The sequence below is a fragment of the Nansenia antarctica genome (assembly GCF_963989245.1).
Source record: "Nansenia antarctica genome assembly, chromosome: 2".
NCBI lineage: Eukaryota > Metazoa > Chordata > Actinopteri > Argentiniformes > Microstomatidae > Nansenia > Nansenia antarctica.
In genome coordinates this window covers 58,138,394-58,195,936 of record NC_137675.1, presented here as the reverse complement: position 1 = coordinate 58,195,936, position 57,543 = coordinate 58,138,394, and the positions used below count along the sequence as shown (strand labels likewise).

The 57,543-nt window shown below is 46.8% G+C and overlaps 4 protein-coding genes across 4 annotated transcripts; all 4 read right to left on the bottom strand.

Annotated features, from left to right (window-relative positions):
• Nucleotides 1-4,177: 4,177 nt before the first annotated feature.
• On the bottom strand, nt 4,178-6,701 carry LOC308151115 (uncharacterized protein). Its single transcript, XM_080523935.1, has 2 exons — nt 6,219-6,701; nt 4,178-6,014 (listed from the first exon to the last, which is right to left on the bottom strand). Exons 1-2 carry the CDS (start codon nt 6,367-6,369, stop codon nt 5,038-5,040), a joined length of 1,128 nt encoding a protein of 375 aa, XP_080380061.1. The 5' UTR covers nt 6,370-6,701; the 3' UTR covers nt 4,178-5,037.
• Nucleotides 6,702-17,763: 11,062 nt separating this feature from the next.
• LOC308151003 (uncharacterized protein) lies at nt 17,764-20,301 on the bottom strand. Its single transcript, XM_080523806.1, has 2 exons — nt 19,815-20,301; nt 17,764-19,610 (listed from the first exon to the last, which is right to left on the bottom strand). The coding sequence occupies exons 1-2, from the start codon at nt 19,963-19,965 to the stop codon at nt 18,634-18,636; spliced, it is 1,128 nt and encodes a 375-aa protein (XP_080379932.1). The 5' UTR covers nt 19,966-20,301; the 3' UTR covers nt 17,764-18,633.
• A 3,850-nt stretch (nt 20,302-24,151) lies between these two features.
• LOC308150319 (small ribosomal subunit protein uS3m-like) lies at nt 24,152-26,243 on the bottom strand (the record flags this gene model as incomplete). Its single annotated transcript, XM_080523165.1, has 3 exons — nt 24,152-24,486; nt 24,693-24,771; nt 26,199-26,243. The coding sequence occupies 3 exons, from the start codon at nt 26,241-26,243 to the stop codon at nt 24,206-24,208; spliced, it is 405 nt and encodes a 134-aa protein (XP_080379291.1). The 3' UTR covers nt 24,152-24,205.
• A 5,147-nt stretch (nt 26,244-31,390) lies between these two features.
• Nucleotides 31,391-33,658, bottom strand: LOC308149606 (uncharacterized protein). Its single transcript, XM_080522473.1, has 2 exons — nt 33,408-33,658; nt 31,391-33,203 (listed from the first exon to the last, which is right to left on the bottom strand). The coding sequence occupies exons 1-2, from the start codon at nt 33,556-33,558 to the stop codon at nt 32,227-32,229; spliced, it is 1,128 nt and encodes a 375-aa protein (XP_080378599.1). The 5' UTR covers nt 33,559-33,658; the 3' UTR covers nt 31,391-32,226.
• Between the last annotated feature and the right edge of the window lie 23,885 nt (nt 33,659-57,543).

Genomic DNA, 57,543 nt, shown 5'->3' with positions numbered 1-57,543 from the left:
GGGTTAGGGTTAGTGGGGTGTCCTGCTACACAAACGGGAGATGGGGATCCTGCGTTATGAGCCATTGCTGGTTCATGTGACCTGGTTTGCACAAGGTGTAGCCTACTTACAGTTCACATAAAAAGGTAAAGTATGCAGGTTCCCAGAGAGCTGATCTGCGTTGTGGTAAATGGTAATTTATTTATTGTGTTGTCTGTTTCAGAGTGAAAAGCCACGGGGCTTTGCCAGGAACCTTGACCCAGAGAGGATCATCCTCGTAACAGACAGCAGTGGTGAACTGATGTTCCTGATGAAATGGTGAGTCTCACATGCACAAATGCCGACCTTGTACTTGTTGTCAAGTCACACATTCACTCGTATTGCTTTTTGTAGTCACTTTGGAACCCAACTTTGTTTGGAACCCAACTCTACATGGCAATACTTGAAATTGGGGGTGTTCATGATTAACAGTTATTAGATTACGTCTAGTGATCGCAAGGTCGGCATATCGTTGGTTCGAACGCCGGCTGGCTACATGTCGAGGTGTCATGGGCAAGACACTGAACCCCAAATTGCTCCCAATGAGCAGGTCAGCACCTTGCAGGGTAGCTTGCCACCATTGGTGTATGAATGGGTGAATGAGAGGCCATTGTAAAGTAGGGCTGCCACAAACGATTATTTTCATAGTCGACTAGTCACCGATTATTTTAACGATTAGTCGACTAATCGGATCATAAATTACAGCTTATCGCACAATTACTCAATCGCTCTTATTTAGCTATCATCTTCTAAATCAGCTTCTAAATTTAGCTTGAAGTTGTTAGTTGTTGTTGTAGGCATGTGCTAACTAAAAATAAAGACAATTAAAATGATTGTTCACTCAAAAATAGATATTTTAATGAACTTTGCAGATTTATTTCTGGCATCACATGCATGTAATGTAATGTAAAGAGTAGTAGAGAGTGCAAACTGCTGAGTAAAATGAGGTAGGCTAGGCACTAGGCAACCAAAAGAATACAAAAAAAAATTTAATACTTGTACAGAGTACAAAAGTTTTGCTTTGCTTCACTCATCTCTGGCATCAAACATACATTTTAAATGTATTGAATAGTGCTGCAAAATAAAATGAGGTAGGCACTAAGGCAACTAAAAAAGAGCAATTATCCACAAAAAGAAATGTTTGTAGAGAAAAGGTTCGTCAGCAACCATGGACAAGGGTCTCATATCCTTAACCAGCATGTTCAGGATTGATCCGGTCAGGACGGTGGCTTGCTGGGGTGTGCACGTTGGCATCTTGACAAGATAACTATCCATAGTAGAACGCGCCTTCTTAGCACTGTAACGTTAAGACAACATTTTTAGCTATTTGATAAGTATCGCTTTGATGACAACGTTACAGCACATAACGTAAAATAATGTAAGAAGGCTTTTAACGTAACGATATCGTTAGCCAATAACAAGCTAACTAGCTTACCGAGACGAGCCATCGTCTTCCTCGTCATCTGCCACAACGTGCTTCCTTTTGAGATGCTCGCGCATCATAGACGTGCTGCCATGATAAGCGAGTTCAGCTTTGCAAATTTTACATTTCACATTCTTTTTTTCAACGTTGTGGTTGAAATGCCCCCACACTTTAGACGTACGAGGACGGGAAGACATTTCTCTGTTTGTTTTTCCGGGGATGTCACGTGTGCCCCGGATGACCGACACTGCGCATGTACATCAAAGACACTGGGAGACGCTAGCCAGTGGCAGCTTCAGGGAAGAAAAACGAATGCTTATCGCTTATTTCAGCTACAAAAAAACATGCGACGACGTCGATTACCAAATATGTCGGCGACGATTTTGGTAATCGACGTCGTCGCGACTAGTCGACTAATCGTGGCAGCCCTATTGTAAAGCGCTATGGAATAAGGCGCTTTAAGTCAGTCCATTTACCATTTAGATTAACCGTTGACTAGAAATGTAACCGGTTATTCTTATTGATTGATTTGATTAATTTAGTAAAATAACATTGGCAGATGGTGGTGGGTTGATAAAACCAGAGGTGTAAGTTTGATAATTAAAAAAATTGACTTTCTGCTGGGTTTTTCCCTAACTGAAAAAGGGTCTTAGATGGGGGTCAGGGGAGAGTTATGGCTGCTAGGGGGGTTTTAGGACGGCTTTTAAGGCCCATTCCCGATTCCCTTCCCTACGGCTCGTTTTGGAGTGCTGCTCACTTTGGAGCCAAGGCCTCTGAACAGAGCCACAAGGCGTAGGTAGTGGTTGAAATCTTTCCCAATTAAATGGGACAACCCTTCAAGACCCTGATGGGTCATCAGTAGTGTCATAGAAAAACATTGACGTTAGTGATTCATTCACAATTTAAATTTTTACACTATCAATCGATCAAACACGTCAAATCAAGTCATCAAATAACAAATAACAATACTTAATTATCAGACCATGACAGAATAACAGTGCTCTGTAGGCTATCAACTGTGCTCCTACCGTGCCAGTCTGCACTGATATAGGACAACCGTGCAACAACTTCGTGGCTTTAGTTAAATTCGGGTGTCATATGCCATCAAAGGGGGGAAATACGACATGGAAATATGTCAAAATGCATGACTATCATGCCCAAATCAGCCGTAAAATATGTAACATTAGGTAGATAACGTTAGTAGACACGGAGCGCAGTTTTAGTTTAATAAGTGCAATAGCGTCATATGCCATCAAAGGGGGGAAATGCGACATGAAATGTTAAAATGCACCACTATCATGCACAAAACATGTAACGTCAGATAGATAACATTAGACACAGAGCGCAGATTTATTTTTATGGAGTTCTAAAATCCGATATGACAGGAACGCTGGAGAAACAGCCGCTGTCCATGTTATTAGTCAGCTACATGATATAACCCATCAATAATATGGCATAATAACAACTGTTCGGATTAGATTGCGTGTTTTGGTTCAAGAAGTGCCATAGCTATAGCTTCATGCCATCGAAGGGGGAAAATGCGACATGGAAAAATGGTTGTGCTTGTTATAAAGAAAAGGTCTATAATACATTGAAAGGACATTAAACTAAGATAATAATATGGTTATAATTTTTCTAATCTTTATTAACAAGTAATTACAGAGAAACTAATAACATTTGTGGTTGTCTTCCACATTGCCTAGAGCAAAATCTGATTTCTGATGATTCGCAAGGCATCCTGGGAGGTAGGGCCATGGGTCTGAATGTAGTCTTGTCATGAAAAATCTCCAAACAGAGCCATACTCTAAATGAAAACAAGAATTGGGACACCCCTACACGTGAACGTTCAAAACTGAGCCGAAGGGGTGTAATGGGATTGGCCCTAAATGGTCGATTCTGGTGGCTCGTAATGAATACTGGACATTAATCACAGACAATTTGATTGCCATTAAGTTGGCTGGTATACAGGCTATATATGGTTTTACATCCTTACTATAGAATTACTAAAACTGAATCATAACCCATCCCTGCGTACTCCCTGCCTTTTGAAGTCCTCCTTACTACCGTACTTTTCATAATGCACTTCCAACTTTTGTTTACACTTATGTGAATCTGCCTTTTTATTAGGGACATTTTCAGAAATGTCTTAAATAAATACGCTTCTGTCCTTGCTAGTTTGTAAGCTTTGGGTTGCCATGGAAATGAGAGCATGACTGACATGATGGAAGTTTATCAAACTTGCTACTAAAGGTCTATAATTAGTATGAGTCCTGAGCTATTCTTTTTCTCCCTCTGCTCTACAGGAAGGGGTCAGACGAGGTTGATCTGGTTCCGGCCCGTGAGGCAAACACTCGCTGTCCTCAGGTGGTCATAGCCTTCTATGAGGAGAGGCTCACCTGGACTGAGGATGAGTCACAGTAGCACCTGACAAATGTCCCTGTTCAAATGTCCCTGTTCAAATGTCCCTGTTCAAATGTCAAATGTCAAATGTCCCTGACAAATGGCCCAAATGGCCCTGTTCCTGCCATGTTTTGCAAATAAAAAGACAAACAGAAAGAGATTGTCAGGTTGATTTATTTTCCAATGAGGAATAGGTTTAACACCCAATGTGACATATATGTATTTCAGATCTTTGCCACTAGGGGGTAGTATTTAGAAAACAATGTCAGATGTGTTCTATGTGGTCTAATAATCTGTTTTATATCCCCCATAATTTTTCTTGAAGGAGAAATGGATCCGGGTTCTTATGGGTTAAACATGATCATGTTTATTAAGACCCAGCAGAAGCCAACCAAATAAACATATGTTTATAGCCACTCTTCAGTCCTAAGCAATGGGAGGAACTAAACGAAATGATATGGGAAGGGAATTATAAAAGTTACGTTGTTTGATATCTCAGGGTATCCGCGGTGTCTTGAAAAGTATTAAAAGTTGATAAATCAATTTTGGGAAAATCAAGACCCTTAATAAGTATTAAAAAGTCTTATCACGATTTTATGAGGTCTTGAATTTTGTAGGTATTTTTCTGAATTAGACTCTGTCCAAAGAGTTTGAGTCCTAAAAACTTTGAGTAAAAGTTCGTGAATTTATTAGTTTGATTAAAAAACAAAGATGAACCGGAAATTCTGTTGTATGATAGTGGTCTAGTCTATTGCAAACTCAAACTGTTAAAGGTCTCACTGATGTAAACGGTTACAGCTCGAAATGGCGGTGAGGTCTGGAAAAATATTGACAAGGTCTTTAAAGGTGCAAATGGTTGAAACAATAGGTCTACTAATTGTTTTGTTATACAGTTGAGAGATGGGACATGTGACCAATCTCAAACATCGATCTCTGGATGCAAAAGCTAACAAAGCCTACTACAATAATGGAGTAAAACAACCTTATATTTTGGTTTATGATAAGGTAATTATAGCTGCAGCAAGATCAACAAACAAAAAGGGGCTGCTTTTGCATAATCATTTCACAATACAAACATATAAATCGCAGTTGAGAGAATGTGGTGGAACGTTGTTTTATTTCACCAAATAATCAAGGTTACCAATCCAGACCAATTTGTAACAATCAGAATACACTATCATTTTCATAGTAATATTTTAACTCTTCAGCTGAAAATCTCCCTGCTGCTTAATCAGCATGTCAAAGTCCTTCACTGTCCTCAGAAAGAAGTCTTTGATGTGTTGGAGTTTCTGAGCAGCGATAATGCGGACCACCAGGGTCTCTCCTAGGGCCTTGGCCTCACAGGGGCGGTGCTGCACCCCATGGGACGTGTTCCTGAAGGGCTCCACCACCAGCAGGCCTGAGCCTTGGGATGGAGCTCCCTTCTGGGGCCTTGAGGCTGGTGTCTCCTGGATGTTCTTTGCCAGATAATTTCTATAAGTAAGCAACAGCTCTGTGAAGTTCTGCAGGTAGTACTGGTTTAGTTCAAGGCGGCTTTCTGATGCAGAATCCACGGCCATTAGACGGTTGCTGTGGATACGCATGTGCACGTGGAACGCGGCGCCGTTCAGCCACTGTTTCATCCCAGCCGAGCTCATGCGCCGCTGCATCAGCATGCGTTCCATGAAGTCCAGTAGCTCGTACCTCAACTTCCTGTCGTAGAGTTCTAGAACCTCCGCCATCTTGGTCTGGTTGTTGGCGACTCCGGAGACCTGCTTCAGGTACTCGCTGACGAGAGTGGCGATCTGAGAGGAGGTGTCCGCTCCAAAGATGCGCTGAATGGGGTCAAGGCGTGATACCTGCCCCTTTATCTGGTGGGCTAGGACCTCGAAGAGCAGGGAGAGAGCCAGAGCTACGATCCCCACCCCCCCGTAACTCACCTTGGTACTCCCCCCAAAGGCTGACGTCAGGTCCCGGTTGAAGGCTGTTAGCTGTTCAGATGACAGGTTCTGCTGGATGGCAGCGTATTGCTGCTCCAGAGCAGTGGTGGAGTTGAGGGAGAGCAGGGTGATGAGGGTGGGGTCCAAGGTGATGTCAGGGAGGATACCTGCTTGGCTCGCCACTTCATACAGACAGTTGACAGTCTCTGGAGTCTCTGGAGTGCAAGCATTGTTCCCCATGGTAGGACTGCTGTCTAGAACCATACAATACAATACCATACAATCATTATAATCATAAACCATACTTAATATACTAGAAAATAAATTACATTTCTTCATTAATTAAAATTAATACAATATATACAATACAGTGATGTATGATATAAAACACTACAATAGAGTATGATGTGTCCAAAAACTATATGATACAATGTAATACGATATGATGCAATACTCACAATGATACAATACACAATTCTGTGCTCCAAAGACTAACACATGGGCTCCGGGTCTGAGGGACGGTGTACTGTCCAGGACACAAACATCGTATAAGCAAACAGTGGATTGCAGGAGACACATTGATAAGAAAGACTTCATCCAATGGAACATGCTCAACGAATCAGATCATCGTCCAATGAAAAAGCAGGTCATTGTCACTAACTGATAGGGCGACAAAGAAGAGACATGGTGCATGTTTGTGTTGGGAAGGAATCTCAACAGTCTAAAAGCAGCTTCCTCTCCTCGTCTCCTCCTCCACAAACGGGGTTAAACACCCCTGTCTGTAGCCGTATAGAGGGACCGTTATTTACATCAAAAACCCCTCCATGTCTATCAGGATCTGGCCCAGCTCATGAGCGTGCGGCCGGTTCTTTGATTATCAGGCATAATAAACCTGCGTCAATAAAGGGCATTGTTACACATAACAAACACTCTTTACAGACGGCAGCCCATCCCTTTCGAAATGACCCCACCTTGGGCTGTGCCACCTCCTCGGTGTGCAGCGGCGGCTGGGGTCATACAGAAATTCAAGCTTTTTCTGTCGACTGCACCACAACAGACGGCCCAGCCGCTGTCGTTGCGTTATGCAGAATGGCTAGAAGGGGCAGGTATTCTGTCGGGCTGGCTGGACAGGACATTGAGGAGGGGATATGCACTACAGTTCATTCAGCCTCCTCCGCCCTTCAGGGGCGTGAGAGAGACTGTTTTGTCCTGCCCGATAAAAACACGTGCGCTCCAGGAGGAGATTACGAATCTCCTAACAAAGGGCGCAGTGACAATGGTTCCGAGGGACCAGTGGGACATGGGGTGGTACTCCCCGTATTTCCTTGTCCCAAAGAAATCCGGAGGCATGAGACCCATACTAGATTTAAGGGTCCTCAACGAGAGAGTGGCGAAACGCCCCTTTCGTATGTTGACGACGAGGCGCCTTCTGTCTTGTATACAGAAGGGCGACTACGGAATCAGCATAGACCTGAGGGACGCGTATTTTCATGTGCCAATCACAGAGAGGCACAGGAAATTTCTACGTTTTGCCTTCCAAGGGAAGGTTTACGAGTACACGCGCCTGCCCTTCGGGTACGCGCTTGCTCCTCGAACTTTCTCCAAATGCGTGCAGACAGCACTCGAACCACTGAGGCGAAACGGGATACGCATATTAGCATATCTCGACGACCTACTGGTCTTGGCCCAATGCCCAAATCGAGCCATTCGGGACGCAACCTCACTGGTGCAGCACCTCACTCAGCTGGGGTTAGCTGTCAACTGGACAAAGAGTGCTCCGTGGCCGGCTCAACAGTTTTCCTATCTAGGCATTCAGTTGGATACTGCCAAGATGAGGGCCAGTTTATCGGCACCACGGAGAGCGACACTGACGTCAGCTCTCCGGGTGTGTCGAGTGACAAATACAATCACCGCTCTGTCAATGATGTCCTTACTAGGACTGATGTCTGCAGCCCATGTAGTGGTCCCCTTAGGCCTATTACACATGCGCAGACTGCAGAGGTGGTTCGCACGACTGCGACTGGATCCAGTGAGACACCGTCGCAAGTTGATTGTAATACCGAGATCGGTCAAAACCGACCTGAGCTACTGGAGAGACCCGCGCGTCATCGCGCGCGGAGTCGCCATGGGCAGACCGGCATCCCACTACCCAGTCTTCACGGACGCGTCGTTGACTGGGTGGGGAGGAGTGTGGCAGGCAGGTTCGGTGGCAGGAAGATGGGGACCGTTGGAGACGCGTCACATCAACCTGCTGGAACTCGAGGCGGTGAAGTTAACGCTACTTCATTTTGCCCCGGTGTTAAAGGATCTGGACGTGTTAGTCAGATCTGACAACAGGACAACAGTAGCATACATCAATCGTCAAGGGGGAGTACGCTCAGCGTCACTTCATCGCCTAGCGACAGATGTATGTCTGTGGGCTGTCACACACCTGAGTTCGCTAAAAGCTCTCCACATTCCAGGTCTGCTCAACGAAGGAGCAGATCTGTTATCACGGGGAGGCCCGAGGGACGACGACTGGAGGTTAGCACCCTCCATTGTGTCTCTGATTTGGGCACGGTTCAGGCAAGCAGAAGTGGATCTGTTTGCGTCACGGACGAATGCGCAGTATCGCCTTTGGTTCTCCCTGCGCGAACAGGACAACCCGCCATTGGGAGTCGATGCATTCGCACACCACCCATGGCCGAGGGTCCTGTTATACGCGTTCCCACCCCTGACATCTATCCTCCCACTGTTGGCACGAGTGAGGTCAGAGAGGCTAGAGTTAATTCTTGTAGCCCCGGACCGTCCCGGAGCCCCGGGGTTTCCGGAACTGATGGAGATGTTGGTAGAGGGCCCATGGCCCATACCTCATCGACAAGATGCACTCTCTCAAGCCAGAGGCTTGGTGAGGGGGCCGCCTATGATGGGGGGCCCTCTCATGGCCTGGTTACTGAGAGGGACTTGTTAGAACGCAGGGGTCTGACAGACGCGGTCATTCAGACCATTCAGAGTGCGCGCGCGCAATCCACTGCAAAGGGATATGCGGCCCGCTGGCGAGTGTTTACACAGTGGTGTGAGGGACAGGACGTTGACCCAGTCTGCTGTCGGGTCGAAATGTTCTTGTGCTTCTTACAGTCGCTGTTTGACAAGGGATTGGCGGCGGGAACTATTAAAGTTTACGCGGCTGCCATCTCAGCTTGTCATGAGGGTTTTGCGACAACGACACTGTTCAGTCATTCGCTGGTTAAGCGTTTTTTGACTGGAGTGTGTAGGCTTAGACGCCCTCATAGGACTCTAATGCCAAAATGGGACCTGTCGATTGTGCTAGAGGCGCTGTGCGTGCCCCCATTCGAACCCATTGACACTGTGTCGTTGCGTTTATTGTCTCTCAAGACGAGTCTACTCCTCGCCTTGACTACGGCTAAGCGAGTGAGTGATTTATGCGCTCTCTCGACACGGGCAGATTGTTTGATCATATCTGATGACGAAACAAAAGCTGTGTTACGCCCTAACCCGGCTTTTATCCCTAAGGTTAATCGTGGGTTTAGGGTTCAGAGCTGTGCTCTGAGCGCCTTTTTTCCTCCTCCTCACGACGGAGAGAGGGAGAGGCGTTTACATTGTCTATGTCCGGTGCGCGCGTTGGCACATTATGTGAAGCGCACAGCAGGACTGAGATCTTCTCCCCAGCTTCTGATCTGCTACGGCGGACAGAAAGCCGGGGCACCACTCTCGAAGCAGAGGCTGTCCCATTGGATTTGCGAGGCGATTAGCCTCGCATACGAATCGAAGGGGCAGCCCGTGCCGACTGGCATTCGGGCTCATTCCACCAGGGGCATGGCCACATCAGTGGCCATTCTCAGGGGAGTGGGAGTGGAGGAGATATGTGAGGCGGCGTCTTGGTCGTCGCCATCACCTTTTGTACGGTATTACTTGAAAGATATTTCTTCCTCATCCTTTTCTCATTCTGTCCTCAGTTTTGCTGATGACTGATGTAGTGGGGAAGGCACTTGGATTACCCTGGTCATGGGGATTCTATTCAAGTGCTGTCAGGATGAATACGGATGTGCCTGGGGAGGGGACCCTCCTCCAGGACATGTTCCGTTAGATCTACAACCCTACGTGCTCACGTAAGGGCTAGATCAGTGATATTTCTTCCTCATCCTTTTCTCATTCTGTCCTCAGTTTTGCTGATGACTGATGTAGTGGGGAAGGCACTTGGATTACCCTGGTCATGGGGATTCTATTCAAGTGCTGTCAGGATGAATACGGATGTGCCTGGGGAGGGGACCCTCCTCCAGGACATGTTCCGTTAGATCTACAACCCTACGTGCTCACGTAAGGGCTAGATCAGTGGAGCAGACTCGGTGTGGGTTGGGCCAACTTTTTAAGGTTGTCTTGAACCAACATCAGTGGTCAGCTCCGGGTGCCGCTGAGATTGTTTTCGGACTAATAGTCTCAGTGGGGGTACATTTGGCCTCGCTCGCTCCGCCTAAACCAATAGGAGCAGAGCTCCCCTATGGGGCGGAGCTCCACGATATAGAACGATAGTTATGGAGATAGACTCAAGTTCTATGAGTGGAGCGGAGCCCCATAGGGCTGCTGGCCCACTTCGACTTGTTCAAACCCGGCTGTATTGTATGTTTGGGAGAATGAGGAGCGAAGGACGCCCCTTTATATAGCACCCCAGGGCGGGCGCAGGCATCGAAAAATTCAGTCATTGGCTACTTTAGGTAGCGGGGTAAACCAATAGGAGCAGAGCTCCCCTATGGGGCTCCGCTCCACTCATAGAACTGGAGTCTATCTCCATAACTATCGTACTCCGGCAAGTCTTTCCCATTCAAGTCAATTGAGTCTGGCTTAAGCAGTGGCTTCTCAAAGATATTTGTAGACTGTCTTCTCCAGTGTCTGAATCTCCAACTTCACAGGGCATTTGTAGAAGTGGGAGAGCAGTGCCTCTGTGTAGCCAATCAGGAAGTAGAATTTCTGTGGGGGCAGTTTCTGCAGCATCAGAGCACATATCACCAGCACATTACCTCGCCTCTTTATCACAAGCTCATTGGCCAGACAGTTATGGAATGTTCCGAACATGAAGCGTCGCACAGACACATCCTCTACTGTACGATCAGCTGCTCCTCCCTCCCCTTTGAGGTTACCTAAGAGAGAAAAAGATGTGAGGGTTAGCATTGACACACTGTACTACAGCAGTTAGTTTGTTCACGTTCATAACGAATAAGAGGTAACTGATAAGTTTCCAGTTGAGGCCTGAAATGAGCATAGACAGTTTTCTGCTTGATGGCTTTGTTGAATAATATCAGAATTAGAATGTGAGAGGCAGGAAGGCTGGCAGCTCACTGGTGGCCAATGTGATGTGGGTGAAGGGCCTGCTCATAGTTCAGTGGTCTGTCTCCTTTCCCCACACGAATACGGGCTGCCTTGTTCTGCAAAGACAAAATAAGGTATATCAGAAACAGGGCAGAAAGACAGGCAATGAACACAAAATGTGGTCATGCAACAACTGGCCTGCCCATGATTTGGAAAGGTTTTGTTTGAGCACAATCACTACCTTGTGTCCTCTCTTCTTCAGCGCTGGCAGAATTCTGTCCAGTATGAGGAACTTCCCAGATTATATATATATATTTTTTTTAATAATAATAATGGAAATTAGTTTGTCCACGTGTCACCAGATTGCGTTCGTCTCTCACCCCTGAACATGTTAACATGATCATCTTTCTGAACAAGAACCAGTAGGCCTGCCGCCTACAGTCTCTCGCTGGAGTTTAAATTTAAGTTAAGCTGGACGCTCTTAAGGACACTAACGTTTTCAGTCATCCTCCTATTTGTGAGTAACTGTTTTTTTACTGCTCCTATGGTGAGTTACTTATTTTCTATATTTTTATTGATAACGTAAAATGTGTTTTTAAGTTAAACAATTTAGGCTACTCACTGCCTTGTTTAAGAGGATTGTTATCTGACTGTAGTGTCTAGTTTGAATGTGAATGAATGAATGTGTGCAATAGCAACACAAATAAAGTTTTTTCCCCAAGGAAAAAAAAAAAAAAAACTTTAATGAACTTTAATGAAAAAAAAGGTTATCAATTAATCGATAATTGATCGTTAATTCTTGCGATTATCGAAAAAGAAATTTTGATCGTTTGCCCAGCCCTAGTCTGCACCAGCTCCTCGTCAATCTGCAGGGGGGGGGGGGGGGAGGGTCATACATACAGTCATCTGTAACAGGCGTCACACTGCTGCAAACACCATTGCTTCCTTGAACTCTGACCTCACACTAGCCTGGGTCCTCCGTATGGATATACATCAACACACGTGACCGTCACTAAACACCCAAGGTTAACCTGCTATCCCACAGAAATGGCAATTTAAGGCACAGGTGAGTGGGGGGATTTAACTTGAGCAGTGAGTTTACCATATCCACTCAGTTACACATACAACATTCATTAGCACCGTTGCTAAAAAAAAATTCTCATTAGCAGTCTCAGCGCTTCTGTCAGGGTAGTGATGCAGCCAGGAGTGAACCTACCTTGAGGAGGAGCTCCTTCTGCCTGCCGCTAGGGGGGGCTGCAGCACCCTCAGCACCCCCCTTCCCGCGTGCGTCCCTGCTAGCAAACAAGTTTTTCAGTTGTCAAACATGAGTTGGTAAGTTCTGTTATGTTTCAAATGTCTGCTTTGTGCAAGCCTCGCTGCAGCTGTTAGCCGACTAGCTAGCAGACTTGTGATAACTTCTTGCTATCGACGTTATTACAGTGATATTTGTCGACCATCCGTCTAACTTAGCAAATGTATGAAATGTTAACAGCTTGAAGGAAGAACCACGCAGCGTGTCCGAGTCTGAGGGAGCACAGGGTACAGCGATGGAGGAGACCGTGCCTGACACCGGTAGGGCTGTTGACATCTTTTAAAAGTTAGGAATGGGATGAAAGTGTTCGTTTTCTTCTAACGTCAGGTTTGTCTACAATACGTGTAAATCTAGCTGCAGCAGACGGAAGATGGAGTCCCTGAAGTTCTCCTCACTAAGGACATGGAGGAAGAGGAGAAGCAGTTGATGGAGGAGCGAGTGAAAAAAGAGATGAGTGTTAGTTTTCTTCTAACGTAATTTATTTTTTCTCTATTTTCAAGTCGGAGGAAAGAAGCGTGGGCGTGAGGAAGATTACAACATTGCCGATGTCAAGTCTGAAGAGGTAGGCTAACATACTTTGAAATGGGGCAAATGGGCCTAGTTAATAGTTTCATTTTGATTTAATTGTTTGCATGTTTTTGTGTTTCAGGAAATGATGTCTAAGGCCAAAATAGCTAAAGTGGAGGAAGAGGAAGAGGTAAGGAATTGTAATCACAATGTAAGGGATACATTTTATAGTTTTCAGCCTATTTTATAGCCTGAACCACCATAAAGGGATGGTTCAGCCTATATTCATGTTTAGGTGAAATATCATCGGTTCTCATAGTATCAGTTGTCCTCATAGGCCAGTAGTGGAATCCTGTATGACCTTTTCTACTGTCCTACCTAGGCCTGTAGTGTATCCTCGATATAAATATAATAGGATGAGAATGGATCAGGCTAAATAATCCTATGATGGCATCTCTGCCAGAAGACAACAAATGTAATGCTGAATTTATAAGGTCACTATTGTATTCTGTCACTGTAATAGTTTTTAGGCATATCATTAATTCAGTTCTGACTGTATTTGAATGCTCTTGCACTGCTAATTGAGTGGTTAAGATTACTTCACTTACCTTTATGAGTTTTCACAGTAATTTTGTGGAGTGTTGTTGATATCAGGGTATCCGCGGTGTCTTGAAAAGTATTAAAAGTTGATCAATCAATTTTGGGAAAATCAAGACCCTTAATAAGGGTTAGGGTTAGTGGGGTGTCCTGCTACACAAACGGGAGATGGGGATCCTGCGTTATGAGCCATTGCTGGTTCATGTGACCTGGTTTGCACAAGGTGTAGCCTACTTACAGTTCACATAAAAAGGTAAAGTATGCAGGTTCCCAGAGAGCTGATCTGCGTTGTGGTAAATGGTAATTTATTTATTGTGTTGTCTGTTTCAGAGTGAAAAGCCACGGGGCTTTGCCAGGAACCTTGACCCAGAGAGGATCATCCTCGTAACAGACAGCAGTGGTGGTGAACTGATGTTCCTGATGAAATGGTGAGTCTCACATGCACAAATGCCGACCTTGTACTTGTTGTCAAGTCACACATTCACTCGTATTGCTTTTTGTAGTCACTTTGGAACCCAACTTTGTTTGGAACCCAACTCTACATGGCAATACTTGAAATTGGGGGTGTTCATGATTAACAGTTATTAGATTACGTCTAGTGATCGCAAGGTCGGCAGATCGTTGGTTCGAACGCCGGCTGGCTACATGTCGAGGTGTCATGGGCAAGACACTGAACCCCAAATTGCTCCCAATGAGCAGGTCAGCACCTTGCATGGTAGCTTGCCACCATTGGTGTATGAATGGGTGAATGAGAGGCCATTGTAAAGTAGGGCTGCCACAAACGATTATTTTCATAGTCGACTAGTCACCGATTATTTTAACGATTAGTCGACTAATCGGATCATAAATTACAGCTTATCGCACAATTACTCAATCGCTCTTATTTAGCTATCATCTTCTAAATCAGCTTCTAAATTTAGCTTGAAGTTGTTAGTTGTTGTTGTAGGCATGTGCTAACTAAAAATAAAGACAATTAAAATGATTGTTCACTCAAAAATAGATATTTTAATGAACTTTGCAGATTTATTTCTGGCATCACATGCATGTAATGTAATGTAAAGAGTAGTAGAGAGTGCAAACTGCTGAGTAAAATGAGGTAGGCTAGGCACTAGGCAACCAAAAGAATACAAAAACAAAAATAAATACTTGTACAGAGTACAAAAGTTTTGCTTTGCTTCACTCATCTCTGGCATCAAACATACATTTTAAATGTATTGAATAGTGCTGCAAAATAAAATGAGGTAGGCACTAAGGCAACTAAAAAAGAGCAATTATCCACAAAAAGAAATGTTTGTAGAGAAAAGGTTCGTCAGCAACCATGGACAAGGGTCTCATATCCTTAACCAGCATGTTCAGGATTGATCCGGTCAGGACGGTGGCTTGCTGGGGTGTGCACGTTGGCATCTTGACAAGATAACTATCCATAGTAGAACGCGCCTTCTTAGCACTGTAACGTTAAGACAACATTTTTAGCTATTTGATAAGTATCGCTTTGATGACAACGTTACAGCACATAACGTAAAATAATGTAAGAAGGCTTTTAACGTAACGATATCGTTAGCCAATAACAAGCTAACTAGCTTACCGAGACGAGCCATCGTCTTCCTCGTCATCTGCCACAACGTGCTTCCTTTTGAGATGCTCGCGCATCATAGACGTGCTGCCATGATAAGCGAGTTCAGCTTTGCAAATTTTACATTTCACATTCTTTTTTTCAACGTTGTGGTTGAAATGCCCCCACACTTTAGACGTACGAGGACGGGAAGACATTTCTCTGTTTGTTTTTCCGGGGATGTCACGTGTGCCCCGGATGACCGACACTGCGCATGTACATCAAAGACACTGGGAGACGCTAGCCAGTGGCAGCTTCAGGGAAGAAAAACGAATGCTTATCGCTTATTTCAGCTACAAAAAAACATGCGACGACGTCGATTACCAAATATGTCGGCGACGATTTTGGTAATCGACGGCGTCGCGACTAGTCGACTAATCGTGGCAGCCCTATTGTAAAGCGCTATGGAATAAGGCGCTTTAAGTCAGTCCATTTACCATTTAGATTAACCGTTGACTAGAAATGTAACCGGTTATTCTTATTGATTGATTTGATTAATTTAGTAAAATAACATTGGCTGGTGGTGGTGGGTTGATAAAACCAGAGGTGTAAGTTTGATAATTAAAAAAATTGACTTTCTGCTGGGTTTTTCCCTAACTGAAAAAGGGTCTTAGATGGGGGTCAGGGGAGAGTTATGGCTGCTATGGGGGTTTTAGGACGGCTTTTAAGGCCCATTCCCGATTCCCTTCCCTACGGCTCGTTTTGGAGTGCTGCTCACTTTGGAGCCAAGGCCTCTGAACAGAGCCACAAGGCGTAGGTAGTGGTTGAAATCTTTCCCAATTAAATGGGACAACCCTTCAAGACCCTGATGGGTCATCAGTAGTGTCATAGAAAAACATTGACGTTAGTGATTCATTCACAATTAAATTTTTTACACTATCAATCGATCAAACACGTCAAATCAAGTCATCAAATAACAAATAACAATACTTAATTATCAGACCATGACAGAATAACAGTGCTCTGTAGGCTATCAACTGTGCTCCTACCGTGCCAGTCTGCACTGATATAGGACAACCGTGCAACAACTTCGTGGCTTTAGTTAAATTCGGTTGTCATATGCCATCAAAGGGGGGAAATACGACATGGAAATATGTCAAAATGCATGACTATCATGCCCAAATCAGCCGTAAAATATGTAACATTAGGTAGATAACGTTAGTAGACACGGAGCGCAGTTTTAGTTTAATAAGTGCAATAGCGTCATATGCCATCAAAGGGGGGAAATGCGACATGAAATGTTAAAATGCACCACTATCATGCACAAAACATGTAACGTCAGATAGATAACATTAGACACAGAGCGCAGATTTATTTTTATGGAGTTCTAAAATCCGATATGACAGGAACGCTGGAGAAACAGCCGCTGTCCATGTTATTAGTCAGCTACATGATATAACCCATCAATAATATGGCATAATAACAACTGTTCGGATTAGATTGCGTGTTTTGGTTCAAGAAGTGCCATAGCTATAGCTTCATGCCATCGAAGGGGGAAAATGCGACATGGAAAAATGGTTGTGCTTGTTATAAAGAAAAGGTCTATAATACATTGAAAGGACATTAAACTAAGATAATAATATGGTTATAATTTTTCAAATCTTTATTAACAAGTAATTACAGAGAAACTAATAACATTTGTGGTTGTCTTCCACATTGCCTAGAGCAAAATCTGATTTCTGATGATTCGCAAGGCATCCTGGGAGGTAGGGCCATGGGTCTGAATGTAGTCTTGTCATGAAAAATCTCCAAACAGAGCCATACTCTAAATGAAAACAAGAATTGGGACACCCCTACACGTGAACGTTCAAAACTGAGCCGAAGGGGTGTAATGGGATTGGCCCTAAATGGTCGATTCTGGTGGCTCGTAATGAATACTGGACATTAATCACAGACAATTTGATTGCCATTAAGTTGGCTGGTATACAGGCTATATGGTTTTACATCCTTACTATAGAATTACTAAAACTGAATCATAACCCATCCCTGCGTACTCCCTGCCTTTTGAAGTCCTCCTTACTACCGTACTTTTCATAATGCACTTCCAACTTTTGTTTACACTTATGTGAATCTGCCTTTTTATTAGGGACATTTTCAGAAATGTCTTAAATAAATACACTTCTGTCCTTGCTAGTTTGTAAGCTTTGGGTTGCCATGGAAATGAGAGCATGACTGACATGATGGAAGTTTATCAAACTTGCTACTAAAGGTCTATAATTAGTATGAGTCCTGAGCTATTCTTTTTCTCCCTCTGCTCTACAGGAAGGGGTCAGACGAGGTTGATCTGGTTCCGGCCCGTGAGGCAAACACTCGCTGTCCTCAGGTGGTCATAGCCTTCTATGAGGAGAGGCTCACCTGGACTGAGGATGAGTCACAGTAGCACCTGACAAATGTCCCTGTTCAAATGTCCCTGTTCAAATGTCAAATGTCAAATGTCCCTGACAAATGGCCCAAATGGCCCTGTTCCTGCCATGTTTTGCAAATAAAAAGACAAACAGAAAGAGATTGTCAGGTTGATTTATTTTCCAATGAGGAATAGGTTTAACACCCAATGTGACATATATGTATTTCAGATCTTTGCCACTAGGGGGTAGTATTTAGAAAACAATGTCAGATGTGTTCTATGTGGTCTAATAATCTGTTTTATATCCCCCATAATTTTTCTTGAAGGAGAAATGGATCCGGGTTCTTATGGGTTAAACATGATCATGTTTATTAAGACCCAGCAGAAGCCAACCAAATAAACATATGTTTATAGCCACTCTTCAGTCCTAAGCAATGGGAGGAACTAAACGAAATGATATGGGAAGGGAATTATAAAAGTTACGTTGTTTGATATCTCAGGGTATCCGCGGTGTCTTGAAAAGTATTAAAAGTTGATAAATCAATTTTGGGAAAATCAAGACCCTTAATAAGTATTAAAAAGTCTTATCACGATTTTATGAGGTCTTGAATTTTGTAGGTATTTTTCTGAATTAGACTCTGTCCAAAGAGTTTGAGTCCTAAAAACTTTGAGTAAAAGTTCGTGAATTTATTAGTTTGATTAAAAAACAAAGATGAACCGGAAATTCTGTTGTATGATAGTGGTCTAGTCTATTGCAAACTCAAACTGTTAAAGGTCTCACTGATGTAAACGGTTACAGCTCGAAATGGCGGTGAGGTCTGGAAAAATATTGACAAGGTCTTTAAAGGTGCAAATGGTTGAAACAATAGGTCTACTAATTGTTTTGTTATACAGTTGAGAGATGGGACATGTGACCAATCTCAAACATCGATCTCTGGATGCAAAAGCTAACAAAGCCTACTACAATAATGGAGTAAAACAACCTTATATTTTGGTTTATGATAAGGTAATTATAGCTGCAGCAAGATCAACAAACAAAAAGGGGCTGCTTTTGCATAATCATTTCACAATACAAACATATAAATCGCAGTTGAGAGAATGTGGTGGAACGTTGTTTTATTTCACCAAATAATCAAGGTTACCAATCCAGACCAATTTGTAACAATCAGAATACACTATCATTTTCATAGTAATATTTTAACTCTTCAGCTGAAAATCTCCCTGCTGCTTAATCAGCATGTCAAAGTCCTTCACTGTCCTCAGAAAGAAGTCTTTGATGTGTTGGAGTTTCTGAGCAGCGATAATGCGGACCACCAGGGTCTCTCCTAGGGCCTTGGCCTCACAGGGGCGGTGCTGCACCCCATGGGACGTGTTCCTGAAGGGCTCCACCACCAGCAGGCCTGAGCCTTGGGATGGAGCTCCCTTCTGGGGCCTTGAGGCTGGTGTCTCCTGGATGTTCTTTGCCAGATAATTTCTATAAGTAAGCAACAGCTCTGTGAAGTTCTGCAGGTAGTACTGGTTTAGTTCAAGGCGGCTTTCTGATGCAGAATCCACGGCCATTAGACGGTTGCTGTGGATACGCATGTGCACGTGGAACGCGGCGCCGTTCAGCCACTGTTTCATCCCAGCCGAGCTCATGCGCCGCTGCATCAGCATGCGTTCCATGAAGTCCAGTAGCTCGTACCTCAACTTCCTGTCGTAGAGTTCTAGAACCTCCGCCATCTTGGTCTGGTTGTTGGCGACTCCGGAGACCTGCTTCAGGTACTCGCTGACGAGAGTGGCGATCTGAGAGGAGGTGTCCGCTCCAAAGATGCGCTGAATGGGGTCAAGGCGTGATACCTGCCCCTTTATCTGGTGGGCTAGGACCTCGAAGAGCAGGGAGAGAGCCAGAGCTACGATCCCCCCCCCCCCGTAACTCACCTTGGTACTCCCCCCAAAGGCTGACGTCAGGTCCCGGTTGAAGGCTGTTAGCTGTTCAGATGACAGGTTCTGCTGGATGGCAGCGTATTGCTGCTCCAGAGCAGTGGTGGAGTTGAGGGAGAGCAGGGTGATGAGGGTGGGGTCCAAGGTGATGTCAGGGAGGATACCTGCTTGGCTCGCCACTTCATACAGACAGTTGACAGTCTCTGGAGTCTCTGGAGTGCAAGCATTGTTCCCCATGGTAGGACTGCTGTCTAGAACCATACAATACAATACCATACAATCATTATAATCATAAACCATACTTAATATACTAGAAAATAAATTACATTTCTTCATTAATTAAAATTAATACAATATATACAATACAGTGATGTATGATATAAAACACTACAATAGAGTATGATGTGTCCAAAAACTATATGATACAATGTAATACGATATGATGCAATACTCACAATGATACAATACACAATTCTGTGCTCCAAAGACTAACACATGGGCTCCGGGTCTGAGGGACGGTGTACTGTCCAGGACACAAACATCGTATAAGCAAACAGTGGATTGCAGGAGACACATTGATAAGAAAGACTTCATCCAATGGAACATGCTCAACGAATCAGATCATCGTCCAATGAAAAAGCAGGTCATTGTCACTAACTGATAGGGCGACAAAGAAGAGACATGGTGCATGTTTGTGTTGGGAAGGAATCTCAACAGTCTAAAAGCAGCTTCCTCTCCTCGTCTCCTCCTCCACAAACGGGGTTAAACACCCCTGTCTGTAGCCGTATAGAGGGACCGTTATTTACATCAAAAACCCCTCCATGTCTATCAGGATCTGGCCCAGCTCATGAGCGTGCGGCCGGTTCTTTGATTATCAGGCATAATAAACCTGCGTCAATAAAGGGCATTGTTACACATAACAAACACTCTTTACAGACGGCAGCCCATCCCTTTCGAAATGACCCCACCTTGGGCTGTGCCACCTCCTCGGTGTGCAGCGGCGGCTGGGGTCATACAGAAATTCAAGCTTTTTCTGTCGACTGCACCACAACAGACGGCCCAGCCGCTGTCGTTGCGTTATGCAGAATGGCTAGAAGGGGCAGGTATTCTGTCGGGCTGGCTGGACAGGACATTGAGGAGGGGATATGCACTACAGTTCATTCAGCCTCCTCCGCCCTTCAGGGGCGTGAGAGAGACTGTTTTGTCCTGCCCGATAAAAACACGTGCGCTCCAGGAGGAGATTACGAATCTCCTAACAAAGGGCGCAGTGACAATGGTTCCGAGGGACCAGTGGGACATGGGGTGGTACTCCCCGTATTTCCTTGTCCCAAAGAAATCCGGAGGCATGAGACCCATACTAGATTTAAGGGTCCTCAACGAGAGAGTGGCGAAACGCCCCTTTCGTATGTTGACGACGAGGCGCCTTCTGTCTTGTATACAGAAGGGCGACTACGGAATCAGCATAGACCTGAGGGACGCGTATTTTCATGTGCCAATCACAGAGAGGCACAGGAAATTTCTACGTTTTGCCTTCCAAGGGAAGGTTTACGAGTACACGCGCCTGCCCTTCGGGTACGCGCTTGCTCCTCGAACTTTCTCCAAATGCGTGCAGACAGCACTCGAACCACTGAGGCGAAACGGGATACGCATATTAGCATATCTCGACGACCTACTGGTCTTGGCCCAATGCCCAAATCGAGCCATTCGGGACGCAACCTCACTGGTGCAGCACCTCACTCAGCTGGGGTTAGCTGTCAACTGGACAAAGAGTGCTCCGTGGCCGGCTCAACAGTTTTCCTATCTAGGCATTCAGTTGGATACTGCCAAGATGAGGGCCAGTTTATCGGCACCACGGAGAGCGACACTGACGTCAGCTCTCCGGGTGTGTCGAGTGACAAATACAATCACCGCTCTGTCAATGATGTCCTTACTAGGACTGATGTCTGCAGCCCATGTAGTGGTCCCCTTAGGCCTATTACACATGCGCAGACTGCAGAGGTGGTTCGCACGACTGCGACTGGATCCAGTGAGACACCGTCCCAAGTTGATTGTAATACCGAGATCGGTCAAAACCGACCTGAGCTACTGGAGAGACCCGCGCGTCATCGCGCGCGGAGTCGCCATGGGCAGACCGGCATCCCACTACCCAGTCTTCACGGACGCGTCGTTGACTGGGTGGGGAGGAGTGTGGCAGGCAGGTTCGGTGGCAGGAAGATGGGGACCGTTGGAGACGCGTCACATCAACCTGCTGGAACTCGAGGCGGTGAAGTTAACGCTACTTCATTTTGCCCCGGTGTTAAAGGATCTGGACGTGTTAGTCAGATCTGACAACAGGACAACAGTAGCATACATCAATCGTCAAGGGGGAGTACGCTCAGCGTCACTTCATCGCCTAGCGACAGATGTATGTCTGTGGGCTGTCACACACCTGAGTTCGCTAAAAGCTCTCCACATTCCAGGTCTGCTCAACGAAGGAGCAGATCTGTTATCACGGGGAGGCCCGAGGGACGACGACTGGAGGTTAGCACCCTCCATTGTGTCTCTGATTTGGGCACGGTTCAGGCAAGCAGAAGTGGATCTGTTTGCGTCACGGACGAATGCGCAGTATCGCCTTTGGTTCTCCCTGCGCGAACAGGACAACCCGCCATTGGGAGTCGATGCATTCGCACACCACCCATGGCCGAGGGTCCTGTTATACGCGTTCCCACCCCTGACATCTATCCTCCCACTGTTGGCACGAGTGAGGTCAGAGAGGCTAGAGTTAATTCTTGTAGCCCCGGACCGTCCCGGAGCCCCGGGGTTTCCAGAACTGATGGAGATGTTGGTAGAGGGCCCATGGCCCATACCTCATCGACAAGATGCACTCTCTCAAGCCAGAGGCTTGGTGAGGGGGCCGCCTATGATGGGGGGCCCTCTCATGGCCTGGTTACTGAGAGGGACTTGTTAGAACGCAGGGGTCTGACAGACGCGGTCATTCAGACCATTCAGAGTGCGCGCGCGCAATCCACTGCAAAGGGATATGCGGCCCGCTGGCGAGTGTTTACACAGTGGTGTGAGGGACAGGACGTTGACCCAGTCTGCTGTCGGGTCGAAACGTTCTTGTGCTTCTTACAGTCGCTGTTTGACAAGGGATTGGCGGCGGGAACTATTAAAGTTTACGCGGCTGCCATCTCAGCTTGTCATGAGGGTTTTGCGACAACGACACTGTTCAGTCATTCGCTGGTTAAGCGTTTTTTGACTGGAGTGTGTAGGCTTAGACGCCCTCATAGGACTCTAATGCCAAAATGGGACCTGTCGATTGTGCTAGAGGCGCTGTGCGTGCCCCCATTCGAACCCATTGACACTGTGTCGTTGCGTTTATTGTCTCTCAAGACGAGTCTACTCCTCGCCTTGACTACGGCTAAGCGAGTGAGTGATTTATGCGCTCTCTCGACACGGGCAGATTGTTTGATCATATCTGATGACGAAACAAAAGCTGTGTTACGCCCTAACCCGGCTTTTATCCCTAAGGTTAATCGTGGGTTTAGGGTTCAGAGCTGTGCTCTGAGCGCCTTTTTTCCTCCTCCTCACGACGGAGAGAGGGAGAGGCGTTTACATTGTCTATGTCCGGTGCGCGCGTTGGCACATTATGTGAAGCGCACAGCAGGACTGAGATCTTCTCCCCAGCTTCTGATCTGCTACGGCGGACAGAAAGCCGGGGCACCACTCTCGAAGCAGAGGCTGTCCCATTGGATTTGCGAGGCGATTAGCCTCGCATACGAATCGAAGGGGCAGCCCGTGCCGACTGGCATTCGGGCTCATTCCACCAGGGGCATGGCCACATCAGTGGCCATTCTCAGGGGAGTGGGAGTGGAGGAGATATGTGAGGCGGCGTCTTGGTCGTCGCCATCACCTTTTGTACGGTATTACTTGAAAGATATTTCTTCCTCATCCTTTTCTCATTCTGTCCTCAGTTTTGCTGATGACTGATGTAGTGGGGAAGGCACTTGGATTACCCTGGTCATGGGGATTCTATTCAAGTGCTGTCAGGATGAATACGGATGTGCCTGGGGAGGGGACCCTCCTCCAGGACATGTTCCGTTAGATCTACAACCCTACGTGCTCACGTAAGGGCTAGATCAGTGATATTTCTTCCTCATCCTTTTCTCATTCTGTCCTCAGTTTTGCTGATGACTGATGTAGTGGGGAAGGCACTTGGATTACCCTGGTCATGGGGATTCTATTCAAGTGCTGTCAGGATGAATACGGATGTGCCTGGGGAGGGGACCCTCCTCCAGGACATGTTCCGTTAGATCTACAACCCTACGTGCTCACGTAAGGGCTAGATCAGTGGAGCAGACTCGGTGTGGGTTGGGCCAACTTTTTAAGGTTGTCTTGAACCAACATCAGTGGTCAGCTCCGGGTGCCGCTGAGATTGTTTTCGGACTAATAGTCTCAGTGGGGGTACATTTGGCCTCGCTCGCTCCGCCTAAACCAATAGGAGCAGAGCTCCCCTATGGGGCGGAGCTCCACGATATAGAACGATAGTTATGGAGATAGACTCAAGTTCTATGAGTGGAGCGGAGCCCCATAGGGCTGCTGGCCCACTTCGACTTGTTCAAACCCGGCTGTATTGTATGTTTGGGAGAATGAGGAGCGAAGGACGCCCCTTTATATAGCACCCCAGGGCGGGCGCAGGCATCGAAAAATTCAGTCATTGGCTACTTTAGGTAGCGGGGTAAACCAATAGGAGCTCCCCTATGGGGCTCCGCTCCACTCATAGAACTGGAGTCTATCTCCATAACTATCGTACTCCGGCAAGTCTTTCCCATTCAAGTCAATTGAGTCTGGCTTAAGCAGTGGCTTCTCAAAGATATTTGTAGACTGTCTTCTCCAGTGTCTGAATCTCCAACTTCACAGGGCATTTGTAGAAGTGGGAGAGCAGTGCCTCTGTGTAGCCAATCAGGAAGTAGAATTTCTGTGGGGGCAGTTTCTGCAGCATCAGAGCACATATCACCAGCACATTACCTCGCCTCTTTATCACAAGCTCATTGGCCAGACAGTTATGGAATGTTCCGAACATGAAGCGTCGCACAGACACATCCTCTACTGTACGATCAGCTGCTCCTCCCTCCCCTTTGAGGTTACCTAAGAGAGAAAAAGATGTGAGGGTTAGCATTGACACACTGTACTACAGCAGTTAGTTTGTTCACGTTCATAACGAATAAGAGGTAACTGATAAGTTTCCAGTTGAGGCCTGAAATGAGCATAGACAGTTTTCTGCTTGATGGCTTTGTTGAATAATATCAGAATTAGAATGTGAGAGGCAGGAAGGCTGGCAGCTCACTGGTGGCCAATGTGATGTGGGTGAAGGGCCTGCTCATAGTTCAGTGGTCTGTCTCCTTTCCCCACACGAATACGGGCTGCCTTGTTCTGCAAAGACAAAATAAGGTATATCAGAAACAGGGCAGAAAGACAGGCAATGAACACAAAATGTGGTCATGCAACAACTGGCCTGCCCATGATTTGGAAAGGTTTTGTTTGAGCACAATCACTACCTTGTGTCCTCTCTTCTTCAGCGCTGGCAGAATTCTGTCCAGTATGAGGAACTTCCCAGATTATATATATATTTTTTTTTTAATAATAATAATGGAAATTAGTTTGTCCACGTGTCACCAGATTGCGTTCGTCTCTCACCCCTGAACATGTTAACATGATCATCTTTCTGAACAAGAACCAGTAGGCCTGCCGCCTACAGTCTCTCGCTGGAGTTTAAATTTAAGTTAAGCTGGACGCTCTTAAGGACACTAACGTTTTCAGTCATCCTCCTATTTGTGAGTAACTGTTTTTTTACTGCTCCTATGGTGAGTTACTTATTTTCTATATTTTTATTGATAACGTAAAATGTGTTTTTAAGTTAAACAATTTAGGCTACTCACTGCCTTGTTTAAGAGGATTGTTATCTGACTGTAAGTGTCTAGTTTGAATGTGAATGAATGAATGTGTGCAATAGCAACACAAATAAAGTTTTTTCCCCAAGGAAAAAAAAAAAAAAAACTTTAATGAACTTTAATGAAAAAAAAGGTTATCAATTAATCGATAATTGATCGTTAATTCTTGCGATTATCGAAAAAGAAATTTTGATCGTTTGCCCAGCCCTAGTCTGCACCAGCTCCTCGTCAATCTGCAGGGGGGGGGGGGGGGGGGTCATACATACAGTCATCTGTAACAGGCGTCACACTGCTGCAAACACCATTGCTTCCTTGAACTCTGACCTCACACTAGCCTGGGTCCTCCGTATGGATATACATCAACACACGTGACCGTCACTAAACACCCAAGGTTAACCTGCTATCCCACAGAAATGGCAATTTAAGGCACAGGTGAGTGGGGGGATTTAACTTGAGCAGTGAGTTTACCATATCCACTCAGTTACACATACAACATTCATTAGCACCGTTGCTAAAAAAAAATTCTCATTAGCAGTCTCAGCGCTTCTGTCAGGGTAGTGATGCAGCCAGGAGTGAACCTACCTTGAGGAGGAGCTCCTTCTGCCTGCCGCTAGGGGGGGCTGCAGCACCCTCAGCACCCCCCTTCCCGCGTGCGTCCCTGCTAGCAAACAAGTTTTTCAGTTGTCAAACATGAGTTGGTAAGTTCTGTTATGTTTCAAATGTCTGCTTTGTGCAAGCCTCGCTGCAGCTGTTAGCCGACTAGCTAGCAGACTTGTGATAACTTCTTGCTATCGACGTTATTACAGTGATATTTGTCGACCATCCGTCTAACTTAGCAAATGTATGAAATGTTAACAGCTTGAAGGAAGAACCACGCAGCGTGTCCGAGTCTGAGGGAGCACAGGGTACAGCGATGGAGGAGACCGTGCCTGACACCGGTAGGGCTGTTGACATCTTTTAAAAGTTAGGAATGGGATGAAAGTGTTCGTTTTCTTCTAACGTCAGGTTTGTCTACAATACGTGTAAATCTAGCTGCAGCAGACGGAAGATGGAGTCCCTGAAGTTCTCCTCACTAAGGACATGGAGGAAGAGGAGAAGCAGTTGATGGAGGAGCGAGTGAAAAAAGAGATGAGTGTTAGTTTTCTTCTAACGTAATTTATTTTTTCTCTATTTTCAAGTCGGAGGAAAGAAGCGTGGGCGTGAGGAAGATTACAACATTGCCGATGTCAAGTCTGAAGAGGTAGGCTAACATACTTTGAAATGGGGCAAATGGGCCTAGTTAATAGTTTCATTTTGATTTAATTGTTTGCATGTTTTTGTGTTTCAGGAAATGATGTCTAAGGCCAAAATAGCTAAAGTGGAGGAAGAGGAAGAGGTAAGGAATTGTAATCACAATGTAAGGGATACATTTTATAGTTTTCAGCCTATTTTATAGCCTGAACCACCATAAAGGGATGGTTCAGCCTATATTCATGTTTAGGTGAAATATCATCGGTTCTCATAGTATCAGTTGTCCTCATAGGCCAGTAGTGGAATCCTGTATGACCTTTTCTACTGTCCTACCTAGGCCTGTAGTGTATCCTCGATATAAATATAATAGGATGAGAATGGATCAGGCTAAATAATCCTATGATGGCATCTCTGCCAGAAGACAACAAATGTAATGCTGAATTTATAAGGTCACTATTGTATTCTGTCACTGTAATAGTTTTTAGGCATATCATTAATTCAGTTCTGACTGTATTTGAATGCTCTTGCACTGCTAATTGAGTGGTTAAGATTACTTCACTTACCTTTATGAGTTTTCACAGTAATTTTGTGGAGTGTTGTTGATATCAGGGTATCCGCGGTGTCTTGAAAAGTATTAAAAGTTGATCAATCAATTTTGGGAAAATCAAGACCCTTAATAAGGGTTAGGGTTAGTGGGGTGTCCTGCTACACAAACGGGAGATGGGGATCCTGCGTTATGAGCCATTGCTGGTTCATGTGACCTGGTTTGCACAAGGTGTAGCCTACTTACAGTTCACATAAAAAGGTAAAGTATGCAGGTTCCCAGAGAGCTGATCTGCGTTGTGGTAAATGGTAATTTATTTATTGTGTTGTCTGTTTCAGAGTGAAAAGCCACGGGGCTTTGCCAGGAACCTTGACCCAGAGAGGATCATCCTCGTAACAGACAGCAGTGGTGGTGAACTGATGTTCCTGATGAAATGGTGAGTCTCACATGCACAAATGCCGACCTTGTACTTGTTGTCAAGTCACACATTCACTCGTATTGCTTTTTGTAGTCACTTTGGAACCCAACTTTGTTTGGAACCCAACTCTACATGGCAATACTTGAAATTGGGGGTGTTCATGATTAACAGTTATTAGATTACGTCTAGTGATCGCAAGGTCGGCAGATCGTTGGTTCGAACGCCGGCTGGCTACATGTCGAGGTGTCATGGGCAAGACACTGAACCCCAAATTGCTCCCAATGAGCAGGTCAGCACCTTGCATGGTAGCTTGCCACCATTGGTGTATGAATGGGTGAATGAGAGGCCATTGTAAAGTAGGGCTGCCACAAACGATTATTTTCATAGTCGACTAGTCACCGATTATTTTAACGATTAGTCGACTAATCGGATCATAAATTACAGCTTATCGCACAATTACTCAATCGCTCTTATTTAGCTATCATCTTCTAAATCAGCTTCTAAATTTAGCTTGAAGTTGTTAGTTGTTGTTGTAGGCATGTGCTAACTAAAAATAAAGACAATTAAAATGATTGTTCACTCAAAAATAGATATTTTAATGAACTTTGCAGATTTATTTCTGGCATCACATGCATGTAATGTAATGTAAAGAGTAGTAGAGAGTGCAAACTGCTGAGTAAAATGAGGTAGGCTAGGCACTAGGCAACCAAAAGAATACAAAAACAAAAACAAATACTTGTACAGAGTACAAAAGTTTTGCTTTGCTTCACTCATCTCTGGCATCAAACATACATTTTAAATGTATTGAATAGTGCTGCAAAATAAAATGAGGTAGGCACTAAGGCAACTAAAAAAGAGCAATTATCCACAAAAAGAAATGTTTGTAGAGAAAAGGTTCGTCAGCAACCATGGACAAGGGTCTCATATCCTTAACCAGCATGTTCAGGATTGATCCGGTCAGGACGGTGGCTTGCTGGGGTGTGCACGTTGGCATCTTGACAAGATAACTATCCATAGTAGAACGCGCCTTCTTAGCACTGTAACGTTAAGACAACATTTTTAGCTATTTGATAAGTATCGCTTTGATGACAACGTTACAGCACATAACGTAAAATAATGTAAGAAGGCTTTTAACGTAACGATATCGTTAGCCAATAACAAGCTAACTAGCTTACCGAGACGAGCCATCGTCTTCCTCGTCATCTGCCACAACGTGCTTCCTTTTGAGATGCTCGCGCATCATAGACGTGCTGCCATGATAAGCGAGTTCAGCTTTGCAAATTTTACATTTCACATTCTTTTTTTCAACGTTGTGGTTGAAATGCCCCCACACTTTAGACGTACGAGGACGGGAAGACATTTCTCTGTTTGTTTTTCCGGGGATGTCACGTGTGCCCCGGATGACCGACACTGCGCATGTACATCAAAGACACTGGGAGACGCTAGCCAGTGGCAGCTTCAGGGAAGAAAAACGAATGCTTATCGCTTATTTCAGCTACAAAAAAACATGCGACGACGTCGATTACCAAATATGTCGGCGACGATTTTGGTAATCGACGGCGTCGCGACTAGTCGACTAATCGTGGCAGCCCTATTGTAAAGCGCTATGGAATAAGGCGCTTTAAGTCAGTCCATTTACCATTTAGATTAACCGTTGACTAGAAATGTAACCGGTTATTCTTATTGATTGATTTGATTAATTTAGTAAAATAACATTGGCTGGTGGTGGTGGGTTGATAAAACCAGAGGTGTAAGTTTGATAATTAAAAAAATTGACTTTCTGCTGGGTTTTTCCCTAACTGAAAAAGGGTCTTAGATGGGGGTCAGGGGAGAGTTATGGCTGCTATGGGGGTTTTAGGACGGCTTTTAAGGCCCATTCCCGATTCCCTTCCCTACGGCTCGTTTTGGAGTGCTGCTCACTTTGGAGCCAAGGCCTCTGAACAGAGCCACAAGGCGTAGGTAGTGGTTGAAATCTTTCCCAATTAAATGGGACAACCCTTCAAGACCCTGATGGGTCATCAGTAGTGTCATAGAAAAACATTGACGTTAGTGATTCATTCACAATTAAATTTTTTACACTATCAATCGATCAAACACGTCAAATCAAGTCATCAAATAACAAATAACAATACTTAATTATCAGACCATGACAGAATAACAGTGCTCTGTAGGCTATCAACTGTGCTCCTACCGTGCCAGTCTGCACTGATATAGGACAACCGTGCAACAACTTCGTGGCTTTAGTTAAATTCGGTTGTCATATGCCATCAAAGGGGGGAAATACGACATGGAAATATGTCAAAATGCATGACTATCATGCCCAAATCAGCCGTAAAATATGTAACATTAGGTAGATAACGTTAGTAGACACGGAGCGCAGTTTTAGTTTAATAAGTGCAATAGCGTCATATGCCATCAAAGGGGGGAAATGCGACATGAAATGTTAAAATGCACCACTATCATGCACAAAACATGTAACGTCAGATAGATAACATTAGACACAGAGCGCAGATTTTATGGAGTTCTAAAATCCGATATGACAGGAACGCTGGAGAAACAGCCGCTGTCCATGTTATTAGTCAGCTACATGATATAACCCATCAATAATATGGCATAATAACAACTGTTCGGATTAGATTGCGTGTTTTGGTTCAAGAAGTGCCATAGCTATAGCTTCATGCCATCGAAGGGGGAAAATGCGACATGGAAAAATGGTTGTGCTTGTTATAAAGAAAAGGTCTATAATACATTGAAAGGACATTAAACTAAGATAATAATATGGTTATAATTTTTCTAATCTTTATTAACAAGTAATTACAGAGAAACTAATAACATTTGTGGTTGTCTTCCACATTGCCTAGAGCAAAATCTGATTTCTGATGATTCGCAAGGCATCCTGGGAGGTAGGGCCATGGGTCTGAATGTAGTCTTGTCATGAAAAATCTCCAAACAGAGCCATACTCTAAATGAAAACAAGAATTGGGACACCCCTACACGTGAACGTTCAAAACTGAGCCGAAGGGGTGTAATGGGATTGGCCCTAAATGGTCGATTCTGGTGGCTCGTAATGAATACTGGACATTAATCACAGACAATTTGATTGCCATTAAGTTGGCTGGTATACAGGCTATATATGGTTTTACATCCTTACTATAGAATTACTCAAACTGAATCATAACCCATCCCTGCGTACTCCCTGCCTTTTGAAGTCCTCCTTACTACCGTACTTTTCATAATGCACTTCCAACTTTTGTTTACACTTATGTGAATCTGCCTTTTTATTAGGGACATTTTCAAAAATGTCTTAAATAAATACGCTTCTGTCCTTGCTAGTTTGTAAGCTTTGGGTTGCCATGGAAATGAGAGCATGACTGACATGATGGAAGTTTATCAAACTTGCTACTAAAGGTCTATAATTAGTATGAGTCCTGAGCTATTCTTTTTCTCCCTCTGCTCTACAGGAAGGGGTCAGACGAGGTTGATCTGGTTCCGGCCCGTGAGGCAAACACTCGCTGTCCTCAGGTGGTCATAGCCTTCTATGAGGAGAGGCTCACCTGGACTGAGGATGAGTCACAGTAGCACCTGACAAATGTCCCTGTTCAAATGTCCCTGTTCAAATGTCAAATGTCAAATGTCCCTGACAAATGGCCCAAATGGCCCTGTTCCTGCCATGTTTTGCAAATAAAAAGACAAACAGAAATAGATTGTCAGGTTGATTTATTTTCCAATGAGGAATAGGTTTAACACCCAATGTGACATATATGTATTTCAGATCTTTGCCACTAGGGGGTGGTATTTAGAAAACAATGTCAGATGTGTTCTATGTGGTCTAATAATCTGTTTTATATCCCCCATAATTTTTCTTGAAGGAGAAATGGATCCGGGTTCTTATGGGTTGAACATGATCATGTTTATTAAGACCCAGCAGAAGCCAACCAAATAAACATATGTTTATAGCCACTCTTCAGTCCTAAGCAATGGGAGGAACTAAACGAAATGATATGGGAAGGGAATTATAAAAGTTACGTTGTTTGATATCTCAGGGTATCCGCGGTGTCTTGAAAAGTATTAAAAGTTGATAAATCAATTTTGGGAAAATCAAGACCCTTAATAAGTATTAAAAAGTATTATCACGATTTTATGAGGTCTTGAATTTTGTAGGTATTTTTCTGAATTAGACTCTGTCCAAAGAGTTTGAGTCCTAAAAACTTTGAGTAAAAGTTCGTGAATTTATTAGTTTGATTAAAAAACAAAGATGAACCGGAAATTCTGTTGTATGATAGTGGTCTAGTCTATTGCAAACTCAAACTGTTAAGTTAAAGGTCTCACTGATGTAAACGGTTACAGCTCGAAATGGCGGTGAGGTCTGGAAAAATATTGACACGGTCTTTAAAGGTGCAAATGGTTGAAACAATAGGTCTACTAATTGTTTTGTTATACAGTTGAGAGATGGGACATGTGACCAATCTCAAACATCGATCTCTGGATGCAAAAGCTAACAAAGCCTACTACAATAATGGAGTAAAACAACCTTATATTTTGGTTTATGATAAGGTAATTATAGCTGCAGCAAGATCAACAAACAAAAAGGGGCTGCTTTTGCATAATCATTTCACAATACAAACATATAAATCGCAGTTGAGAGAATGTGGTGGAACGTTGTTTTATTTCACCAAATAATCAAGGTTACCAATCCAGACCAATTTGTAACAATCAGAATACACTATCATTTTCATAGTAATATTTTAACTCTTCAGCTGAAAATCTCCCTGCTGCTTAATCAGCATGTCAAAGTCCTTCACTGTCCTCAGAAAGAAGTCTTTGATGTGTTGGAGTTTCTGAGCAGCGATAATGCGGACCACCAGGGTCTCTCCTAGGACCTTGGCCTCACAGGGGCGGTGCTGCACCCCATGGGACGTGTTCCTGAAGGGCTCCACCACCAGCAGGCCTGAGCCTTGGGATGGAGCTCCCTTCTGGGGCCTTGAGGCTGGTGTCTCCTGGATGTTCTTTGCCAGATAATTTCTATAAGTAAGCAACAGCTCTGTGAAGTTCTGCAGGTAGTACTGGTTTAGTTCAAGGCGGCTTTCTGATGCAGAATCCACGGCCATTAGACGGTTGCTGTGGATACGCATGTGCACGTGGAACGCGGCGCCGTTCAGCCACTGTTTCATCCCAGCCGAGCTCATGCGCCGCTGCATCAGCATGCGTTCCATGAAGTCCAGTAGCTCGTACCTCAACTTCCTGTCGTAGAGTTCTAGAACCTCCGCCATCTTGGTCTGGTTGTTGGCGACTCCGGAGACCTGCTTCAGGTACTCGCTGACGAGAGTGGCGATCTGAGAGGAGGTGTCCGCTCCAAAGATGCGCTGAATGGGGTCAAGGCGTGATACCTGCCCCTTTATCTGGTGGGCTAGGACCTCGAAGAGCAGGGAGAGAGCCAGAGCTACGATCCCCACCCCCCCGTAACTCACCTTGGTACTCCCCCCAAAGGCTGACGTCAGGTCCCGGTTGAAGGCTGTTAGCTGCTCAGATGACAGGTTCTGCTGGATGGCAGCGTATTGCTGCTCCAGAGCAGTGGTGGAGTTGAGGGAGAGCAGGGTGATGAGGGTGGGGTCCAAGGTGATGTCAGGGAGGATACCTGCTTGGCTCGCCACTTCATACAGACAGTTGACAGTCTCTGGAGTCTCTGGAGTGCAAGCATTGTTCCCCATGGTAGGACTGCTGTCTAGAACCATACAATACAATACCATACAATCATTATAATCATAAACCATACTTAATATACTAGAAAATAAATTACATTTCTTCATTAATTAAAATTAATACAATATATACAATACAGTGATGTATGATATAAAACACTACAATAGAGTATGATGTGTCCAAAAACTATATGATACAATGTAATACGATATGATGCAATACTCACAATGATACAATACACAATTCTGTGCTCCAAAGACTAACACATGGGCTCCGGGTCTGAGGGACGGTGTACTGTCCAGGACACAAACATCGTATAAGCAAACAGTGGATTGCAGGAGACACATTGATAAGAAAGACTTCATCCAATGGAACATGCTCAACGAATCAGATCATCGTCCAATGAAAAAGCAGGTCATTGTCACTAACTGATAGGGCGACAAAGAAGAGACATGGTGCATGTTTGTGTTGGGAAGGAATCTCAACAGTCTAAAAGCAGCTTCCTCTCCTCGTCTCCTCTTCTCTTCATGCATTTTAATCTAAGAACACTAGGCAGGTGATACTGTAGCAAAGCACAAGTAAGTAACTGGCGGCCATATTGCTTTCACCTGTCCTGTCTAATCATATCAGTGCACATGAAGGAAGGGAGACAAGGGGAGGAAGCCACATAAGAGCATTGAGACACAGCCTTGAATGGGAACATTACAACAGAGGCTGGTGGAGGTAGAAATCATTGTAATGCATGGAATGGAATGAGGAATGATATCAAACAAACGTCCATGCATTACAGTGAGCCTGTCCTTCTACGTCCACCTGCCTCCATAGCTGCATAACATTATGTGATCATTCCAAAATATAGAAATCACCATATTAATGTCTGATTGTTTGAATACTAGCTCCACAACTACGATGGTCATATACAGATTATTTTTTAAAAGATTAAAAAAACAGATGTAACAGACTCTGAGACCAATTCCAATGTTTTCGTTTATTTGTTACAGGTCCAATACTTCACACTGCAGGTCTGCACTGAGGCTGATCACTACAAATCTGCCGACCACAAATCTCAAAAGAGCTTTTCAGAACCTTATTGCAGCTTTGTCTATTGCATCTTTTTATTGCAAATATTTCTATCACTCACACTTTCATGTTCCTATGTTAAAGATAGTTATAGATTATTATAAATCAGCTATCATGTAGCCTACTGTGTGGCATTGGCTTCCGTGAAATCAACACTTCAATCAACAGCCGTTTACATACTTTCTCCCACTCTCTAATGCAATTCAAAGTCTCCCTGTTGCCTGACCAGCCTGTTAAAGTCCCTCTCAGCCTGGTGAAAGAAGTCTCTGCTGTGTTGGAGGTCCTGAGCAGCCATGATGCGGCCCACCAGGGCATCTCCTAGGGCCTTGGCCTGACAGGGGTGGTGCTGCACCCCATGGGAGACGTTCCTGAGGGGCTCCACCACCAGAAGGCCTGACCTTGAGCCTGGGAACGGAGCTTGCTCCTGGGGCCCTGGGCCTGAGGATGGAGCTCTCTCCTGGGGCCCTGACCTTCGCCTGGGGCCTGGGGAGGCCGGCGTCTCCTGGATGTTCCTCCGTAGATACGCGGTGTATCCCCTCACCAAGCTGGTGAAGCCAGTCTGGTAGGAGAGACGCAGCGACTCGGCGGAGCCTCGCGGCACGGAGCCCAGGCGGATCTGGTGGAGCCTCATATGGAGGTGGACCGCCGCCCCGCCCAGCCACTGTTTCATGGCCAGTGAGCTCATCCGCTTCTTATTGGTCATCCTCTCGAAGTGGTCGATCAGCTCGTACTTCAGCAGTTGGTCGTGGAATTCCGTCACCTCCGCCATCTTGTCCGGGTCGTTAGCTATCCCAGGGACCTGCTGGAGGTAGTCACCGATGATGGAGCCGATCCTGGAGGAGTTGCTGATTCCCAGAATCCTCTGGGTGGGGTCGGTGTTAACGTTGTGGCCCTCCTGGCTTTGCAGGGGGGGGGCTAGGACCTCGAAGAGCAGGAAGAGGGCCAGAGCCACGACCCCCACCCCCCATGGCTCACCTTGGTGCTTCCCCCAAACACGGATGTCAGGTCCTGGTTGAAGGCTTTCCGCTGCTGTGCAGACAGATGATGTTGAAGGGCTGCATAGTGTTGGCTGAGAGCAACGCCGGAGTCGAGGGAGAGGAAGTCGGTGATAGTTGGATCGAGAGAGATATCAAGAATGATGCCGCCCTCCCTAGCAGCAGAGAACAGGCTGAGTGCTGTTGCTGAAGATGGAAGACACAAGGTGTTGCCACCTTGTGTGAGAATCATTATTCTTCTCTCTCTCTCTTTCTCTGTGTCTATCTTTCTGTCTGTTTTTCTCTGTTGCTCTCCCTATATCTCTCTCCCTCTCTCTCTCCCGTCTGTCTGTATGTTGTTCTGTCTGTTTGTCTGTTGTTTGGTCTGTCTCTTAGGTCAGTATCTCTACTACATTCCTGACACTAAAACCTAAAAAACACTCTAGAGGTACGTATATTTGAACAGACTAGAAGTGGCGGACATTGTCCCGTCAAAGATCAACATTTGTTGACTGTTTGGGGGTCTGTGGTGTGATCCAGCTGTAGAGCAAACAGTGAAACGTACCTTGTGAAAAGGAATAATGTGAACCAATATCTGTAACATTGGACTCAAAAACCAGGCCATCAACAATGACCTGTTGACCTGCTTAAGTCAGCATGGTGTGTGTGTGTGTGTGTGTGTGTGTGTGTGTGTGTGTGTGTGTGTGTGTGTGTGTGTGTGTGGTGTAGATCAACACGAGACGTGTGTGACTACATATAGCCATACTTACACATACACAAGTAGGCCTATATAATAACTTTCCTATAACAATGTAGATACTTTCACTAGGGGTACATTGCTCTTTCAAAAGACAGATAAAGTGGATACATTAAAGATCTAACACTATCAATTGTCTCTACCTATAAATGCATATTTCAAGTGGTGGTAAATGATTACCACCACTTGAAAGGAACATTATTTTCAGGGAATAACTATCAGGGCAGACTGCCGGGTAAAACTTTGGCAGGACTTCTGGGAACCGCAGCTCAATGAAGGACTGGTCACTCACCCTGGGACGCCATGGTTGTCAAGGAGTGTGAAAGCCCCTGTCTGAAACATTCCTAAGGGAGTTGAAGCCTAGCTTATACCTGTAGCAGCGACAACTTTGAACAGCAGCTATGAGTCCCGTCTCACTAATCGTTTAACGTCACGGCAAATGAATGCTGTGGATTATACTCATACTCAACTAAAATACATTTGACAGAAAAAGATTTTGCCACTGAAATAACTAAATTGTTGTAATCAAGGTTAAAATAACTATTTTATAACGGCCAGCTAAAAAAATATTTCAGTTGATAGATATTTGATAGATATTTCAGTAACAAAGTAGTTTTCTGTAAAAATGTATTTTAGTTGAAATAGGGTGATATTGAGGGCCAGATACTAACTAGTCCTGATATGACTTGATCTGGCTGTTATCGGGCTGGTCCGTCGGTGCTTGCTGGGACAAAATCATAATCACAATCATAATCATAATACTATAATACAGTTATATATATATATATACATGTTACGGTACATGTGGGAAATCGGTACATGTGGGAAAACTAGGGTTAGGGTTAGGTGCTACATCGACTTGGTACATGCTGGCATGTCTAACCCTAACCCTAATCCTAATCCTAACCCTAACCCTACCCCTAACCATAACCCTAACTAACCTTAACCCTAGCATCCTAGCACCTAACCCTAACCCTAGTTTTCCCACATGTAACGTAACATATATATATACAGTATATGTACGAATCATATTTCATTTTTGTTTGCCAACTCTTATTAAATTCATACGCACAATAATATTCAGAATTAGCCAGCTAGCATTCTCAGAGCCAGAGCTTTTTTGGTGACCAACAGATTTAAACGTTTACATTTGGGTCAATGACGTGACGTGCATATTTTTGTGTCATGTATATTATTTCCATTTAAAAATAGATTAATCAATTCAAGTCATATATGATTTTATTCTATACAACATGGTTAGTTTGAATGTATTGTCAGTACATTCTAATAATATGGATTACTTTGTGTTTTAGCATCTCAACCCCCCAAAATGTCAGGTGGCGCAACCGTCTCAACAAAGGAACAGATTAAGAACACTGTTAAAAGTGGTATTTTAATAATAATATATTCAATATAAAATACTGTGGCATGATTTTATGTTTAAAACATTTCAAATAAACACAAATTTACAAATAACAATAGTTTTAAAGCTATTGAGATAATTGAGGAACTTTTGTCCCGTAATTTTTTTTTTTTTCCCTCAAAATCAGGGTGGCACAACCGTAAACATGGGACTTTTTAAAATCAAGAGACTGGGATTTTGAAATCAAGAGACTATTGCATCAGCCAAATGTTTCATCATCCAGAGGACCCTGTCTGACATCTGTGGCTGAGTGAAAAGATTTGTAGAGCGCTCTCAAATATTGATAAAAATAGATAGTTTCACCTCAGAGGTAGGAGGGTATATTTTCCATGTCAGGTGGTACAACCAATGTAAAACTAGGAAATTTGTATTTTATCATAAAACTACTATTCTGTTTTAAAATGATTTGTATGATATTGCTAGCATAGGTCAAAGCTAATGCAGGTGTCCAAGTAGAAGCCTGTTTAATTTGAAATCAGTGGCAAAAGTCAGGTGGTGCAACCGGTATGTCAGTTGGCGCAACCACAATTAATGCCACTATATGGAATAAATAATGTTATTTAAAGCTCCAAGATGCTCTAAAATGTGTATTTGTGTCTACTTAAATATATATTAACACTTTTAAACATTTCACGATTATAATGTCTTTAATTTTAATCATTTTAGATGCCACTGTCAGTGAAGGAAAAAGCAGCCCAATAGATGTGTTTGTCTAATAGATATAGATCAGTGGAGGCTCCTCCATAGAGGTGGAGGCTCCTCCATAGAGGTGGAGGAGGTCTGGCCTCCCCAATAATTTGAGAGAAGAGAGAGAGATTCAAAAAAGCAATAATTATATTTATTTTATTTATTTATTTATTTAACAAAAAACGTATTTTAATTTTTATATTAATATTATTTCCGTTTTGTTCATAAATCTGAAATTTTCCATGGCTAAAACCCAATATTGCAATTGTAAAGCACCTACAGGCCAGAATCCCTATCCGTTTGTATTGAGGGAGGCCAGGCCTCCCCCAGGAAAGTGGTTTCTCATAGAAGTACCGTAATGCAATTTTTTTCATGGCAATATGTGATTGGCCAAATCACTGAAAATGGGTGGGCAACGGAGGCCTGGCCTCATCATGCATTGAGTCCAGGGCTGAAAGATTGACATTTTGTTCGTCCAATCACATGAAGCCATTTTGAGAATTCAAATTAACGGCCAAGCTCCACCATGGCCATCGAGCGTTGCGTCAAATGTGCGTTGCGTCCGGAATTGGGATCAAATGCATTGTAATCAATGAAAGGTGCTCCACTTGCTGCGTTGCGTCAGCGTTGCGTTGCGTCCGATGGCTGCGTCAAAAGTAAAAATTCGGCGAAGTTTGATTTTTGACGGCGGACGCAGACGTCACAATGAGACCAATTGTATATTGACTGGTGAACTTGCACACAACACTCTCACTCGAAGGGGATAAGAAGTGAAACTTATTGTGTCAACAATATCTCGTTTTCGTTTTTTTTCTTAACACCAACTTGAAGTACCCACTCAATATAATAAACAACAGTTTAACGATCACTAACACTTATAATTTGTGTATTGGATTCATTATTCTCGTTTTCCGGAGGCTACCGGTAAGGGAGGGTTGTGTTACGTCTGTAGTTTTACGACAGTTTGGACTTTACTACAGTGCCGTATTACGTTATGTGTGACACACGATGTTGAATAAATGGAGTACCAGCTCCGACTAGAAGCTCTGAGTTCAGGCTCCGTTATTGAACATAACATTGGCGACGAGGATGGCTGATTGTTCTCTACCTCCACCCTCTCCTTTCCTAGCAGTCCCGGCAGAACCACCGATTCCGTGGAACCGCTGGATTTCCTCTTTCGAGACATATATCCTAGCCGCCGGCTTGGAGGACATATCTGACAAGAGGAAATGTGAGCTGCTGCGTCACTGCCTAGGAGCGGAGGGTCAGCGCGTGTATGGAACTCTCGGCACCGCGGCGAGATACACAGACGCTGTGGAACTATTGAAGCAACACTTCGCCCCTCCACAAAGCGCTCTTCTCCGCCGCGTCATATTCAGACGAAGATACCAACGTACAGGTGAGACAGTGACACAGTATGTGGCTGATCTGCGGGGTTTGTCGAGCTTATGCAAGTTCGGGACATTACAGAACTAAATGATAAGAGACCAACTCATCTTACACACGAACTGTGACAAGATTAGGGAAAAACTGTTACTGGAAAATGACCCTAACCCTACATTATCAGCAGCTCTGAACATGGCGGTCCAGGTTGAAACAGCCTTGGAATGTGCAGTTAGTTTTTCAGCCTCTCCCAGCTCACCGGCAGCGGGCGCGCACAGCCTACAGGTGCCCCTCCTCCACGTGAGTGCAGCCAGCGGCGGGGAGAGCGTTTTACTGGCCTCTCGGTCACGCGACCAGCCACACCAGCCGTGTGGGAATTGCGGCTCTTCTGCACACAATTCAAGAGCTCAGACATGCCCAGCCCGTGGTAAAACCTGCTCCAACTGCGGGAGACTAAACCACTTTCACAAGGTCTGCAGGTCTGCCCCAGCTAGAGCTTCCCAGTCACCTACCACAGTCATCCATAATGTCAGCTCAGGACAAGCACCATTCAAAACATGCTCGTTGATGGTTGGTGATGTCACTCTGCCGCTCCTCCTAGACACTGGAGCCACAGTGTCCCTTGTGAACTTGACGACCTATACACAGTTCTTCTCCCATGTGCCCCTGGGGTTGCCCTCCACCACCTTGCGTGGCTATGCCAACTCTGAGATTGACATTGTGGGCTCTTTTCAGCTGCCTGTGAAGTACGGGGAGAGGACACTGCCGGCTTTCAGGTTCAATGTTGCACGCCACGGGACCAACCTGTTAGGCCTCGACCTGTTCAACGCCCTCGGTTTCACCCTGCTAGACACAGCTGGCTCAGAGATTCACACCGTTTCCATCCCCTGGCAGCAACAGTGGCCTGCGCTGTTCAGCGGTGTAGGCTGCCTCGACACTTTTGCCCACCAGCCTCTGTTAGATCCTACAGTGATGCCTGTTATACAGCCCCTCCGCCGCTCCCCCCTGGCTCTCCGCGATGACATCTCCTCTCAACTACAGAGCATGCTCGATAGCGACATCATTGAGCAGGTGAATGCATCGCCTTGGATCTCCAACCTGGTGGTGGCGAAGAAGAAGTCTGGGGGGCTGCGCATCTGCGTGGATCTGAGAGCGGTAAACAAGGCCATCATCCCTGACAAATACCCCCTGCCAACGATAGAGGAGCTCACCGCCCAGTTCTACGGGTCCAGCGTGTTCTCTAAACTGGACCTCCGTCAGGGTTACCTCCAAGTGCCACTACACCCCGAGAGCCGCAACCTCACAGCGTTCATCACTCACAGAGGGGTTTTCCGCTACAAACGCATGGCTTTCGGTTTAAGCTCCGCCCCCAGCTGCTTCCAAAAGATCATGGCCTCCATCTTCGCTGGGATCCCAGGTGTGGCCATCTATCTTGATGACATCGTGGTTCACGGGGCCACCGTCGAGAGCCACGACGAGCGTCTCCACAGTGTGTTCAGTGCATTGGCCAAGCATCACCTCACACTCAATGGTGAGAAGTGTGTATTCGCCGCCCCAGCCATTGACTTTGTGGGGTTCCGCCTCTCAGCTGATGGCACGTACCCGCTGCACTCGAACACCGAGGCCATCCATCATGTCCCGGAGCCCACCACAGCCGCTCAGGTGGCCTCCTTTCTAGGCATGACGGCGTACTACCTCCGTTTCCTGCCACAGTACTCGGCCACAACCACACCACTGCGGAAGCTGTTGAAGCATGACGAGCCCTGGCTCTGGACGTCTGCCTGCTCAGACGCCGTACGCCTCCTGAAGGCCCAACTCACCTCGCCACCGGTCCTGGCGCATTTCGACCTGGCCAGCCCCACTCTTGTCACGTGCGACGCCTCTGCCACAGCCATTGGTGCGGTGATGTCCCAGCTGCAAGGGGGGGTGGAGAGACCGATCGCCTTCGCCTGCCGTGCTCTCAGCCCCACGGAACAGAAGTACTCGGTGGGGGAGCGGGAGGCCCTAGCATGCCTCTGGGCATGTGAGCGCTGGCACATGTACCTCTATGGACGTCTATTCACACTGAGGACAGACCACCAGGCCCTCATCACCCTCCTGGCCACGTCTGGCACCGGTCACAAGCCACTCCGCCTCCACCGCTGGGCCGACCGCCTGCAGCAGTACAACTATCGGCTACAGTTCACGCCAGGACGAGACAACGTGGTAGCGGACATGCTATCACGCTCAATCCCCAGCCCACCCACAGCCCCAACCTTGACCCCCGGACTGGACCAGGCTGAGCATGACCTCGTCAAGCTCCTCCACACACCCCTTCAGGAGACGTGTTGCTGAAAGAGCTCCGGGATGCCTCAGCCGATGACCCCACCCTCTCTACACTCTCAACCTACATCACGCAGGGGTGGCCGGCAAGAGTACCTGACGAGCTACTCACTTACTCCAGGATCAGGGAGGAGTTGTCGGTTTGGAATGACACCTGTGTCGCTTGCGGGTTCTGCACTGTGGTCCCAGGTGTCCTTCGGGCGCGTATCCTTGCTATGGCGCACGAGGGTCACCTGGGCATAGTCAGGCTCAAACAGCGCTGTCGTGATGTTGTGTGGTGGCCAGGCATCGACAGGGAACTCGAAACCCTGGTCAAGGATTGCACTGCCTGTCTCCTTAGTGGTAAGACCAGGGCTCCAGCTCCACCCCCGCCCATGCAGCCGTTGGACTGGCCATCTCAACCCTGGGAGCACCTGCAACTGGATATCTGCAGCGAGCTGCATGGGGTACCACATCACCAGCGTTTTCTCGTCGTGACCTACGACCTCCACTCTAAGTGGCCAGAGGTGACACCTGTGGGCTCGGTCACAGCAAAGGTGCTGATCGACATTCTCGACGCTCTGTTTGCACGTTGGGGCCTGCCCAAGAGGATCACGACTGACAACGGTCCTCAAATGATTTCCCATGAACTGTCTTCCTATCTAGTGGGTAAAGGGTTCCACCACATCCGCACAGCGTTCTACCACCCTGCTGCGAACGGGGGGGTGGAACGGCTGAACCAAACACTGAAAAATGGCATCAGGGCCCACCTGGCACAAGGGTGCACGCTCATCACCAGCCTCCTCCAGACGCTGTTGCATTATCGGGCCACGCGACACGCCACTACAGGAGTCTCCCCAGCCTCCCTCATGCTGGGGCGGGAGCTCCAGCTGCCTCTCGATAGGCTCCGCCCTACACTAGCTCAGCCCCCGGTCCATCCAGTTCAAGCCACAGTCACCAAACACCAGCGCTTGATGAAGGATCGTTTCGACAGGGCCAGACGTGCTAGGCCACCTGTCATTGCTGTGTCGGACTGGGTCAGGATCCGACGACCTCATCGGGACAACAAACTCCAGTCGTTTTGGTCTGACCCTGTCCAGGTCAGCAAACAGCTTGGCCCGGCCTCGTTTAGGCTCGCCGACGGCACTCGCTGGCATGCTACCCGCCTGCGTAAGGTGCAGCCTCCCCCTGGCCCAGCGCTGAGTGTGGCCTCTTCCACAGTCTTGCCAGCCGCACGGTTGGATGAAGCAGCAACCCCGGCCTACCAGGCTCAGCCCCAAGGCGTGGAGCCGCCACCAGTGGCTGTGGCTGCACCAGAGCCACGTCTGGTTCGAGCACGCAACAGGCCCGATCACTTGCGTGACTACATGACTGAGTATCACACCTAGGTTGTGTGAGGGGGGGGGGGGAATGTTACGTGTGTAGTTTTACGACAGTTTGGACTTTACTACAGTGCCGTATTACGTTATGTGTGACACACGATGTTGAATAAATGGAGTACCAGCTCCGACTAGAAGCTCTGAGTTCAGGCTCCGTTATTGAACATAACAGGTTGACTTGTAAACATACTTTCGTTTTAGCTCGTGTTCAAAAGTAAGAACTGTGTGTTCATCTATTTGTGTACAGTAGTTATGTGTTTTTAGCATGTCGATGTTCTCCCAGCATGTTGTGATGTTATTAAAATACAGTTGAGACCTTCGTAGCGATGTGTTTTGTTAGCCGCTAGCTGTTAGCAGCGTTCGTAGCTGTGGCTGCGTTTAGAGTCACCTTTCTCCCATTCAGTGTTTGAGGTGCACCAACATTCAAATACGCCTGTCGTGTTCAATCTTTCTCTGATTTCAATGTATGACACATCATTTGAAAGCTTACAATCTGTAGTTTAAGCACATGTAAAAACTGATTGGTTGTTGGTTATAATTGTATAGCCTATTGGTTGTTTTCTGGTGTTGTTTTCTTATTTTGCTCTGTTTGTAGTCTACTTGATGTATTTTTATCAGCTGTTAAATCACCACAGCGGTTAATCCACTAATAGAGATAATAGCAGATTGAAAATGCTTGTAGCCAACTACTCTATAGCTCGTGGTCGCAGCTATTGCGAATTGCTATTCACGCGAGTCAGCTGTGAATCACCACAGGTCCTTGACGCTTGTTGCAAAAATGGATGACGAACGGCTGATACTTGAGGTGGAAAAATCTATATTTTCATATGCAACAAATGACAGTGGAGCAGGTAGAACATTGACGGTGACGCAACGCTCAGGTGGCGCATGGACAACGGGATGTTGACGCAACGCCGATGGCGAGGTGACGCAACGCAGTAGGTGGAGCTTGGGCGTTATTCGTCATTGATGGAAGTAGGAGAGGGAAATGCCTGTGCTGTGGTGGGCATCATTCTCTCTGTTCAGCTCAGTCGTATATAATGTATCTGGAACAGTCATCCTCCACCAGGGCAAAGCGCGAGCAGACTAGTAGTTGCTGGAGAGCGGGAATCGAGGAGACAACAGCTAGTTAAGGACCCGTTGTTAAGGAGCCGTTGTTAAGGAGCCGTTGTTAAGGAGCCGTTGTTAAGGAGCCGTTGTTCACGATGTCCCTCATTTCACCGAACAGAACGAACCAGGGGCTAAAGCCAATTGGACAGAGGTATACATATTTAGCAATATGTATTATTATTATGATTATATTATTATCAGATGTGTCTTAGCTAGGCGGTGATGGGAGATATAACATTGCAACTCAGCTAGCGATCTGCTTATGTTAGTTAGCAACTACTAGCTAACAATGTAAGTCTTCTTTCAAGATGGCGGCGCGCTCAGACGTGCGGCTCGGAGTGGCTCCAACGCTGGTGTTTTTTAGTGTTTTTAAGTACATTTGTATGTACATTTTTATTTTAGTACTTATAGGGAACGGTTGTGTAAATAGTACCTACAGCAGACTAGACTTACTAGAAGTTGGTGCGCAAAATGAGAGGACTGTAACAACGGAATTCTTGAAACAACAAGGAATCCCATTCGAGATCGCTCGGTCGCCGGGTGAAAAGTGGTTCTCGGTCCCAGCCCTCAAGCGCAAACGTCGGCGTCGTGATCGTAAGCAACGCCGAGGACGAAGGGGAGGCCTGCTAGCTAGGCTAAAGAGAAGCCCGGATAAACCTGCTTTGCCGAGTATTTTCCTATCCAACGTCAGGTCTCTGGCTAACAAGATGGACGAATTGAGACTGCAGGTCGCTACTAATAACATCGTGGGAGATAGCTGTGTGATTATTCTCACGGAGACCTGGCTAAATGACACCATCTTGGACTCCGCGGTAGGCTTGGAAGGAAGGACTCTACACCGGGCGGACCGGACGCTGCTTAGTGAGAAGACGCGAGGAGGCGGCCTCATTATATCTACGAAGGACAGCTGGTGCTTAAACACAAAAACTGTAAGTAGCCACTGCTCCCCAGACCTGGAATACTTGACTGTTAAATGCCGACCCACATACCTCCCGAGGGAATTCAACACAGTGTACATAACATCTGTTTACATTGCGCGGATGGTAGCTTAGCATTGGCGCGGCTATATGACGTCATCAGTAGTGGACTGAGCGCGGACCCTCAAGCCGTACACATCATCGCGGGAGATTTCAATCATGCTGACCTGAAGGTAGTACTACCGAAGTTCTATCAGCATGTTAAATGTGCAACAAGAGGAGAAAAAACACTGGACAAGGTATACACCAACATCAAGCTTGCTTACAAGGCTAGACCGCTAGCGCATCTAGGCATGTCTGACCATGTGTCAATCCTCCTGATCCCAGCCTACACTCCCATGAGGAAAAGTGCTCCCATCACCACCACAAGACTGTCAGAACCTGGCCAGCAGGGTCCGCTCCACTGCAGATCTGCCTGAATGACACCTCATGGCAGGAATATGAGCATGAGGACCTGGAACAGTTCACGTCGTCGGTTCTGAACCACATAGTGAACTGCACCAACTCAGTCACCGTGGACAAACGGGTCCGGGTCTAACCCAACACGAAGCCATGGATGACTGGGAAGGTCCAAAAACTGATCAATGAGAGGGACAACGCCTTCGCAGGGAAGGGCACACTGCTGTACAGCACCACCAGGGCTAACCTAAAGCGCGGCATCCGGGAGGCCAAGGCAGACCACAGAGAGAAGATTGAGGAATGCTTCCTGAGCAACGACTCCAGGTGGGTGTGGCAGGGGGTTCAGCACATGACAAACTTCAGAGCCAACAGGCTCACAGCCGCAGAGGACGACCCCCTGCTGGCGGAAAAGCTGAACTCCTTCTACGCCCGGTTCGACGAGGGGCGAACGGAGGTAACCACAACACAAACACCACTCTCTCCAGCTCTCAGCAGCCTCACCCTCACAGAGCATGAAGTGAGACGCGTGCTGAAGGCGGTGGACCCCAGGAAAGCCTCAGGGCCGGATGGCGTCCTGGGACGGGTGCTGAGGGACTGCGCCGACCAGCTGGCCGGGGTTTTCACCAACATCTTCAACCAGTCCCTGTCCCAGGCCACCATCCCACCCTGCCTGAAAACCTCAACTATCATCCCAGTCCCGAAGAAAAGCACGGTGAGCTGCCTAAACGACTACCGCCCGGTGGCACTCACACCAATCATCATGAAGTGCTTCGAGAAACTAGTCCGGGCCCACATAGTCACACGCCTCCCGCCCAACCTGGACCCATACCAGTTCGCCTACAGAGCCCACAGGTCCACAGAGGACGCCATCACGACGACTCTCCACGCCACTCTATCCCACCTGGAGAGGGGAAACAGCTACGCGAGACTGCTCTTTGTGGACTTCAGCTCTGCCTTCAACACCATCCTTCCAGACAGGCTAGTGACCAAACTACTAGACCTGGGACTATCACACTCTATATGTGCATGGATCAAGGACTTCCTGTCTGACCGCCCCCAGAGGGTGCGGGTGGGCTCCCACACCTCCACAGCCCTCAGACTCAGCACTGGGTCCCCCCAGGGCTGCGTGCTAAGCCCCATCCTCTACAACCTCTACACCTACGACTTCACCCCCGTCCACCCCAGCAACTCCATCGTAAAGTTTGCAGACGACACCACCGTGGTGGGCTGCATCTCGGGGGGGGACGAGGCGGCGTACAGGGATGAGGTAGAGCAGCTGAGCAAGCTGTGCAAGGTTAACAACCTGCTGCTGAACCAGTCAAAGACCCAGGAAATCATCGTGGACTTCAGGAGGAAAAAATCTGAGGTCCAGCCCCTGCTCATCTTCTTCGGCGTATGGGTAGTTGTTTTTCCTCTCCACTCCACCAGGCTCGGGGCCGAGGGGCTATCCTTTTACCACCCCGAGACCTGGTTGAGGGGCTCACCCGGGCTATATTTCTGGACACCCCTCCAGAAGCCACGTCATCGTCTCGTCATCTAATACCGACAGACCATGCATCCCGTTGGGTGGGTGGTACACCGGGCAATCCAGGATAACATGGTCTGCGGTTTGGTCCTCTGCGCCACACTCGCACGACGCATTTGGGGCCAAGCCCCATCTGTGCATTGATGAGCGGAAACGCCCGACGCCGGTCCGAAGACGATTGAGCCTCACCCAGGATAGCCTTGGCAGGTCCATCCCGAGGGGCTCAGCGCCGGCGACTGAGATGTGGTCGCGGAGTTTGGAGGTGTTAGCCTCCCACTCCGCGCGCCACATATAATCCGCCCATCCTGCCGCACTGATGTTGAGATCTCTGCATTGCTGCCTGAGATCCTGTGCGGCAGGCACAAATGGGTGTCTCGACTTGAGACGCCGGGAGGGCTCCTCTGTTATAGTGAGCCTATCATGGAGCAGATGGTTATTAAGCTCCACGGCCCGGCAGGCGAGACGTGCTGTGGCTCCCATGCGGCGGAGGCCTGCGGGCTGGATGCCTGCTAGGATGGGAAGGTTGTCCACGGGGGTAGGACGCAGGCATCCTGTCACAATGCGCAAGGCTTCGTTTATAGGCGAGTCGATGAGGCGGGTGTGGGCACTGCGACACCATACTGGGGCGCAGTATTCACTGGTTGAATAAACGAGGGCTAGGGCTGCCGTGCGCAAGGTCCTTGCGCCGGCGCCCCAGCCCGAGCCAACCAGTCGCCTCATCAACGCCACACGAGCTGTTAACTTCTTGCGCAGTGACTCGAGGTGTCGGCGAAACGTGAGCGTCCTGTCCAATGTCACGCCGAGATAGATTGGCTCAGCGGAACATGGCAGGGGAGTTCCATCTAGGTGTACTCTAAGCTCACGTTTAGCCTCCCTGTTGTTAAGGTGGAAGGCAGCCGACACCGTCTTTGCCTCGCTAAGCTTCAATCTCCATTTCCGGAAGTATGCCACTAGTGTCTGCATGTCCTGGCTCAGAATCCCCTCCACAGACTGCCAATTTCCAGCAGAGTACACCACTGCGAGGTCGTCTGCGTAGGCGTACTTCCGCGAGAGTGTGTTGGGCAGGTCATAGGTGTAGATATTATAGAGGAGGGGGGCCAGGACCGATCCCTGAGGGACGCCGTTCTTAAGGCGTCGAAGCCTGCTTAGCTGTCCGCGACCGGTGGTGAGGGTAAAGCTGCGGTTACGGATGAGCTCCATGATCATTCTGACCATGTGCCTGTCCGGCAGCAGGCGGAGCAGCTTGCAGGAGAGGCCGCGATGCCATACGGTATCGTAGGCAGCCGTCAGGTCTATAAAGACGGCCCCGGCCTTCTTTTTTGCCGAAAAGCAGTCCTCGATGTCTTGAGTCATAAGGGTGACTTGATCTACGGTCGACCTCCCGCGTCGGAACCCGGCCTGCTCACGTGGGAGCAGCGGGTCGACAATTGGTTCTATGCGGGCGTAGATGAGACGCTCGAGGATCTTGAAGGGGATGCATAACAGAGAGATGGGACGGTAACTCTTAGGGTCCCCTTCAGGCTTATTCGGTTTAGGGATCGCAACAACTAGGGCTCTTCGCCAGATTCTGGGGATCTTGAGTTGGCGCAAACAGGAAGTGAGGAACGCTCTCAGCCAGGACTTCAAGGCGGGTGCGGCATGGAGAATAAGCTCCGGGCAGATGGAATCAGGCCCCGGAGCTTTCCCTGGCTTTAGATGCTGGAGGGCAGCAGCGAACTCCTCCGGGGTGAATTCACCGGAGATGTAGTCACTGCTAGGTGTTGGGGCCCTCCAGAGGTCTGACACTTCTTTTGCCACAAGTCGAGACGACTCGCGGTCTTTGCCCTCGTATGACCCACTTTTCACAAATTGTGATGCGATTTTATTTGCAGAGATGGGGCAGTGACGGGGGGAGTGTCTGGACCTACCAGTGAGATTGTTCATGATACTCCATGCCTTACGGCTGGAGTGCGAGAAGTCGATGGAGTCAATGGCCTCCTCCCAGCGCTCCTGTCTTTTACGGCTGAGTCTTGACAGCAAGGCTGTTGCGAGCCTGTCCGACTCAGCTCCTGCAGGGGCCTGGAGGAAGGCACAGTGGAGCTTCTCACACTCCTCATCCCAACACGGTTTGTAGCTAATGCGACGTCCGCGTGGGATGGATTTTTTTGCCGCTTTCACCAACATGCCACAGAAGTCCCGGTACGCCTCATCCACGTTGTTAGAGTTAGGCGATGGGAGGTGCCTTGTGGATTTGTTGGTAAGGAGGCGGAAGCGTTTCCAGTCGGCCTTTCGGAAGTTCCACCGTTTCACTGGCTCACTCGGAACAAGGTTCACGAGTTTGGCCGTTGTTATCAGTGAGGGTCGATGTTGGGACCTCGGGAACTTTCCTAGCACACGTCTATCGGGGAGCCGGTTGTCAGCGCTGGCACTCGCGAATGCCAGGTCAGGGTTCGTCCCAGTGTTCCAGCGACCGGAGCGGAAGCTGGCTGCGCCCTTGGGGTCGTACAACAGGGCCAGGCTGTTATTAGCTGCCCAGGCAGCCAGGTTCTCTCCGTCGGGCGAGTTGGTGCGGTAGCCCCAGTCTTCATGCTGGCAATTGAAGTCACCAGCATAGATACAGGGGTGGGGGAACACTGGTAGGCACACTGGTGTGATTCGCGAGGGTGGAGGTTTGTAGACGTTGATGATTTTTAGACCGGCAACGTCCACGCACAGCCACTCAATCTCCGAGTCAGCCGGGGATTGGTCAGCGAGAGTCCAGCTCAACCTTTGTTGGACAAACGTGGCGAGGCCATGCTTCCTGCTCAGGGTAGACCCAGCTAGCTCAAAGTTTGGTAGAACTAGCTTGTCTGCTGATATGCAGTGGGTCTCCTGGAGGAGAATGACGAGGGCCTTGGTGGTATTGGCCAGGTGTTCGATGACGTCGATCTTACTGGGGGTTAGTCCTTCGGTGTTCAGCTGCAGTATTCTGGGTTCGAGGTCAGCAGACCTCTCCCCCGGCTGCTGCCGAACACCAGCCCGGGTGAGGGGCCCTGGTTGGCAAACTTTGTTTCGCTTCTTGCTTTTGGCAGTCATTAGCTACTTACGGGGGGCACCACGAGAAGGTGTTTGCCACGCCACATCAACATGCACGGATGCTGAGTGCTCTCTATTCGCTTCCCTGCTCATCGACGGAGGGAGCGTGGAGAGAGTCTCAACCCTCCGATTCCTGGGGGTGCACATACAGGATGACCTGTCCTGGAAGAACAACACAGCAGCCATCATCAAGAAGGCACAACAGCGGCTCTTCTTCCTGAGAGTCCTCAGGAAAGACCACTTCAGACAGGAGATGCTGGTGGCCTTCTACCGCTGCGCAGTGGAGAGCATCCTCACCTACTGCATCTGCAACTGGTTCTCCAGCTGCACAGCCGCAGAGAGGAATGCGCTACAGAGAGTCGTGAGAACGGCCCAGAAGATCTCCGGCGCCCCCCTCCCCTCTCTGGAAGAGCTGTACAACACACGCTGCCTCAGGAAGGCCTCCAAGATCTCCAGAGACCCATCCCACCCTGGGTACGAACACTTTGCTCGGCTGCCCTCAAACAGGCGGTACAGGACCATGTACGCAAGGACAAACAGACTGAAGCTCAGCTTCTACCCCAGGGCCATCCAGGCCCTGAACACAGCAAAGACCTAGGTTCTGGGCCCTGGACAGTCTGGACGGATTGATGGCAGCTGCTGGATTGAAAATCAGGTGTAGTGCTGAGGCACAAATGTGTACATTTCAAGCCTGCAAACTGCGACACTTTAAATGAATGTGCAATAACACTATGTGCAATATGACAACCCTAGGGTACATAAGGTTGCAGAGAATAGGAAATGTTAGAATAGGTATAGCATAGCATAGAGTACAGCACAGTGTTTTATTTGTACAGTATAGTATAGTGGATAGTGTACATAGCCTTTATTTATGTAAACCAGCTCCTTTCCCTTCTTGTTTTTCTTTAGTTTTTTTTTTTCTTTTCCTAGCACCAGGGGAGCCCCCCCTCCCAAATTTCGTTGTTTGGTAACTGTACTATAGCAATGACAATAAAGACCATTCATTCATTCATTCATTCTTACGGCTCCATGCGGCATAAAAGCAATTTCTCACTGTTTCAGTGCATTTCCTTACCTATTTAATAATCATCTTAGCCAAATGACAGTATGTATGTGCACTCTCTGTCTATTTACAAGTCTCTTTCTTTCAGGAGGACAGTAGAGAGAGACAGGAGAGCCTCTGAGGTACTTTGTCTCCAAGATGTGGAGGATTGGCTGGGGCCTTGTAGCAAGGACCAGGGCAGCCCCAGCTTTCGAGCAGGAGAAGCCCCACTTCCACCACAACTGGGGGCGTCAAAATGGCAACAAGGCCAGAGTGAGTGTGCCCAGATGGTGGATAAATGTATGCCAAGGAAGGCACAAGAAGTCAAATGTTAGAAAATATTTTAAATGTCTAAACTGGTTTTCAAAGTAACTGTATTCTGCTTGATAGTGAGTTAGTCAGTGGAACAAGGCAAAAGTGAGCGAGCCTGAGTGATGCACCATGGGTAGCACCATAGCTCCAAATACAGGCATGACGCCAACACAATCAGACAACCATTCATGTCGAGCTCAGAGTGATACTGAATATGATTGACTTTGTGCTTTCTTTCACATTTTTAGACAGCCCAAGGGTTCCAATGGACACAGCCACCAGGTACAGGATGGCCATGAGCGGCAGCAGGCAGCAGACAGGGACTGTTGCAATGTTGGGTGAGTGAGTGTGAAGGGAACCATGTAATCATGTCACGGCTCCATGCAACTTTAGTCATGTAATTACCACCTTGTTTTCCAAATGAATATCCTTAAGCAAACTTTTAAGTCAGATTCTTAAAATGAATGGGTATATCATGAATTGAAATGACCACAGCACAAATCTCAGATTCTGGCTGTAAGGTGTGGGTTAACGGGCTCTTGTCCTGTCAGTGCGTCCCTCCAGTCAGCGGCAGTGCAGGCTGAGTTTGCTCCCACGGCGGGGCACGGCTCTGGGCCACATGGGACTCAGCGAGGAGGAGCTCAAGGAGCAGCTGGAGGAAGGTCAGTCTCATTGGGCTAGAGACATTGCTTTGTTCACTTGGGGTATCAAAGATCTGAAGGAAAAGTCGACGACCCTCTGTTGCTGTGCCAGTGATTTTTCAGTATATCGTCTTTACTCGTGAAGCATTCTTTTGTTTATCTGGATATTTTGTTCACTGGAAAAATATTTGGAACAAGTGCTAATGTGGAGTCTTAATGTTGCTATGCCATTAGTAAATGTGACACGTTCTAGTCTTTTGGTCCATATATCGGCAACCAATCAAAATGTTTGGACTTTTCAACGTTTCAACGTTGTTGAGAATCACAACACAAACTCGCTAGTCAAGCCAAAATACTTCAACGCAATGGATTCGGTGAGTAATCCCCACTGGTACCTAGTTAACTATAACACTACTTTACATTATTAGCAGGCTCACAAAACAAGCTGTATCTTTGATTTTCAACAACGCGGAAATGTATTAACATTTTTTGGGGAAAAAGGTCCGATCATTACATCAGATCCGATATGAGGACCAAAGCATTAGAATGTGACACAAATGTGAACCAAAGTGACTGTGTGTTGAGCAGACACAGTGGAGCTGGTCAAAGAGCTGGTGAGTGTGCCGTCCAAGGACAGAGCCAAAGCCATACAAGGTCTCCCTGTCAGCCTAGATGAGCGGAGAAACATCAGGTATACGTTTTACTGGAACACAACACACTGGTGACTAGTGTCATGACTGTGCCGAACTTTCACAGTAATCTTCCATTATATACACTCAGCTAACACTTTATTAGGAACACTATACAAATACTGGATAGGGCCTCCCTTTGCTCTCAAAACAGCCTAAAACCTTGTGGCATTGATTCCACAAGATGTTGGAAATATTTTTAAACAGATTTTTCAGGTCCATTTTCAAGCTGTGAATCTCCCGTTCTACCACATCCCAAAGGTGATCTTTTGGATTCAGATCCGTTGACTGGGAAGGCCGCTGAAGAACACTGAACTCATTGTCACAATATTATTCATGAAATCAGTTTGAGACGACTTTGCTTTGTGACATGGTGCATTATCATGCTGGAAGTAGCCATTAGAAGATGGATACATTGTGGCCATGAAGGGATGCAGTCAGCAACAATACTCAAATAGGCTGTGGCATTGATGTGAAGGGATAATTGATTGGTATTAACGGGCCCATAGTGTGCCAAGAAAACATTCCCCACACCACTACACCACCTGAATGAATGAGAAAGTACAGGTGTTCCTAATAACGTGTTCGGTGAGTGTATTTGATAATTATGTTATTATTTTATACTTATGTATTATATTATATTACTCACCAATTTCTATATGCCACATAGTAATTTAAGGTGCCAGTGCAGAGATTACTTGAGAAAAATGTGTGTGTGTGTGTGTGTGTGTGTGTGTGTGTGTGTGTGTGTGTGTGTGTGTGTGTGTGTGTGTGTGTGCGTGTGCGTGTGCGTGCGTGTGCATGTTCATGTGTACATGTTTCTCTTAGGTGTCGCGTCCTTGCAGAGAAGTTCTCAGGGAGGAGTCGAGAGCGTACGTGCTGTACTGACTGCTGGGAGCAGCTCTCTCTGGTGAGAAAACATCAATATGATCATTAATTAAAAAAATAATCAAATGTCTCACCTCCACAGTCTGTGTGCAGGTGTAGCAGTGGTGCGGTCTCTCTCTCACCCGCTCAGCCTCTCTGTCAGACTATGCGCAGGTGTAGCAGTGGCGTGGTTTCTCTCAGGCCATCCCTGTCGCCGTGGAAGAACTCTCTGAGGGAGATCAGGGGCAGGTTTGGCTCGGCCGTCCTCTCCTACTTCCTCTTCCTAAGATGGCTGCTCCTGTTCAACCTTCTCTCCTCCCTGCTCAACGTCTGCTTCGTCACGGTGCCACAGTTACTGCACGGCAACAACACGGCAGGCGCATCTGCATGGTTCGGCGGGCTGGAGGTCCTCACCGGAGCTGTGAGTGTACACACACACACACACACACTCTCTCTCTCTCTCTTTCAACATGGGAGACATACAACATGCTATCAAGCTGGAGGTTTTTGTTATCCACACACACTTCACACATACCATACCACCTGGGTTATTAGTGACTGAAGTCTATGTATGTTGTGTTTACACTGTCGTCAGGGTTCATTCAACCAGTCAGTACTTTATTACGGGGGCTACAGCAGCAGAGGCCAACCTCAGTACAACATCCGACTGGCTTACCTCTGCACCATCAGCGCCTACATGCTTCTGTGTGGAGGCTGTCTCATCTACAGGTACCTCCAGGACATTGACTTGACTGTAGTCCATCACTCAAGGCAGACAGATATTCAAATGTACAAATTCACCGTAAGCCTCCTTTATACGGTGTGTGCTTGCAGCATGGCAGGATCCTTTCAGAGGAGCGTTGTCCTGTCTGGGGGGCCTGGGACCGTCTCTGTGTCTGGAGGGGCCTGGGACCGTCTCTGTGTCTGGAGGGGCCTGGAGACTGCTATGCAGCTGGGATTTCACACTGGTCAACCAGAGAGCTGTCTCCATGACAACGCTCAGGAACAACCTGCCTATTCAGCTGAAGGTGGACACATGCACGTCTACACACACGTGTACACTTACACTCACTCACTTTCTCTGTGAACTCTTTATGTACCCAACTATAGGGACACTTACGGAAACGACAATCTAGTAAAAAAAAAGATGTTCCTGCACAGTGTCCCTTCTCGCAAGTGAATCAATCAAAGTGCAACGTCTCAGTCAAAGACCTTCGTCATCAGGACAGTTCGTCAACTGTTGTCCTATATGGAATGTGTTTCACAGGAGTCACTATGGGAGAGAAGGCAGAGTGTTGTTCTGTCTGTCAGAGAGAAGATCAAGTATTTCTTCCTCCACCTATGCATCTGGCTACTCTCTGTGGGTCTGGCCATCGGGTCTTGCATTGGCGTCTACTTCCTGTGTCGAAACAACCTGGAGGTCAGTGGCCATCAGGGTCGTATATTCCTGCCTTTGAGATTTCAATCTCAATGTCTGCAGTGGGTCAAAGAGTCTGACGGCTCAGCGTATGCAGAGGGCTCCTCTCTCCTCCTGCCGGTGGTGGTGTGTGTCATCAACCTATGCGTCCCGCGGGTCTACACACTCACAGCCAGAATGGAGTACTACGCCAGCCCACGCACACACGTCTATGTGTCTGTGCTCAGGTAACATTACACACTGTGACGGCCCTGGCCCCATATATTGTCCTGGCCTTTACTAACATCTGTTTCCCTGTCTGCAGAGAGTACTCCTGCTGGACAGGGTTACTAATCAGGGGAATGCAGGTCAGCTGGTGGACAGCTGATTGTGCCCCACCTGGTTCCAGGATCCGGGACATATAAAAGACCCATGCAGGCCTCAGTATGGAGGCCCCCTTCTAGGCACCATTATTTTCTATTCTATTTGTTTGTTCCTTGTTTCACACCATGCAACACTCACCTCACCACTTTCCACTACACTCACATTACACCACTGATTTACTGACTACCACACCACATCTTATTATTGTTATTGGCCTCATTTAGTTTATAATAAAACATTTCTTATCATTACTTTAAGATTGTGTGTGTGTCTCCCGTCTTTTGTCATGGTCATGAGCCTGGCCGTGACAAATTGGGGGCTCCGTCCGTTTTCGTTTTTCTAGCATTATTTTGATCACCTTTTGGTAAGTAAATATTGTTTTTTTTTCTCTATTGAATTCTACCCGGTCGTTTGATTATTTTATTTTTTGCTTAATTGATAGTTAAAACATTGTGGTTCATTACTTGTGGTGCGACCCATGGCTTGTTGCCTTGATTGGCAGGTGCTTAAATCTTATGAACAGGTTCCGGAGGCCTACAGACAGAAGTTTAGGAATTGGAGGAGAAACAAGAGTCAGACACATCTTGAGTTTACAAGAGAATTAGTTTTGCATTTCAATCGCTGGTGCAAGGCGTCTGATGTAGATGATTTTGATGATTTGTGTGATCTGATTGTACTGGAGCAATTTAAAAATGCTATTCCCCAGAATATAGCCACCTATATTAGTGAAAAGCAGGTGACTACTCCTGCTGAAGCTGCTGCGTTGGCAGATGATTTTACATTGATTCATAGCAGGGGTAGGTTTGGAGAGCCGCGCACGTTTGGTGAGTCTCGCGCTTATGTGCCAGAGTCTGGGTTTCAGAGGAGTACCTTTGGTTTTGATATGCCACCTGCTGGTCAGTCAGTTGCAACTGATTTTGGTCGTAGAGGTCAGAATAGTTCAAGGAGTTATGAGAATCATAATAGTTCAAGGAGTTATGAGAATCAGAATAGTTCAAGGAGTTATGAGAAAGTGTGCAGTCACTGCCATAAAAAGGGGCATGTTAAATCTGAATGCTATGCTTTAAAGTCTAGAGGTAAGCCTTGGGCTCCAGTGTCTCATGGGGATGGTGCTAAAGGGGCTGGTTGCGCGGCGCCGGTGGTGCAGCGGGTTAAGTCTGCTGCCCAAGCCTGTGATTCGCTGTCCCAGGTGCGCTCTACACATGTTGAGTCTCCACAATCCTCTGACCTTGAATCTTACTTGCCATTCCTTACAGATGGTTTGGTGTCCCTCGTCGGTGGGGATGAGAAGGTCCCAGTAAAAAAAATACGGGATACTGGGGCATTTGATTCGTTTATTTTAGCTTCTGCTTTGCCATTTTCTGATGCCTCTGACACAGGTGACTCCATTCCCATTCGTGGTATGGGTTTGGCTATATTGCATGTTCCTCTGCACAGAATAATTCTTTCATCTGATTTGTTTCAGGGTGAGATGACTGTGGGTGTGCGCCCAGCGTTGCCCTGTGAGGGGGTGACCATGATCATGGGTAATGGCTTGGTTGGTGCACGAGTGTGGGCAGATGTGGCGCCACCTGTGGTGGTTACGTCTGTGCCAGTATTTAAAAGCAAGCCTGATGAAAGTGAACGGGAGTTTCCTGAGGTGTTCACTGCGTGTGCCGTAACTCGTGCCATGAGCCGTGCCACGCCTGACCCTGACAAAATGGTGGATGATGTGGAGCATGTGATATCACTGTCTGATTTTCCCCTGTCTGTCCCTCACAGTGAACTGGTGAGAGAGCAGCGGGCAGATCCAAGTCTGAAAGAGCTGTTTGAGGGAGTTCTCCCTGATGGGGGGGTGAGGAACAGCGCCCATGCCTATTTCATTCACAATGAGGTATTGGTGAGGAAGTGGGTTCCCCATGGCGTTGAGTTTGTGGGAGACCCCATTTACCAAATTGTTGTGCCATCCAAGTATCGCAGCTTGGTTCTGCAGGTGTCACATG

Bases quoted from the DNA above. Each gene is read 5' to 3' on its own strand.
- LOC308151115 (XM_080523935.1), bottom strand. From the start codon at position 6,369: ATGTTCCATTGGATGAAGTCTTTCTTATCAATGTGTCTCCTGCAATCC. The intron at 6,015-6,218 runs GTGAGTATTGCA...GTATGGTTCTAG, and splicing joins GAATTGTGTATTGTATCATT to ACAGCAGTCCTACCATGGGG.
- LOC308151003 (XM_080523806.1), bottom strand. From the start codon at position 19,965: ATGTTCCATTGGATGAAGTCTTTCTTATCAATGTGTCTCCTGCAATCC. The intron at 19,611-19,814 runs GTGAGTATTGCA...GTATGGTTCTAG, and splicing joins GAATTGTGTATTGTATCATT to ACAGCAGTCCTACCATGGGG.
- LOC308149606 (XM_080522473.1), bottom strand. From the start codon at position 33,558: ATGTTCCATTGGATGAAGTCTTTCTTATCAATGTGTCTCCTGCAATCC. The intron at 33,204-33,407 runs GTGAGTATTGCA...GTATGGTTCTAG, and splicing joins GAATTGTGTATTGTATCATT to ACAGCAGTCCTACCATGGGG.